The sequence below is a fragment of the Mauremys mutica genome, chromosome 1 (genome assembly GCF_020497125.1).
Source record: "Mauremys mutica isolate MM-2020 ecotype Southern chromosome 1, ASM2049712v1, whole genome shotgun sequence".
In the NCBI taxonomy this organism is placed as follows: domain Eukaryota; kingdom Metazoa; phylum Chordata; order Testudines; family Geoemydidae; genus Mauremys; species Mauremys mutica.
The window spans coordinates 95288793-95349740 of NC_059072.1; the positions used below are offsets into that span (position 1 = coordinate 95288793).

A 60948-nucleotide genomic window follows, 5' to 3' on the forward strand; every position below is an offset into this window, starting at 1 on the left:
ATTGGCTGCAGACACCAGAGAACCCTGTTCCGAGAGATACGCCTTTCTCAGTTCCCATGGAGGAGAGATGGGAGCCAGCATCTGTAGAACACCCCTTTTCATCTGTAGCTAATGAGCCAGATCCTCAGCTGGTGTGAATCAGCGTAGCTCCATTGAAATCAATGATAGGAAACATATCTAAAGTTGTTGGACTAGTAATGATATTCCTGTATCTATTAGGAGGGTTACGGGCATCAGAGTTTAGGTTGGGGAACCTTAGCAGTGAATGTTCTCACTTTCAAATATTTGTATTTTATAACTGCAATGTTCTATGGTGATATTATTTTAATGGCATTAATATTCATTTACCCACAACCTTAAATCTATCTCAAAGTTGTTTTCTGGGGGGAGAAATTACAAACTACATTTGTATGTCTGTCTTTCCATAATGTTGCATACCACTGCCTGGAACATCTGGTTTGCGCAAGTTGATGTGGCCATGTTACCCTCTAGTGGCTGTAGCCTGCAACAGAAGAGTACTACTACACAAGCATGAACGTTTGAGGGGATACTGCTTCTCGTAGGGATTACAAACCCCACACAGACCAGCACCTTCCCTGTTTATAGGCAACCAGGCTGACCATACCTCAGCACAGCTGCCAGAACCGCCATTTATGGAGACAAGCACCCTCAGGTAGGACCAATAAGGAGAACAAGCCCAGCTATAAAAGGAGGAGAACTGAACAAGGAAGGAAGGCAGAAAGGAAGGACTGGGATGATAGCGTGGAAACAGCCCCATGTCAGGCTATCTCCAGGGAGCCAATAAGGAGGTGGATTGCAAACCCTGGAATTGAAGGTCGGATTGATTTGTTTTATGTTAAGTTGATCGACTGGGCTGATTTGATGTGTCTAGAGGAAAGCCGGTTAGATGAAAGTTGGGCCATAAAAAAGGACTGTACACAGAACAGTTGACAATGCTACTATGTTAATAATGTGTGGAAATGTCATCTTTGATCTCTTGCAGTCTGCAGTTAGTGTGCAATCTGGATTTGTGCTACATTCTATGGGCTTGATTTGCTATCACTTTGCTTGTTATGCAATTGTGTGTGTGTGTGTGTGTGTGTGTGTGTGTGTGTGTATGTATATTGTTTTAATGGCATTAATATATATATAATGAGAGATTCTGTAACCCAGTGGTCAGGGCACCCCCATAGGAGACCTGGCATCCAGTGCCCCTACTCCAATCATTCTCTTATTAGTTATCCACAGTCAGGGGTGAAAGTAACTTAAAGGACTTACCGGTACTCTAAAGGCCTGAGCAGAGGTTGTGACCTCAACTGGAAGAGGTGGGGCCTTTAACTACCCAGGCCCTTTAAATCACCGCTGGAGCCCTGCTGACACTGCTAACCCAGGGCTCTGGCAGCGGGGCTTGGGAGGCGATTTAAAGGGCCTCGGGCTCTGGCCATTGCAGGGACCCCCGGGCCCTTTGAATCGCCAGCCTGGGGAAGCCAGTCCAGTCCGGCTCGTCATACTGGCTCTTGCCGGTACGCCGTACCATACTGTACCGGCTTACTTTCACCTCTGTCCACAGTGCAACTGCTTCACCAGGACTCACTGAGGGAACCCCCACATCAGAATATCCCATAGCTCTGGGTAGAGCCCACACCTGAGAGACGGGAGACCCATGATCAAATCCTTACCCCCTCCCCCCATCAGGCAGAGGGGGAACTTGGGTCTTCCCCATCCCAGATGAATGCTCTACCCAATAGGCTAAAAGTTATAAAGTGGGCATTGGCTCACTTCCTTCTCTCGCCGTTTTGCATGGAGCAAGGCAGGCACCTAACCCATTCCTGCAAGGAACGGCTTAGATGCCTACACCACCTGACTCCAGGTGGCAGGTTCCCACTTGTGGATTGTGAGCAAGGCATCTCCCCACAGCCTGGATTTAGGTGCCTATCTCCAAGAGAGGGGTGGGGCTTAGCACCCCTCCTCCTCGGCATCTCCTGTTGGCTAGCTTGGGCAGCTCCCCACCTAACATGCTGACTATTTTGTGGATCACATTCTAGGCACCTGCCTCTCCCCATTCGTTGTAGAAGAGCCCTGGTGTCTAACTCAGGCTTTGTGGATTGCAGTGTTGTTCTTTGAATTTTCTAGATGACTAAAAGTCAGGCCCCGCCATGCTCCGCACTGCAGCGCCTGTTCCTTTGTGGATCTGGGCCTTAAGTCCGTTCAGGTCTGTAAAGTACTATTTATACAGCACCCCCACGAGGTGGTATGATTAGCCTCGTTTTACACCAGGGGAACTGAGGCATGGAGGTTTAGGCCAAAATGGTCGTCTCAATTAATTTTGGGTGCCCAATTTGAAATGCCTAGGGCCTGATTATTCAGGGCCAGGCCCGCCGACGGGGAGGGGGCAATTGCTCAGGGGCCCTCGGCTGCTGCTGTGGTAGCGGCAGCCAGGAGCCCCGGGCCCTTTTAAATCTCCTGGGCGGGCCGCAGGGCTCCTAGGCGTGTGCAGCTGCTCAGGGCCCGGGCCCCACACTTTGGGGGGCCCTGTGGGCTGGTGCGGGGTCAGTCCCAGAAGTGACGGATTCGTCACTTCTGCCCTGGGCCCTACCCCCCCAAGGATGACCCTGGTCCTGGGGCCCGGAATTCCTGTCAGTGGGCCTGTTTAGGGTACTTAGCATGTACAGCACTTTATTCAGAGAGGAACTCCCATTGACTTCTGTGAGTGCCCAGCACTTCTGCACATCAGACTCAGGTGTCCCAAGTTGGGTGCCCAGAAAATGAGGAACACACAGCGGCTTCCTGGGAAAATGTTAGTTTATGGGACTCACCCCATGTCCCACAGGAACTCAGAGGCAAAAGCAGGGAGATAATCCACATCCCCAGGGTGTCACTCAGCTGCCTTAGCCATGAGACTATCCTGCCTCTTCCTGCAGCCCCTGCCTCATTCAATGCACACCTTCCAACCCACACAGCAAATGAGGCAGGGCTCCTATAGACAACAGCCTCCTTCACTACACAGCCCTGATTCATCCCTGGAGCACCATCCATCCTGTGCACTGAATGAGGCAGGGCTCCTAAGGAAAAAACAGTATGTGATCATGTAATTAAAGATTGTTTCATAATGCATAACACACAAAGGGGCCAAATGAAGGTTTCATGGGCATCTTCAATTCTGCTATTTCCTAGTGTTGGAGTGCTGGACTTTGCAACCTTCATGTTCTTTCCCCAGAATGTTTTGGATATAACTTCCTAATTTTGTAACAAAATCTTACAAAAATTTAAAAGCCAAAAATTTCAGGACATGGAACCATACTGACGCCGCACACAGGTCATCTTCAGGGGTGGGTTCTTTAGATCCACAGCACAGTCTTCTTCCACGTGAGCTAATGGAGTAACTAGTAGCGGTGGACAGCTGTTATCTTCTACATGGACCTACCACTAGAAGAGCAGGACGTAGGTGACAACTCACCACCCCCCGGCGGGCACCACTGATCAGCTCCTCCTCTGCCCCCAGCGCCTCCCACCTGCTGATGATCTGCTGTTCAGCAGCAGGCAGAAGGCACTGTCTGGGAAGGGGGAGGAGCTGTGGCAGAAAGAGGTGGAGTGAGGGTGGGGCTTGCTTCGGGGAGGGGGCAGAATGGGGCAGGAAGAGGCGGGGTGGGGTGGGACTTTGGGGGAAGGAGTGGAGTAGAGTGGGGGTCGAGCACCTCTGGGGAAATGAGAAAGTCGGTGCCTGTGAGCATGGAGACAAACACTTTGCCAGTTGTTTTCACAGATGTTTGCTGGACAGCAGAGAACGCTGAGATTCGGGAATGCTAGGTTCTATTCCAGGTTTTGTAGTGAAGTTTTCTCTAGTGGTTACAGACCTTCCCCCCACCCTCACCTCTCCCTGTCCCCTTCGGCTCCTATCTCCTTCTCCCCAGCTCCTGCCCCTGTCTTCTCCTCTTCTGCAACCCCCCGATTTGTTCCCCCAGTTCCTTCTCCTCTCCCTCCCCCTTCTGCCCTTCTAGGGTCCTGCTTCTAACCCTTCCCTCCTGCCAACCTGACCACCCCCTACTTCTTCCCTTCCGTGCTGTCTGGGAGCACGGAGTGCATAGGGGAGATAGTCTCTCTGCTCTCAGTTCTACCACAGCAGTCCCTGGCAGCTAGGAGGAGTTATTTCAAGAAAAGTCCTGCTCAGCCCCAGGATGGATGGAACATTGCTTAGTTGCTCTGTGATGATTGTGCATGTGCAATCCTGTCACATGTAGGAGATGTGAGTGGATGAAGCATGCTCCATTGCTCTGTGTGGATGGCACATGTGCAGTTCACTGGTCCTGGGAAAGCTGTGAGGCAATGGAGCACGCTCCGTGAGGATGGAATCCTCAGAGAATTTAGCTGGTAAAACTGAAGTGTCTACTGAGCATGTGCGAACTGAGATTTTTCAGATGCTGATAAATTGGCCAAACGTGGCTGAGTTTTCATAGGGACAGCGAAAGGCGCGTCTCTCATACCAGAACAACTCCCCGGTAAATTTCAAGTTTTTGTTCCAAAGCATGGAGGGGCTAGAGCTTCTCATCAAATGCTTGTTAGAATTTTTTTTTAACATGGCAAAACAATGTCTTTTCCCCTGACTTCATTTTTGGAAATGGCTGAACTGTTTTGGCTGAAACTTTCCCAGAAAATTCGGCCGAATGCATACACCCCAGTGTGGAAAATTCAGCCCAAATGGTTAAAGTTTGGTAAAGTTATGAGTAAGGCTAAGATTTTGTCATGGATATTTTTAGTAAAAGTCAGAGACAGGCGACAAGCTTCCGTGACCTGTCCATGACTTTTACTAAAAATATCTGACAGGTCACGGAAGCTTGTGGCCTGTCTCTGACTTTTACTAAAAATATCCCTGACAAAATGGGGAGCCCAGCTACGGGGTCCCACACTGCCTGGAGAGGTTGGGCAGCTGTGGGGGCTGCTCCAAGCTCTGGGGGCCCCCACCGCATGTGGGGAGTTGGAGTTCCAGGGTTCCCTGGCTTGGAGCTCAGGGTAACCCGCCATCTGTGTCAGCAGAGCTTTGAAGGACCTTGCTGTGGACGGGAGCTGTGGCCTCAGCTGCCTGTGGTGGCCGGGCACTGTGGGCGGGGGGCCCGCCATCCGTAGCGTTGCCTGTGGCAGCTGGGAACTCTGGGGGGCCTGCAGCCATCGGGAGCTGCAGGGTCACCCTGCTGCAGCGGGCGGCAGGGGGACCCTGCAGCTTCCGGCCCAAGAGGACTGAATCCACGGTGGGCGCAGGAAGTCATGGATTCCGTCACTTCCACAACCTCTGTGAAAAAACCGTAGCCTTAGTTATGAGCAATTGAAAATAGGGTCTTATAATGGAAAGTGTCAGAATGGAGAGAAGTAAATAGTGGTGTCCCCCAGGGATCTGTACTGGGCCCAGTCCTATTTAACATATTCATAAATGATCTGGAAAAAGGGGTAAACAGTGAGGTGGCAAAATTTGCAGATGATACAAAACTACTCAAGATAGTTAAGTCCCAGGCAGACAGCGAAGCCACTCACCCCTACAGCGCCACTCACCCCTACGGCGCCAACTTCCCCTCTTCCGGGTGGGTGCTTGCCCATCCCCTGATTCTTCCCGCCCCTGGACTGCCCTTGCCCCACCCCCATTCCACCCCCTTCCCCCAATTCCCTGCCCCTGTCCTGCCTCTTCTCTGCCTCCTCCCCTGAGCGCGCCGCGTACCCATTCCTCCCCTCTCCCTCCTGGAAAGTGCTAAGCACCGTCAAACAGCTGTTAGGCGGCGGGAAGCGCTGGAGCGGGGGGAGGAGCGGGGATGTGATGAGCTGGAGAGGGGGAGAAGGAGGCGAGGAGGGCGGAGCTTGGCTGCAATTTTTCCCCGTGGGTGCTCCAGCCCTGGAGCACCCAAGGGATCAGCGCTTCCCTCCCGCTCGCCTCCTTACCTGAATATTCGGACAAATGGCATCCTGATCGTACATTGACCGGGTCGCGGGACAAAGGGTTAAATATCGGGACAGTCCCGATTTTATTGGGACATCTGGTCACTCGGACTAACCAGTTTGGAATGGTAGTGTCTGACATCCACATTGTGCTGTGTAAATGGTTGCCTAAGGTCCATGACATCCCCCTCAGAAAATCTTTTCATTAAACAAAGAGAGAGAGAGGCTGACTCTGGCTGGTTCCAGCAGAGTAACTAGCAGCAAGAACTGTCTCTGCATGAGTCAGTCTCAGTTCAGAGCAGCCAGCACTGCTGGTACTTGCTTCTGATTGTTCATGTGCAACTGGCAAATTGATTCCTCTGACTTGAGGCAGCGGAGTGACACCGGCATTGAATGCTGACTGGAGACTACGGGTTAAGTTCTCCCACCTCACAGTGCAGTAGCCAGGCGGTGACTGTCTCTGGGAAGACTGGTGTTTGGCCCCACTGAGTGAGAATGAGTCAGAGACAAGTTAACTCTTCCTGCATTACCAGAGCTTGGTGGCTGCAGTGCAAATATTGTGTTGCTTGCACAGCATGAGAAATAAATCAGGACTCTCAGCATTTCCAGCAGCACGGAGGCCAGACATTGCTGCCAAGTCTGGTGAGCAGAGGAATATTTAAGAACATGAGCGATAAATCAAGTCTTACAAATGGAGCATTCGACTCAATTGTTTTATCTCATCCTCGGGTCTGCGATGCACTTGACCTTGAAAATAATGCAGCACCAAAGGCAAAGGGCTTGTTTGCTAGCGGCTAAGCCCTCTCTTCCCAAGACCAGCCTGCATAGCCGAGCTGGGGAGCTGCCTGGTGACAAACGGAGGAATGCTTCCCTCGCCAAGACAGAGAACCAGAGTCAAACCCACCAGCTGCTGCTCCAGCCTAAATGCTGGGGGAGGCCTCACACCCTCTTCCTTGGGAGAGGATCCAGATAGCTGCAGCTTCTCTGGCCTTGCTCCCACCCACTCCTTGCAGGGCACTGCATAGAGGATACACCCCCTCCTTTGCCACTCCATCCATGGGAACGGCCTATGGGGCCTTCTGATCTCATGAAAGAGGGGCCAACGTTCCCTTGCACCTTTTCTCCTATTTTGTGCCTCTGTGGAAAAATAGCATATTTCCTCCCTATTATGGGCCAGATCACTGGTCCTCGGTCCATTCCTTTGCCCTGCTCCAGCAGAGCAAGGGGGGGCAGGACGCTGTAGTTGCAGGGCAGTTAGGGATTCCCTTTGCACCAGTCACTTGCTTCTGGCTCCTCCTGGTGCAAGGGTGTGTTGGTGGTGAGAGGGGGAATGGCAAAATAGGCATAGTTTGACTTCTATATTTGGGGGGGCAGGGCAGGGGGCATTTAACCAGGGCCACGGGGTGACTAATGTGCAGGAGGCACCAGCCGGGGGAGGGGCATCTTGGAATCCTCAGCTGGAAACCACCCAGCCTCGAGGGGCTCCGGCTGGGGCTGGGGCTGCTCCACTCCTGTGCGTGGGTTTCCTGTTGAGTCAGAGCCGGTCCCGGGCTCGGTCACATGGTGCTGCCAGGCCCCATCCCTGCATGGCAGCTGGCAGAGCCGAGCCAGTCAAGTGACCACAGAGGCCAGGCGAGCAGCGAGCTGGCTGTGTGAGCTGCGCCCCGCCCCACAGGGAGAGGCAGGAGCAACAGCTGGGTGCTGTGGGGAGGGGCTGCTGCTTTCCGGGAGGAGATGGAGGGTCAGGGAGGGGTCTGCCCGGGGGTGTGTGTGACGTGCTGTTCGGGGGGCAGCTGACCCTTTAAGCTGTGCCCCGCCACTATCAATGTATTCAGGTTTTTTTTGGGGGGGGGGCAATGTCCCCTATGCCTTCCTAATCTTCACCCTTGAATAGCAGGAACACTTTATGCTCCGCAGAGCCCCACTTGGCACAACAGCCCCTGGGGCCATTGCAGCTGGAAAGATGTAAAGCAGCCCTGAGGCTGCTCCAAGTTACATGGTTGGCTGAATTGGTCCCTAGCTAGCTCAGGGATCAGGGGAGCATAAATAACGGTGGCTTTAAGTCACCTTTGCTATCCCCCTTGAGTCCTGAACTGCCTGCAGCTTGGCCAGATTCAAGGCTCTGACCCTTGGGTTTGAATGAAAAGAGGAGGAGGGAAGACAAGGGGGAAGAAACCAATGACCAGTGGGGCTGCCAGACAGATGCAAAAAAGCATCAGTCCTAGAAGGGAGGCACCAGGAGGGATTGAACCCAGCCCTCTTCCTACATAGCATCCCTAGGGCCACAAGCCCTCACCCTATTGTCCTCCACTGCCAGACTGTGTGGTACCAGTGACCAGGACTAGGAATCACAGGGCGGTCAACCAGCACCTAATTTCAAGGCGGCGACAAGCCCTTATATAGCAGTGCAGGGCATTACCCCACCCACAGCTCTATGGATGCTTGATTAGTCTCGTTACAATTGGTATGGCAACACCCATTTTTTCATGTTCTCTATGTGTGTATATAATATCTATCTATCTATCTATCTATCTATCTATATATCTTCCTACTGTATTTTCCATTCTATGCATCCGATGAAGTGGGTTTTAGCCCACAAAAGCTTATGCCCAAATAAATTTGTTAGTCTCTGAGGTGCCACAAAGTACTCCTCGTTTTTCAGAGATTCCCCAGGACAAGAAAAAGGCTGCTTTTGTTAGATATGACAGCAATATCTTCAGTGACTGGCCCCGGGCACCCTTTGGCCAGCACCTCTTAGAGACGATGGGTGTTTGCCCGGATGTGGTTAATGATTCTGAGAAAGCAGTTTGCTCACCACCCACCAAGTGCCTGTAACTCAGTGACCTTCGGAAGCATCATAGAGATGCCTGGATTCAGCCACTCCCTTGGTAGACCAGGCTTCTGATGCAACCTACTGAGTTCTAAAATACAGCCCCTCTCCATCTCCCAGTGACCCCAGGGTCTGGAGAGAGCTGATAGCAGCTGCTGCTGCACCCTGACACCGAACGCTGCCTCAGTCTCTCTCTCTCTCTCTCTCTCTCTCTCTCTCTCTCGGGAATGCTACTGGATGTGCAGATCAGGTGCAGCCCACAGGGTCCTGGGAAGCTGCCAGCACGGTGTTTGCCACTGTAAAGCTTGAGCACCCAGACTCGACAGGAATGTCAAGTGACGTAAGTGCCAGGACAGGAGGTATGGGCATGCAACAAAGCAACCTACATCCTGCCAGAGAGTCGCTGGGGCGGCTGGTCAGGTGAAGAGCACCAAGAGGCTTTGTGGAGGGAGGGCAGATCAGTGACCGTGCAGCTGCCTGGCTCCAGAGGAAAGGGAGCCCTGAGCTGGAAGTGCTCTCTCTCCAGCCCAGAGGTCAGGTTTACACCCCCCCTCCCCGCCCACCTGGCCAGATTCTTCTCTCAGAAGGGAATTCACAGCTCACATTCCTGGGCGGGAAGCAGGGGTGTCAGCACTTGTTTTTGCTCAGGCCTTCTTGCATTCCTGAAAAGGAAATCTGCCTCGCCACTGTTGCCTGGTCATGCCAGGTGTGTGGTAGGGGTGGTGAGAGAGAGAGAGAGAGGGAGACGGAGAGAAAGGCAGGAAGCAGAGAGAGAGGTGAGAAGCAGCTGGCTCCAGTGGTTTGGGACCCTGCTACTTGAATGATTGCTCTCCTTAGCTGGCACTGTGGCATCGACCATCAGCTGAGGGACTGATGCGAACAGCCCCCCTGGCTCAAACAGAAGGGAGCCAGCAATTTTCAGTGCTGGGGCTCTGGACTCGGCAAATCCCCTCACAGGCCCACGCTTGTCGACCTCCAGGGCACGCTGTCTTCCTACCAGGGCTGGGCACAAGCAGCTGTCTGGTAGGGGGTCGAGGTCCCTTTTATCGGGATGAGGGGTGAGTTTGTCTTATATTAACATTGTATCGGTTTGTAAAGTTGGGAGGCGGGATAGGCTGTGACTAGACAATGTTCACACGCTTAGAGTTTGTTGCTGTGCACACTATGCGATCAGAGACTGCGAAAGAGACAGGGCGGGGAAGGGCCTGGGACACACCTGCTGGGATTGCGATACAATCAGAAATCTGCCTGGGGGAATACAATCCAGACTAGATTCTTGCTGTGTGACACAAATTAGTGTCAGCCAACCAGAGCAGGAGTATGAGTCCCAGATCCCACCCATACTCCATTCCCAGCCCAGATTAGGCACTTGGAAAGGAGACTACTGAGACACAGGGACTCTTGCTGCTCAGATTGGGAAGGCAGAGGGGAATTTGTGGGAGCAGAAGTTTGATCCAGCGGTTGGCTCTGGCAGTGTCCTTTTGGCATGATAGGTAAAAGAGCCCTGACAGCCATGGGCAAGTGTCAGGCGAAGGGAGATGTTAGTGTGTGGTGTTCTTGTACTAGTACAATTGTGTGTGTGTGCAGGGGGAGGGGGAGGGTGTGTGTGTGTGTGTGTGAAATCTTCCTCATTTAGGACTTTTAAAGGCAGACTGTACAAACCACTAGCAAATGGACCTGTGCCAGGCCAAACATGCATTGGCAGGGGTGTGTGTGTGTGGGGGGGTGCTAGATGATGTAATGACTGTTGGCTGGCTGCTTTCTGTGATTCATGGAGTTTACTTCGGGCATCATCACAGCCCTGCCCTGGAGGCACCTCGCCCCCGCCTACGGAGCTGCACTTTGCTATTTGTGCAGTGGGGAAGACCCTCCTCCCCCTGGGTCTGCTGGTTTGTGTGTGTGTGGGGGGGAGGAGATGGGGGACAGGAGAAGGAAATTCAGTCTCTCTGTTCACTCAGACTAGGTAATGCTTTTATAGACACCACGCTGCCCTCCCCTGCCACCTGGAGCAGTTCAGCTCAGCCCTGCCTGGAGGGAGTAATGGAAGAGGCGGGGAAATGGAATTCAGCCTCCAGAACTGGCCTCAGTCTTACTGCTGTGACTGCCTGTCAGGAAACTGGTTGCATATCGAACAGTCGCAGGGCACCCGCTTGGATTTCGTTAATGAGTGGAAAGAGAACAGGAGTACTTGTGGCACCTTAAAGACTACAGCTCACGAAAGCTCATGCTAAAATAAATTTGTTAGTCTTTAAGGTGCCACAAGTACTCCTGTTCTTTTTGCGGATACAGACTAACACGGCTGCTACTCTGAAACCTGTCTTAATGAGTGGGTAATTCAAACTCTCAAATCAATTCCCAGGAAGCAGAGTTCAACCCAGCAGCCAAACCAGCAGTGCCAGTGCTTGCCCATTGGGGGCCCTAAGCAGGAATATTTTCGAGTCCCCCTCCCACAATACAAAAGCAGGCAAGTTCTTATAATAAAAAGGGAATAGGAGGCGCCCATGAGCTGCTCAGGGTCATAAGCAATTGATTAGTCTGCTTGTGCCCAGCGCCAGCTCCGCAGACCAGTTTAGGAGCTGATACACCCTTCAGGGGCTGCTGTTAAATTCCCCTTCTGCACAATTCTGTCTCCAGACAAATAAATGAATCACAGATGCAGAATAGAACATTAGTTGGAACAACATTTTCCCCCAGGGCCTTCTAGCTGATAGGAAGACTGCAGGCGCTTCCTCTTCTAATTACCCCAAGTGTAACAGGCTAGAGATAATTAGCCTTGTTCTTGCTGGATTAACTCCTACTGAATTCTCAAACTGACACCCTTGCTGTGCTGTTTGGTACCATTTAGCCCCCAGTTTAGCAAAGGACGATTCCATTCTCACCTTGGGAGCTGCAGAGGAGGTGGTGAGCTTTGCCTAAGGTGGCAGATTGTCTTGGGTGGCCTCTCCTTCACCCTCCATTTCTGATGCCCCAGATGGGTGATCACTTTTTGATCCTTCTGGACAGTTCTGGTATTTAAGATGATTGATCTGCCATTTGGGCCTGGAGAGCTGACCCCTAGTGCCACTCCATGTCAATGACTCCCCACTGTCACAACACAACTTCTTCCCCCTTCCAGGCCCTGAGGATGCACCAGGCCAGGCCGACAGCCCTGCAGAGGAGGAGCAGGAGGAGGAGGAGGTGTTGTGGGAGAAGATTGAGAGTGTGCGGCACCAGCTGACCCGATCCTTGAACCCAGCAAAGCTGACGCCCTACCTGCGCCAGTGCCGTGTGATAGACGAGCAGGATGAGGAGGAGGTGCTGAGCTCATGCAGGTTCCCATACAAAAGCAATCGCACAGGTAGGAGAAAGCAATCTGTCACAGTGGGTATGTGGAGCCCTTCTTTGCCCAAGACACCTCTGCCACTCAGTGGTGAGACCCACCATCACTGCTCCCTACAGTGACTATCCCACCCCACAGCCAGCACTCCTGCCCTGTTCCCTCCAGCGACCTCCCCTTACAGCCAGTGCTCCCACCCTGTTCCCTACAGTGACTCTCCCCCTCACAGCCAGCGTTCCTGCCCCATTCCCTCCAGCGACCTCCCCCCACAGCCAGCGCTCCTGCCCCGTTCCCTACAGTGACACCCCGCACAGCCAGTGCTCCTGCCCCGTTCCCTCCAGCGACCTCCCCGCACAGCCAGCGCTCCTGCCCCGTTCCCTACAGTGACACCCCGCACAGCCAGTGCTCCTGCCCCGTTCCCTCCAGCGACCTCCCCGCACAGCCAGCGCTCCTGCCCCGTTCCCTACAGTGACACCCCGCACAGCCAGCGCTCCTGCCCCGTTCCCTACAGTGACACCCCACACAGCCAGCACTCCTGCCCCGTTCCCTCCAGCGACCTCCCCGCACAGCCAGCGCTCCTGCCCCGTTCCCTCCAGCGACCTCCCCCCACAGCCAGTGCTCCTGCCCCGTTCCCTCCAGGGATTCCTCCCACGGCCAGTGCTCACACTGCATTCCCTACAGCGACTCCCCCGCCCAGCAACCCCCCACAGCCAATGCTTCCTCCCCGTTCCTCACAGCGAGCCCCCCACAGCCAGTGCTCCCACCTCGTTCCCTTCAGCGAGCCCCCCACAGCCAGCGCTCTTGTTCCAATGCCTACAGTGACTCTCCCCCACCACAGCCTGCACTCCCGCCCCTTTCCCTAAAGCACCCCCCCCCCACAACCAGCACTCCCACTCCGTTCCCTCCTGCAACACCCCCACAGCCAGCACTCCCAACTTGTTCCCTACGGCAACTTCCCCACCCCCAGCTAGTGCTCTCGCCCCATTCCCTACAGCGACTCCCCCACCACAGCCAGCGGTCCTGTCCCGTTTCATTCCCTCAAGCGACTGCCCCCATAGCCAGTGGTCCCACCCTATTCCCTACTGCCCTGATCTTAAAAGTGGGGGAAATTGGTGAATTTGCTCCTTGGTACAGTGATGTCATTACACCTGGTTGCTCATGGGTTTAGCAGTGCCTTGCTCCTGTGTTGCTCTGTCTCTTTTAGGACACTTGATGGATATCCTTCGATGTCGAGGAAAGCGAGGCTATGAAGCCTTCCTAGAATCCCTGGAGTTTTATTACCCAGAGCACTTTACCCGGCTGACAGGGAGGGAGCCAGCGCAGCGCTGCTCTATGATCCTAGGTAGAGATGCAGCCCCCTTCTCCCTCCCTAGCTGTGCAGTGGCTTAGAGAAGCCTGTGTGTGAGGAACCCAGGCACCCTGAACCCTGGCCTGGGGAGAGCCCTGTGTGTGTGAGGATCCCGGGCCCCCTGAGCCCCCGGTCAGGGAGAACCCTGCGTGTGTGAGGCTCCCAGGCACCCTGAACCCCGGGTCAGGGAGAACCCTGCGTGTGTGAGGATCCCGGGGACCCTGAATCCTGGGTCAGAGAGATCCCTGTGTATGTGAGGGACCCGGGCACCCTGAACCCCATGTCGGGTAGAGCCCAGGTATGTGAGGAACCAGGCACTCTGTACCCAGCTTGGGAAGAGCCCTGTGTGTACCAGGAACCGCGGCACCCTGAACCCTGATTTGGGGGTACAGAGTGACTGAGAAGTCTGTGTCCCAGATCTAAGACAGGGTGTTAGTTGTCCCTGTCTCAGCACCCAGGAATGTTTTGCCTTTCTCTCTTCCAGATGAGGAGGGCCCTGAGGGTCTGACCCAGTTCCTCATGTTGGAGGTGAAGAAGGTGAGGGCACAAAGGAAAGAGCACCTGGTGAGAGAGCACCAGTTAAAGGAGAAGAACCAGGCCCTGGAGGAGGAGCAGACCCGGCTGAGGCAGAGGCTGCAGGAGCTGCTGAAGGTGCAGGAGCGATGCCAGAGGCTGCGGGAGGAGTGGGAATCCAACAGCATGGAGCTGCTGCGGCTGAAGGATGAGAACTACATGCTGGCCATGCGCTATGCACAGCTGTGTGAGGAGAAGAACCTGGCCGTGCTGCGGAGCCGGGACCTTCAGCTGGTGGTATGGCAGGGTGGGAGAGCGGGAGCTTGGCGGTTAGTGGGTGAGAGGAGTGCTTATTACTGAGCATGGGCATGGGTTAGGCTGCAGACTAGGGTGTGATGGGTGTTCCCCTCGGGGTGTGTGTGGAAGGGTGAGTGTGTACGTTCTGTGTTGGTACTGCAGGCAGGATGAGTGTCGGGGATGGGGAAATGAATGAGTGTATGTGTGCTAGTGGCTGAAGTTGTGTATTTAATGTGTTGTTGTGGGTATTAGTGTTTCACTGAAAATGTGTGTGTTCAGTTGCATATTAGTATGTGATGGTGTGTTTTAGTATGTATGTGTATCAGACATTGCTCTGTCAGCGTGTCTGTACGTGTAATCTCTGCTGTGTATGCATGTTGCTGTGTGTGTACTGTGTGTTCTCTGGGTGTTGCTCTGTGTGGGTTGGTGTTATATTTATTCTCTCCACTTAAATAATGTCCATATCCATTTTTCTGTAGGAGGGAGCGTGGGTGTCTTGCTGTGTGAGTGCACTAGGCTCTGGGTGTATCTGTGCGAGGTGCTCTGGACTGCTTGGCATTGAGTGTGGTTACTGAGGCGCCGGGCACAGAGCCCACCCTACACTTCCTCTCCCCTCAGATGACGCCAGGGAGAAGGAATTCATGACACATGCCCTGGTTACCATGCTTTCACCTCCAGCAATTACACATCCACTTCCTCTGTCTCAGATAGGACGCCTGCACCTTTAGTTCACCTATTTATAACCCTGTCCTTGGTAACACCTGTTCCTTGGGTCGTTCCAGTGCCAGGCTCCCACACAGCCCTGCCGATGCCCCTCCTTGTGGTGCTGCCCGCCCCCTGCTATTCTAGTGCTGAGCCCCCATACACAGCCCTGCCCATGGCCCTCACGTCACTCCAGCCCTGCTCACACTCTGCTCTTTAAGCCCTGGGATCCCCACACAGCTCTTGCCCAAGTCCCTCACTCTTGACCAGCATCCCTCTGCTATAGCAATCCTAGGCCTCTTCTGAGCACAGGCAGCTGGATTGTTTGTGGGTTTGGTAATATGGACAAATACCCATCAGAGAGTAGGGTGAGACCCACGGTCACAGTCTGGCCCAGCCCCCCTCTCTGGATGGACACCAGGATGTGATGAGTGGACCTAACCGCTGGATCCCATGTGCTACTAACCTCCCTGGGCCTGGGTAGTGACTGGTCACAGTTCCTAACTCTGGGTCTCTCAGGGTATGTCTACACGGCAATAAAACAACCATGGCTGGCCAGGCTGGTCTGCGAGGCTCTAAAATTGCAGTAGATATTCAGGTTTAGGCTGAAGCCTGGGCTCTGGGATCCTCTCCACCTTGTGAGATCACCAAGCCCAGGTTCCAGCCCAAGCCCAAATGTGAACACTGCAGTTTTATAGCTCCACAGCCCCAATCCAGCAAGCCTGAGTCAGCTGACTTGGGCCAGGCACAGGTCTTCTACTGTAGTGTAGACATACCTTCTGTCTTGTGCCTGGGCGCAGAGCCCATGTCTGAAAACCTTTCCTGGGCAGTAGGATCCTGCAGTTCAGCTGCCTAGACCCCAGAACCAGTGCTCCACCCTTCTGAGCTCCCGCCCCTTGCTTAGATACATTTCCCTAGAGCCCACCAGGCTATGAAAGCTCTGGTTTCTTGATTAACCCCTTCAGAGACGACAAAAGAAAGGCAGGAAAACAAGGAACACCGGCTTAGCATGGGAATTTCTTAGCCACAGAGACTTTACTCTTTAGCAAAGCATGCTCAAGAGTCACAGATTTTTGGAAAATGACAAATAGTTCAGAACACAGCCATGCAACTCTGATCTCACCCTGTCTGTGAGTCCTGGGTTTGGTCAGCATCATTCAACTAGTCAGCCCTTCCTGCCTCCTTAACCTGGTCTTCTGATGATGGATGGGGCCTTGCTCAGAGAACCCCCTTTCTGAAATATAGCCTCTATTCTCTTTGGTTAGGTGGCCAGCAGAAGAAACTGCAGCTCTCCCAGCCCTATGCTCTAGCTGGGAAATTCCAGCTCCTCCTCACCAGTCCAACTGCTGTGCAGAGAGGTCATTGCTCCAGGGGCTGGCCGGTCAGTGAGAGACCATGAAAGCTGATGGGGCTAGATTGCTCTGTTTTAGCTTCACAGAGTCATTCCACTAGGTGCCAAGCACCTGCTACCAAATGGATGCTCTAATGCAGAGTGGAGGTTGCAATACAATATGACCATTACAATACAAAGTGGCAGTCACTTAAACTGGGGCTCACAGTTTGGTACAGACCTAGCCTACGCTGTCTTGCCTACCAACCCCCTTTGAGAGCTAAGTCAGAAGAGATCCCCCCCGCCACACACCCTGTAGTTGTACAACGCTTTCCCCACCGTGTTGTCTCAGCCCTTGCTCTCATTACTCCCAAGCCCTCTCCCTGTGTGCCAGCCTCCCCGCTTTGCCCCATGACACCTAAGGCAGAGGCAGTGGGCATGAGGCTGTCTTTGTTCTCCCTGCCCCAGGTAGACCAGCTGAAATGTAAAGTTAGCAGCCTGGAGGAGGAGTGCAGGCTGCTGAGGAAACATGCGTCCGCTGCGCCCCAGCGAGAGGCAGAGGAACGGGGTCAGCCTGACACAGTGCCTGAGCTGCAGGCCGAGAACCAGAGGCTGACGGCCTCACTCCAGGAGCTGCAGAGCATGCTGCAGGTACCAGCGTGGACAAAGGGAGAAAAGCATTGATGGATTAGCCACTGGGCCAATGGGGCCCCTGGCAAAATGGGTGCCCCCATGCCCCGCCACACTCTGCCCTGTGCTCCTACCAGGGAGTGGGGGCACCGGAGGGCAGGAGGAAGAGAAGATGGATTGGGGGTGGGGTGGGACTGCAGGCAGAAGGGGTAGGGAGGGGCCACCACTTGCTCTGGCCCAGGGCCCCACAACCCCCTAATCTGCCATTGAGAGAAGGCTGGGTGACCCTGACTCCTCCATGGCTGGACTGCCAGTGAGGCTGAGAGCTATGTCCTGCATGGACATGGTCTCACCCTAACACGGAAGGGCTCTGGAGTGAGAGAGGGGGTGGGGCTGAGGCCCACCCCCATGTTTCAGGTAGGGATGGAAGAAACTAGGGGTGGTGCTGAGCCCCCTGGCGGGTCACGTTGTTAAGGAGGAGCCGGAGGAGCTCTGGGATGCATTTGGAGAGGGGCTGAGGGAGTGGGGTGGAAGGAAGGAAGATGATGAGGGATGAATAGGGTTACTGGGTAGAGACTGCATGGAAGGAGTGTGTCCCTCTCTGGGACTGAGCAGTGCTGAAGGCAGTCAGCCTAGACTCTGCTCTCCTCCACTTGGGGGTGTTTTCAATACAGCTGTTTCCACGGTGGGGAAAACCGATACAAAGCTCAGATTTATTTACAGAGTCTAACAATAAGCAGAGGCTATAGTCAGAGACACCAGACTAGAAAGGAAACCTGGCACCAAGCATGACAGAATAACAGCCCCCAGGACAATGGGATAGAAGGACCAACACCCAAGGGCATACTGGAATAGCAAACTAAACCCATGCTGAATTCTGAACAGCAACAAGGGCCCTGTCTAAAATTGAACCCTCAGATTCTCTTGGTCCCTGTCTCTGGTTTGGTGCTTGGAGGATCCTTAGCAGTCCAGGTTTGCAGATTCACACCTGAGGTGAGGTAACAGGACCTTTATGCTAAGTCAGGGGAACCTGAACAGGGCAGGCCAGAGGGCCATGGCCTCTCCATTTTTTACTGGCCGTAAGGGCGAGTGACTGTGGGCGAGGGGAGGAGAGGAGCGAGTGGTGGGTGGGATGGTCAGGGGAAGAGGCAGCATGGGACCAGGGCCTCAGGGGAATGAGTGGTGTGAGGGCAGGGCCTTGAGGAAGGGGCAGTGTGGGGGTGGGGCCTCAGGGGGAAGGGGCAGGGCCACAGTTCAGGCGCTGATGGGGGTCCCCCCCACTTTTAGGGACCTTCTGCTGCTCCTACGCTAAGTACTGAGACAGGCTTGTTGTTAAGGCGTTGGACTGGGACTCAGGAGATCTGGGTTCATTTCCTAGCTTTGCCACAGATTCTGTGTGTGACTGTGGGCAAGTTACCTGATCTCTTTTCTTTGCCTCAATTTTCCACAATAACCCTTCCCTTGTCTGTTTGGAGTGCGAACTCTTCAGGGTGGCGCTTGGCACAAGAGGGCCCTGATCTCAGCTGGGTGCTGCTGTAATAAAGGTGACCATAACAACACTCAATTGTCAGTCCCCTTAGCAGATGAGCCTGAGGCTGCCCCTAGCTGGGAGCATCCCTTGGTGCCTGTGGTTAGGCTACTCTGCTCTCTCATCTTCTAGGCAGCGAATGAGGCCCAGGTGCCGGGCTCCCAGCGGATCCTCCTGGACATTCTGGAGCATGACTGGAAGGAATCACAGGATGAACGGCAGGAGCTGTGCCAGAAGCTCCACTCCCTGCAGAACGAGCTGCAGTGGGCTGAGGAACTAAGGGATAAGGTATTTCCCCCCCGCCCCCCGGTACAGCTGAAGAGCGAGGCCTTCTGGAGTGGGGATATTTGCCCCCTGGTAGAAGTGACACTCTGATTCCTGTCTCAAGTACCTGCAGGAGGTGGAGAACCTGCAGCTGAAGCACCAGACTCTGCAGAAAGATTGTGATCTGTACAAACACCGGATGAACACGGTGCTGTCTCAGCTGGAGGAGATCGAGAAGGAGAGGGATCAGGTGAATTGTCCTCCCATCCAGAGTCCCCTTCCCCAGTAGGAGAGGGGCCGAATCTCCCCTCCTGATCCCCCAGAGTCCTCTCCAGCCTCCACCGGGAGGAGGCTAACTCTGTATGCCTGAGGCCTATAGTCACCTCTTCCCCTCTCACCCTTAGTGCTCTCTCCATTGCTGGCAATTTTTCAATCAGGATTGGCTGCTTTTCTAAAAGATCCGCTCTGGGAATTATTCTGGGGAAGGTTCTGTGGTCTGTGTTATGCAGGAGGGCAGACTAGAGCATCACAATGATCCTTTCTGGCCTGGGGATCTGACTCTCTCCCTGCAGGCTATCCAGAACCGAGATAGGGTGCAGCTGCAGTACTCCCAGAGCCTAGTCGAGAAAGACCAGTACCGCAAACGGGTTCGGGCCCTGGAGGAGGAGAGAGATGAGCTTCGGAGCAAATTCAGCCAGGTGGAAGGTGTGGAGAGCACTCTGGAGGCACAGCTGCAGCAATGCCAAGGCAACCGGGATGTGGGCATGACGGTGAGTGACAAGGAGCGGGTGGGGACGTAGAAGGAAAGGACCCTGAGAGAGGGGAGGCTGGAGGGAGACCCTGAGTGGAAAGGGAATGGGAAGAGAAGAAGGGAGGAGCTGAGGAGTCTCCAAAGGGCCTGGGCATAGAGGGAACCAATGACCTTCTCACTGGGTCCCTTCCTTCTCTCTCAGGTGGGCACCTCCTCCTACTCCCTCCGCTCCAACTTCAGCAGCACCTGGAGCCTGAGCGATAACCCCTACCCCCTGGGGAATGGAGTCATGGACACGCTGGGTGTCCCCGCCATCACCTTTCCAGGGGACTCCACGCACCACAGCATGGTAAGAGCAGGGGGCCTTAGCCTAAACCCTGCAGCCCCTCTGCAGAGCGGGTCTGTGTTGGCGTGACCCTGTTTCACAAGGCACAGAGGGGTGGGGGCTTGCCCGAGGTCACCCAGTGGGTCAGTATCAAAGCTGGGAGCAGAACCCAGGAGCCCCCAGTGTAGTGTTCAGAGCAGGGCCACCCAGAGGATTCAGGGAGCCTGGGGCAAAGCAATTTTGGGGGCCCCTTCCATAAAAATTGCAATATTATAGAATACTATATTCTCGTGGGGGCCTCTGCGGGGCCCGGGGCCCAGGGCAAATTGCCCCACTTGCCCCTCCCTCCCCCCCGGGCGGCCCTGGTTCAGAGGGGGCTCATTCCTGGGGAGTAGACCAGTGCCCGTAAGTGCTCACTACTCTTGGACACAGTGATCAGTAGCCCTTGTACCTGGTTCCCTAGTTAGTATCACTGTGGATATGATTTTCAGTCACACACATAAGAAATAAGAACATAAGAACATAAGAAAGGCCATACCGGGTCAGACCAAAGGTCCATCTAGCCCAGTATCTGTCTACCGACAGTGGCCAATGCCAGGTGCCCCTGAGGGAGTGAACCTAATAGGCAACGATCAAGTGATCTCTCTCCTGCCATCCATCTCCATCCTCTGACGAACAGAGGCTAGGGACACCATTCTTACCCATCCTGGCTAATAGCCATTTATGGACTTAGCCACCATGAATTTATCCAGTCCCCTTTTAAACATTGTTATAGTCCTAGCCTTCACAACCTCCTCAGGTAAGGAGTTCCACAAGTTGACTGTGCGCTGCATGAAGAAGAACTTCCTTTTATTTGTTTTAAACCTGCTGCCTATTAATTTCATTTGGTGACCCCTAGTTCTTGTATTATGGGAATAAGTAAATAACTTTTCCTTATCCACTTTCTCAACATCACTCATGATTTTATATACCTCTATCATGTCCCCCCTTAGTCTTCTTCTCTTTTCCAAACTGAAGAGTCCTAGCCTCTTTAATCTTTCCTCATATGGGACCCTCTCTAAACCCCTAATCATTTTAGTTGCTCTTTTCTGAACCTTTTCTAGTGCTAGAATATCTTTTTTGAGGTGAGGAGACCACATCTGTACACAGTATTCGAGATGTGGGTGTACCATGGATTTATATAAGGGCAATAATATATTCTCAGTCTTATTCTCTATCCCCTTTTTAATGATTCCTAACATCCTGTTTGCCTTTTTTTTTTTTTGACCGCCTCTGCACACTGCGTGGACATCTTCAGAGAACTATCCACGATAACCCCAAGATCTTTTTCCTGACTCGTTGTAGCTAAATTAGCCCCCATCATGTTGTATGTATAGTTGGGGTTATTTTTTCCAATGTGCATTACTTTACATTTATCCACATTAAATTTCATTTGCCATTTTGTTGCCCAATCACTTAGTTTTGTGAGATCTTTTTGAAGTTCTTCACAATCTGCTTTGGTCTTAACTATCTTGAGTAGTTTAGTATCATCTGCAAACTTTGCCACCTCACTGTTTACCCCTTTCTCCAGATCATTTATGAATAAATTGAATAGGATTGGTCCTAGGACTGACCCTTGGGGAACACCACTAGTTACCCCTCTCCATTCTGAGAATTTACCATTAATTCCTACCCTTTGTTCCCTGTCCTTTAACCAGTTCTCAGTCCATGAAAGGACCTTTCCTTTTATCCCATGACAGCTTAATTTACGTAAGAGCCTTTGGTGAGGGACCTTGTCAAAGGCTTTCTGGAAATCTAAGTACACTATGTCCACCGGATCCCCCTTGTCCACATGTTTGTTGACCCCTTCAAAGAACTCTAATAGATTAGTAAGACACGATTTCCCTTTACAGAAACCATGTTGACTATTGCTCAAGAGTTTATGTTTTTCTATGTGTCTGACAATTTTATTCTTTACTATTGTTTCAACTAATTTGCCCGGTACCGACGTTAGACTTACCGGTCTGTAATTGCTGGGATCACCCCTAGAGCCCTTTTTAAATATTGGCGTTACATTAGCTAACCTCCAGTCATTGGGTACCGAAGCCGATTTAAAGGACACAAAAAGCTATGGGAGCAATCCAGGCTCCATTGAACTCAATGGTAAAACTCCCATTGACTTTAATGGGGCCAGGATTTCACCCCGATCCTTAGAAACTCCTAATCCTTGGCAATATCCTGCAGTGGCAAGTTCCATGAGTTAATTACACAGAGTCCTTGCTCTGCTTGTGCCCGTTGCCTTTACAGCTCATCCCTTCTGTGTTACAGTGGAGGATGAATATGAGGACCTGACGGGTATTTCTTTTATATCCCCCCTCCATCAGACCTACCCACGGCCTCGGCTGGGACCACGCCACTTGTCGGACAGATTGCAAAGGGATGGGGACTTAGTGAGGTGCAGCATCTTGTCTCATGTCTGCAAAGACCCCTCCCCCATCTCCTGGGGTGGCAAGGCCTGGCAGAGCCCCCAGGAACAGGGCAGGGATGGAGAAGAAATGGGCACTGAACAGGAATAGGGTGACCAACAGCAAATGTGAAAAATCAGGACGGGGGTGGGGGGTAATAGGAGCCTATATAAGAAAAAGACCCCAAAATTGGGACTGCCCCTATAAAATTGGGACATCTGGTCACCCTAAACAGGAATGTGGTGCCAGCAGCTCTGGCTGGGATCTGAAGGCGACCCACCCAAAGAGGAGCGGGATGGGGGTGCCCCTGGAACTGGGCTGAGGGCGGCTCTGAATGGTGGGTGTGGTGCAAGATGGTGTCTCTCTTGCTCTGTTTAGGAGGTGACTCCAGAAAGCGAGAAGGACATTAACCGCCTTTCCACCTTCCCCTTCCCGCCCTGTGCTGGCTCCATCCTCCGACGGCAGCGGGAAGATGGATCCGTGCCCTTCAAAAGGTAACACATGGAGTCCTGGCCTTTCCGTAGCTCATTGAAATCCTTTTCAGGTCGCTTCGGTTCCAGCCTCCCCAGCAGGCGCTGCCACAGGCCGGGGCCCTGGCTGAGGGGACAAAGCAGCTACTTCAGTCCCAGCTTCTGGGAGCAAGGGATGCTGTACAGGCAGGGGCAGAAGTGATGGCTGAGGGGAGCACTGAGGTACTGCCGTCCTGTAAACTATGAACTGGGAAAGTATGTGCCGGAGCACATACGTCACAGACTAGGAAAACAGGCCCTTGGCTGCCAGAAATTTGAGAATCATTGCAGGGGGCAGGAGTGCTGGCTGGGAGGGAGGGAAGGATGCAGGAGCGCAGCTGTTGGGGAGAGGAGCACCAACATTCAAGGGTGCAAGAGCGCTGACTGCTCATGGAGAGGGTGTCTCTGAGAGGAAGGGTGTTGGCAGCGCTGGCTGCACATGGGGGGAGCGAAGGAGCTGGCCATGTGTGGGGAAGAGCGGAGTGGAGAGGCTGTACTGGCTGTGTGGGGCAGAGGGTCGTGCAGCACTGGCTGTGTGGGGCAGGAGCAGGGGGCGGGCCATACTGGCCACCATGTGGGGGTAGAGGGCGGAGGGGCAGGCCGTGCTGGCTGTGTGGGGTTGGGGGAGAGCACAGGGGTGGGCCGCGCTGGCTGTGTGGGGTGGAGGGTCATGCAGCGCTGGCTGTGTGGGGTGGGGGGAGAGCAGAGGGTCGTGCTGTGTGGGGTGGGCCATGCTAGCCACGTTAGGGCAGAGGGCGGATGAGTGGGCCGCGCTGGCTGTGTGGGGTTGGGGGCGAGAGCAGAGGGGTGGGCTGTGCTGGCTACAGGGAGACCGGGCCACTCTGGCTGTGTGAGGCGGGAGGACAGCGGAGGGGCGAACTGCGCTGGCTGTGTGGGGGGAGAGAGAGTGGAGGGGCGGGCTGCCCTGGCTGTGTGGGGTGGCGGGGGAGCGGAGGGGTGGGCCGCGCTGGCTGTGTGGGGTGGCGGGGGAGCGGAGGGGTGGGCCGCGCTGGCTGTGTGGGGTGGCGGGGGAGCGGAGGGGCGGGCCACCTGGGCTGTGTGGGGTGGCGGGGGAGCGGAGGGGTGGGTCGCCCTGACTGCGTGGGGTGGTGGGGGAGCGGAGGGGCGGGCCGCCCTGGCTGCGTGGGGTGGCGGGGGAGCGGAGGGGCGGGCCGCCCTGGCTGCTTGGGGATAGGGAGTGGAGGGGTGAGCCATGCTGGCTACAGGGAGAGCCGGCCACGGTGGCTGTGGGGTAGGAAGGTACCACGTAAGGAAGCCCAAGCTGCTGGGAGAAATGGGGTTGCAGCCCTGGCTGCAGCGTGGGAGGGTGCCCGTTTGGAAGGGTGAGGGAGTGCTGGCAGTGGGCGGGTGCTGCTGGGGAAATGGTGCAGAGCACAGGCTGTAGGGGAGCTGCTGTGGGGAGCCATGTGAGCATAGCAGGTGCATATCTTGACACTGCTGTTAGAAACACTGTTGCCTGGTGATTCCCCTTTGTGTTTCCCTGTCCCTTCCAGCCTGTCCTGCGGGTCTTTTGGCAGCATGGAGGACATCACAGGTATCCGCAATCATGACTTTTCCAGAAGAACTTTCCTGGGAACTACGGGAGGGGAGAGACAAGGGAGAGAGGGGACAGGGAGCTGGCGCCAGTGCCATCCATCAATGAAGTGAGCTGCAAGGCTGTGCGCCCACTGGGGGGCACCATTGCCCCACGCTTCCCCCGTCAGCCACAGTAGCAGTCTCTGGAGGGCTTGCCTGTCTCTTGCGGAGCTTTTAGGATATTCTGGTCTGGTATATGTAATTTATAGAGGGTTTTATTGATGGAGAATTCGATTCAGAGTCAGAGGGGTAGGAATGGGAAGAGATAAATGCTTCAGCTTCGGGTTGTTATCGGTTCTTGGTGACGGGCTGTAACTCTCAAGAGCATGTCCCACTGTATATCTCGGGGCTGGCTGGATTTGTGGCACGGTCTAGTGTGCTGGCTCCCCAGCTGGGTGGTTACAGGCTACTTGGGTTCTGCTGTCAACCCCTGGCCTGTGGCGGGAAGGGGGTGGGGGGTAGTTGCCTGTACTCAGAATCCTGGCCCAGGAGCTCAGTGCAGGTTCTAAACCTCCTTCCATCCACAATTTACCTGTCTCACTCCAAACACCCTGTAGGTAGGACAGACCCTGAGCTGGGCTCCTGCAGGATTCTGTGTCTATGCAGTCATCAGTGGTGACTTGCTCTCTACTCTCCCTCTCTCTTTTCTAGGGAGTGTGAGCACTACTGTTTCATCGGCCGGTCTCTCCTCCCTTTCCAGCAGTGCGTGCACCAGGATGAAGTCAGAGATCTGCTTGTCCGCCATCTCTGACCAGAAGGAGCTCATCAGGTGGTGCTTTCCTTTCATTGACTCATCCTTGGGGAAGGTGAAGGATTTCATCTCCTGAACACTGAGGCAATGGGGGATCCCACTCCCTTTCTTGGGGTGGTCTCCCCGTTCTGTCATTTCTGGGCTTTCCCAGATGGGACCGTGGCCCTATCTGGAAGGGCTGCTTTCTGATGAGATGAGAGGAGGGACATGGTTCCTTGCAAAGACAATAGGCTTGAATTTCCCATTGTTGTTTTCTCCCTCACCAGATCCCTGGTGGTGCAGCTGTCTAGCATGGATCACCTGACCAACCCAGTGCCCCAGCACAGGGGGCTTGGAGGGGACATCTCCATCCTGGGGGGGAACAGAACAGGGATTTATGTCCAGTGGGTGAAGCCAGGTTCAGAAGCTGAGAGTACAGGACTGCGCGAGGGCTGCCGGCTCCTAGAGGTGAGTCTGGAGATTGTCACGTTCTATGGAACCACAGTCCATCTTAAACAGCAGACATTTATTAAACAAGTCAGCTACAACCACAACATAAACAACCGGGTCTCTGCACCGCTTGAGTCCCTGCTTTGTCTCCCTTGTTCACCGGGAGCCAATCCCTGCCTATGCGGCACACAGAAACGAGTGCTCGAATAATATAATGGTAGTGAGCATATCAATACAGATCTGTTTAGATACTGAATCTTTCTGGAATGAGTGGCTGTCGGGTTCCTTCCAGTCGGGGAAGTGGCAATACTGGGACCATAATACCACCATGTATTTCCCTAGTGTCTGCCATCCTGCAGGTCCTAAAGCACTTCCAAGGCTGGCTCACTCCCAAGTGCAGCCATTTTGCCTCAGTGACAACTCCCACGTTTTGTAGGAAGTTATGTGGAGAAGAACTGCTCCAGTGGAAGTGCCTTGGGGTATTTATGTTGGCAGAATATAATTACCTGACTTGCAGTTTGGCCAGGCTGCTTGAATGAACAGCCCTGCTCTTGGAAAAAACACTCTCTTTTACAATCTTTGACACACACCTCCAGCAACACGGCTCCATGCTGGGATACTGACTAGGAGGGAAGAACACCTCCTTTTGAATGTCCAGTACCTGAGTGGTCTCCCATCTGAGTATTAACAGCACCTGATGCTGCTTAGTTGGAGAACAGGGCGGGTGGTGCTGGTGGCCTGTGATACACAGGATGCTCTGGTGGTCCCTTCTGGCCTTAAACTCTATGGCTGTATGAACATCAGAGCCCAAAGCACCATGGGCTGCATGGGGCTATAAGGTTCGACAGTCAGAGGGGAGCCACAATATGAAGAGCACTGGGGAACGGTGTGAGCCATCTAGGCCAGCAGCAGAGGCTTTAGAGGAAGGTGCAAGAAATTCTGTAGTAGGCAGCTGTAGGGTATCCTGCTGTCAGGGATGGTCTCCCCCTGGCTAGAGGCTGGGCTAAGCCCTGGATCATGACGATTTCAGTCCCTTCCAAAGCTCTCAATTGTCCTTTAACCCTACTGGGACGCTGGGCGGAGGGAGCTGGGAAGTGGAGAAGGAAGGCCTATCATCTAATGGCACAAGCTGCTCTGTGTGTCCTGTTGTAGTCACCACCTCTTCCTCCTATCCTTCTTTCCTTGGCAGCTGAGAGGGACTTTGCCGAATGGGCAGGTGCTGTCCCTGGAAAACTGCACACGGGAGGTAGCTTACCTGAGCCTGCTGCACTGGGATGACCCAGCTGGTCTCATCTTCTTGCCTGACATGCAAGGTAAATTCCTGTGGCTGCTGCTTGTCTTGGGCGTAATGACGGTCGTCAGTGGGGTAAAAGCTCCCCTTCCCTTCCAGGGTGAGATGGGGAATTCAACCTCCTTGTCCATTCAGCCCAGAGCAACCCGAGTCCTGGGCTCTGTCCCTCCCTACCATAAGACCCCACCCAACCCTGCCTCAGAGGAGAATCGCCATGTTCGTTCAGTTCCAGGCTTTGTCTTCACACCAAGACCCACGTGGCTTTGAATACCAGTTCATGTAGCACAGCTGTACGAGAGGCCCAGAAGTGCCAGCGATGACTGCCCACCTCACTCCTACCTGTGTCCCTTGGAGAAGGGCGTGGGCAGTGGTGAATCTCATTCTGTCTCTCTTGTGCCAGGGTACCAGCCTCTCAAGGAGGCCCTAGAAGAAGGGAAGAAAGTGACTGGAGACTCCTTCTATGTGCGTACCAATCTGACCTTCCTGGAGCAGTCTGACCCCTGCTCCCTGTGCGTCAAGTGTCGGGAGATCCTGCATGTCACTGACACCATGCACAAGGGGCGGCTGGAGTGGTACTGTGCCCGCGTTGACCCCCTGACACTGCGGGACCTGGACAAGGGAACAGTGCCTAATTACAGCAGGTAATGCGGGCATAGGGGGCTGCAGTCCTTGGCGGGGAAGCCCTCTCTTTGGGGTCTTGGGAGTGGGGAAGGAACGTCTGTCTTCCCACCTTTTGCCTTCGGGTTCCCAGCAGCTCTGTAGTACGGGCTGTCTAGCTTCTCAAGGTCATATCACAGGGCCCCTCACCGTGGCATGTAGGCACCCCCAGGAGAAGGGGTGATAGAGTATATCCCTTCCCATTGATGTTCTAACAGAGCTTTGTGGGTTCAGTGGGGTATGTCCCCTTCAGATTCTGTAGCTACCTGATGGTAATCTCTCTCCTCCCAGGGCTCACCAGCTTTTGAAGGTACAGGAGAAAGGCCAAGTGCCAGGCTGGCAGAGGGGCTGCAGGAGTAATGTAAGCTGGAGGAGAAAGTGGTGGAAAGTGTGTGTGTGTGTGTTTATGTGTGTGTGTTTGTGTGTGGGTGGGGTGGGGGTGGATTGCAGTACCTGTAATCTGCACTCAGTGTGGCGCTCTGTGTCCTGTCCACCGCCAGATGGGGACATATAGGCAGGGCCGGCTCCAGGGTTTTTGCCATCCCAAGCAGGAAAGAAAAAAAAAAGCTGCGATCGCAATCAGCTCTACCATCACCCCTTCAGTCTTCGGTGGCCGGTCCTTCGCTCCAAGAGGGAGTGAGGGACCCGCCGCCGAAGAGCCAGATGTGCCGCCCCTCTCAGTTGGCCGCCCCAAGCAGCTGCTTGCTGGGCTGGTGCCTGGAGCCGGCCCTGCATATAGAGGTGGGTGAGCCTGTTGCAGGCTTGGCTGGCAGAGCTGGGGCTGTTGGCTCTAGTAGTAGTGGCTGATGCTTTGAGCTCCAGAGGGCCTAGGGTCAATCCCAGCACGGCGTTACATGCTCATTTGACCAAGTGTGCCCTGTGCCTGGATTCTCACCTCCACTGAAACATGCTGCGGGGTGAATGAAGGGGAGAGGAGAACACCTTGCTGGAGGCTGTCCGAGCCCCCTGCGTGCTGTGGGAATGAGAGGAGCTGTCAGGGCCATGCCGTCTACTCTCCCATGGCTGGAGCATGGAAGTACCAGTGTTAGCTCCCCGGGCTGGGCATGAAGAGCAGGTCTGCAGTGCTGGGTCGGGAAGAGCTGGAGTCTAAGTCTCTCGCTTCCCTGGGGCCTGGGTCTGCTGCAGGGGCCAGGCCTGGGCAGGGGCGGCTCTAGGTATTTTGCCGCCCCAAGCACGGCAGGCAGGCTGCCTTCGATGGCTTGCCTGCGGGAGCTCCCCGGTCCCACGGATTCGGCAGCAGCCTGCGGGAGGTCTGCCAAAGCCGCGGGACCAGCGGACCCTCTGCAGGCATGCCGCCGAAGGCAGCCTGCCTGCCGCCCTCGCGGCGACCGGCAGAGCGCCCCCGGTTGCTTGCTGCCCCAGGCACGCACTTGGCGTGCTGGTGCCTGTAGCTGCCCCTGGGCCTGGATGCTCTGTGGGTCTCGGCCTGCCTGGGGGAATGCTCAGCAGGCAGTGCTCTGCTGTGTGGGGTGAGGATGGTGCCTCAGGTCGGTGAGCGGGCACGGAAAGGTGGCTGTGAGGGGGAGGCCTGAAATGCTGCTCTGAGCTTTGCATACTCCTCTAAACGGAGCCCCTGAACCTCCTGCGGTCTGGGCCTCCGTGCCTCCCCCTGCCCATCTGCCTTCCAATGCGAGCCCTTTCTGTGCCAGTGGAGAGCAGTGAAGTGAAGAGTTCTGTGTCCCTGGTCTCTCTCCCATTCTCCTCAGCTGAAGAAACGGACCCTGGGCCAACTGCGGCTGGTGAAATCCAAATCGCCCGGGGAGCCTCCTCGGCAGCTGCTGCTGGACCCCTGCCCAGGTGAGCTGCTGCTCTGTCTGTGCCCTTCTTTGGTACAGGGGAAGGGGCTCCCTTGGGGAAGGGGAAGGGGCTCCCTTGGGGACAAAGTCAATCCCTGTGAATAGTACCTGGGAGGTCCCTGATGTGACTCCTCTGTGGCTGTTTGCCTGGCACAGCTGGGAACACCCCCCATCCTCTCCCACGACTCCATCTTCACTATCATAGGTCGAGGGCAGACAGCCTGGCCAGCAGGTTCCTTGTGGGACTTGGAGGGCTGCAGGGGGCAGTGGGTTTGTGCAGCCCCCTGAGGGAGAGGAGTGCCCTGTGTGTGTCCCTGCCCTGGCCCTGCACAGGGATCAGGAAGTGGGGCTGGGCAGCTTTGTGGCCTACCAGGCTGAGATTGGGAGGAGTTTGGGGGAAGCAGTGGGGTTGGGGTGACCAGCGGGTGGGTGTGGGTCAGGCCGTGGATGCAGCGGGGTGTGGGTGTGGCGGGGGTGGTGGCTTTGGGATGACAGGTGGGTCTGGCAGTGGGTGTAGTAGGGGGTTGGGTGGCTGTATGTACTGGGGCGGGGGTGCATGTGGCAGGAATGGGCATGACGTGAGGAGAAAGGAACGATTTCTGTGCTGCTGACAGCTCTTAGCTCTTGCTCACTCACCTACCTGTCTTCCAGACCCAGACAGGAGCCCAAAGCCCTACAGCCTTGTGCGTCCCCTGGTGGTGGAGGCCCCTCGCCCGGTGGTGCTCTCCCCTGACTGCATAGCCCCCAGGCTCATCAGGAACCTGTTGGACCTGCCTACCTCGCGTCTGGACTTTCACCTGTGCCCAGCTGGTGAGCAGGAGCAATCAGATGGCTTACCCAGAATCCCACAGGGAGTGTGTGGTGGAGTCACCCCTCCCCCTGGAACAGAGCCCAGCTCTGCTGAGTCCCCGTCCCTGTGCTAATCACTCGGCCCTTCTTTGGGGGAAGATTGCCTTTTTCCTCCTGCTAACCTGCAGCCACTTACCAGGGAGAGGGTCTTGATGATGTTGAAGATAGGTTGCAGGGGCGCTGGAACAATTTGTATAGCGGGGGTGCTGAGAGCCATTGAACCAAACTGTAAACCCTGGATATGATGGAAACCACTTCAAGCCTGGGGATGCAGCAGTACCCCCCACCCCTAGTTCCAGCACCTATGATAGGTCATTCCTATCTCTAGAGTTGGTGATATCCATGCCCATGGGAGGCCCTCTCCAGTCAGGTGTGGGAGCTGTCTAAGAACCCAGGAGATCTGAGATGTGCACTTCCAGGTCTTTCAGGGATGGGGAAAGATGCCTCAATATCCTCCTCAGCAGCCAATGCAATGGTCTCTGGCTCTTCCCTCCCGGCAGCTGCTCCGTCTGCCCCATCTTTCAGCCATTTTTAACCAGCTAGTGTCCCCTTTTTGCTTGGGCCTCTCCGAAACACCTGATGCCTCCCGTCATAATCTTGTCTGCAATTGCCTTCGGCCTGCTGGAGGGCCAGCTTCCCTCCCGAGCTTTTCTGTGCCACCAGGGATCCAGCCAGTCTCTTGGTCTGGCTGGAGCATCTTCCTTTGGTTGGATGGTGGTCGCTGTAGCAGGTTCCTGCAGATTGTCCATAGCCTTCTTCCCAGGGAGCCCCCTGCCTTTGGTCTGAAGGACTGCAGCTCTGCTAGCTCTGTCTCTTCCTCGCTTGCCTCCAGGTGACCATTGTAACCAGCCGCAGCGCCGTGCGCTCGCTCTTGCTCCTGTAAGGACGTCTCTCCCTCTCGTTTTTGTTGTTTTACTGATTAGCACGGCTGGTTGGGAAGTGATTTTCTTTTCCCGCAAGAAATTTCTATGGGAACTATTCCCCCACCACCCCTTTTCATTGGTGTTTCCCTTCAGAAATGTCCAAACTGGAAAATAACAAAAAAAAAAAAAAATTGGGGGAGGAGGGTTAAAATCTCCATTTTCCATTGCAAAGGAAAATTTTGAAAGAAAACATTCTGCCTAGCTCCGCTCACGAGCTGTGTGACTTGTGCAGCTTGTGTGCCGTCCTGCGAGTGCCCTGTCCTGCACCTTTGGACCCCACTCTCACACCACACTGTGGCGTTGGGGGGCCTATGAAAGCCACTTACAAGGGCTGTGGACATCAACCATGGTGAGGATACAAGCTCCCCTTCTGGCTAGCCTGCTCCCCACCCATGGACTGCCCCTGCCCAGGGTGAAGGTGGGTCTAACAGGCATCGTCCCTCCACATAGCCAATGCCACAACTCAGGCCACTGCGCCTGTATTTCCCCTTGTGGTCCACCCACTCGCAGTTTCCTGGCTCCTCTGCTGTCACCTCTCTTGGGCAGAGACCCGCAGCTCTCTCTCTTCTGACCAGGGTTTTTTCCATGCTGCACAGCTCCCTGCCTACACTGTGATATCCCCAGCAAGGCAGAGTGCCTCAGCAAGCCAGCTTTGCCTTCCTTCCTCAGAGGCTATACACAGTGTGATTAGCCACAGTTAAGTTATCTCACAGCGCTTTCTAAGCAAGCACACTTATTCTTAAAGTAAGAGCATTACAGAGAAAATATTAAAAACAAGAAAAGAACCTATGGGCCTGCTAATAAGCTTACAAGGGCTCTGGCTGATGAGCAGCCTTTCAGATCCCACCAAGGGTTTTCCCCCTGTGTTCACAAGTTCATAACAGCTGTTAGTTCACAACAAGGTCCCCCCCGTGGATCTGTGAGTCACTCTTATATCCAGTTTGGGCCACTGATCTTATCCTCATGTAACAGGTGATCAGCCCACAGTGGCTTTCTTCTCAGGGTGCAGCTTTAAAAGGCTGGGTTTGGAGGTGAGAAGTTGCCCTCCCCTCCTTTCAAGTATTTTCCGGGGATCCCACTTGGTTGGTCTGGCATATTGTTTCAAGGAGTCTTGTGATGCTCATAACACTTCCCAGGGCTTACATGAGTCATGTGTCCTAGAGGCATTAAATACAACCACACAATAACTGGTAAACAGCTGCATTTTTAACACAATGAATTCCTAGGATACTGAAACCTAATTCAATGAGGTTTAACGTAATTCAGTAAGGCTTGTCTAGGATACTGCACAAAATTGCCATATCTGTCACAGCCAACCCGCTCTGCCTCCCTCTTCAGAGACCCTGGCTAATGACGAGCCAGCTGCTACCCCTTCCCAGGAGAACTGTGTGGCTCCAGGTTCCCTCCAGGACCAGAGGGAGAGCAGGAGGATCCGCACCATCCAGGAGTGCATCAGCAAGGTGCTGAGCGGAGAGCAGCAGCTTCTAGACACTGCCTGCTGAGTGGTAGTGGGGACGGGGCACTAGGAAGAGGATGGGATTATTAAATGGGGGAGAAGGAGGAAGGGAAGAAAACACTGAATGGGGAGGAGAGTAGGGGGAAGGAAAGGAGTCAATGACTTGGATGCTGGGAACCTTCAAAGGAGTTCTCCAGCCACTAGCTTCCTCCATCAGGCTCCGGGGCCCCATCAAGCATTGGGTCTGGTCCCTTTATGGAGTCCACATCAGGCCCCGCTCAAAGGGGGAGCAACAGGTGTTAACGCTAATTATGCTAAGCACTAATTAATCAGTGGGGTTTGCTCCATCCCAGCACCTTCCTCACCTTCTCCAAGAGGGGGCGGAATGAGGAGAACATGGGCTCTGTGGAGGAAGCCCTGGTAGGCCCGAGATGCACACTGCAAATGCATGGGGGGAGGGAGGGGCTAGGAGGGCCCCCTGGCCAGGCTGGACACACAGCCTCTTATGTATCAAATGACCCTGCTCTTTAATTCTCTGATTCCCTCTTGGGTCTAACTGTAAATCCACATGTAATGGAATTACTACTGGAAAAGCAATGATATCTCACAGTATGGGGCTTGATTTAATGTAACTGTCAGGGACTTTGGGTTATTTCTTTTCCATTTAAATCAGTAAATCTATGCAATTTCCTTGCAGAATAAACACTGCCTGCTGGAGCTGGGCCTCCAGAGGGTGAGGGATCTAATTAAAAGTGAAATATACCCCATCATTATCCACGTGGAGGTCACCGAGAAGAACGTCAGGGGACTCAGGTACAGAAAGCCCTTCAGAGGACTAACAGAGGTCATACCATGGTAAAAGAGTGACTCTGGCCCATGCCCAAAGAGAGAGCAAAGGGACGGGGGTGGGCGTGCTGCCTGGGGGCGGAGGAGTCTCTGGGGGGAGGGGGCAGGAGCCAGAGGCAGATTACGATTTATTGGGGTCCTGGACACAAGAACCTTTTGTCCCCACACAGTCATGGGGCCCCGCCTCCTGCTCCTCCCCTTCCTCCAAGTCCCACCCCCTTGCCTGGCCAGAAGCTGAGCCATTGTGGGGAGCCCTGGATCCTCCACCTGCCCTGGACAGCATGCCCAGGAGAGCAGGGACACAGGCCGGGGGCTGCTCTCGGGCATCCCGCCCTGGGTGGGTGGGGGGTCTGGGGCTCGCACAGCTGCCTGGCTCCCTGGGTGGCTCTTACTACAGCCTTGGGTAACCATACATCCCATTTTGGCCAGGACAGTCCTCATTTAACCCCTGCCCCAAACTTCCTGACTTTTTGGCAAAACTGGGCATTTGTCCCATTTGCTCTTGCCAACTGCAAATGGGACAAATGCCCAGTTTTACCAAAAAGGGGCTCAGGGAGGGGGAGTGGCAGGGCTCGGGTCAGCTCTGTGCATGGGGAGGGGAGGAGAGGGGCTTGGGCCAGTGACTCAGCCCGCTGCGGGGGTGGGGGGCAATATGCTCACTGGGCTTCGGCTTCTGTCCAGGGGGCGGGCCTCAGGGGGAAGAGGAGAAGCAGGGGGTGGGGCACCCACAGGGCAGAGGAACTGTGGCCAATGGGAGCTGCGGAGTCAGCGCTGGGGGCAGGGGCAGCGTGCAGAGACCTCCTGCCCCTAACCCAGGGGCTGCAGGGACGTAACGGCTGCTTCTGGGAGTGGAGTGGGGTCAGGGCAGGCAGGGAGCCTGCCTTAGCCCCGCTGCGCCACTGGACTTTTAGCAGCCTAAAATCTCCCGGATTGGCTCCAATGGTCTCCAGGAGATAGAGCCTGATTCTAGGAGACTCCCGGCAACCCTACACCACCGGTGCCCAGACTGTGGCTCTGCCCTGAAGCCCCCCTGCCAACTGGACCTCCTGTCCCTGAGGCCCTGCCCACGCTCCACTCCCACTCCGTCTCAGGCCCCGCTCCTGCTCAGTCAGTCAGCCTCCTCCCCTGACTGCCGTTCACGCCTCTCTGCCCCTTCCCTCAAGGCATCCCCTGCCTGCTGCTTGCTCCTCAGATGGCGGGTGGGGGCGCCCCGGACGCAGGGGTGGAGAGGGGTGAGTGGCGGGTGGTTGGGGGCCTTGGGGGAAGAGGTGAAGTGGGCAGAGGAGGAGCACGTGGTGGGGCCCCAAAGGGAGAGGAGGAGCAGGGGCGGGGCCAGAGTATTCCGCCACTGGTGGGAGTGCTGCCTGGGTGGGGGCGAGTCACTGGAGGGAAGGGGCGGGAGCGCTGGCTGTGGTACACTGGGGTACCATAGCTCTCCCGGTGGGTGATGTTTATGGCTGTTTCCCTTTCTCTGGCAGGAGCTTACTGCAGAAGCCAGGCCAACGTGACTCTGATGTGGTGAAGCTTTGCCAGAGCGCTGAACAGGCTCTCCACGCCCTGCCCTGCTCATGGGCCTGTGTGGATGCCCAGTCCTGGTGCCATGCTGAGGAGCTGGTGAAAGTAGTGCGGCGCTGCATCTTCCAGGAGCAGAACAAGGTCGTGTGGGTTGAGGATGGCGAGCTGTGATCCGGCAGAGCTGGGGCCGTGTCTTCATGTCAGGAGGCTCCTTATGGGGGAGTGGGGTGCTAGCTTCCTTTCCCAAGGGTGGTGCCTGGAGCACACTTGGCTTCTTTCCTTTATCCCCAAACTGTTTCTGAAACAGCGTGCCACTTCTCCCTGATCAGACGCAGTGGGATGTCTTGCCATCAGTGGAGCTCTGGAAGGACAAGGTGGCCCCTCATGTGTCAGGGAGTTGAGCCCACTTCAGGCTGCTTAGAGACTGGCCAGGATGGGGGTAACATGCAGACTCAGACTCCTTTCCCCTCATGTCCAGGTTTAGTGGAGGGATTTCCTTCCCCTTCCCACCAAGAATCCCCTCACAGCTTGCAGCCGCTGCTCCCCCAGAAGTGCTCTTGGCACCCAGACCCTCTGTATGGCCTAGTCATTTGGAGAATCAGACAAGAGGGGAACAGAGAGAGAGGTGTGTGTGTGTGTGTGTGTGTGTGACTCTCTGACTTCTGCTTGCTCCATTCCCCTGCCACCCCGTCTCCTTCTCCCCTTCCCCATCATGGCTCTCTATGGCATCCTGTCTACCTCAGCTGATGTCCCGATGGAAGCGGAGGTGGTACACATGCCCCGCCACAGGCAGAGTGACACTACGTGGGGTTTGTCACGCATCCTCAGTAGGTGGTAATTGTAATTGTTATGGTGTATAAATTATTAATGGACCCTTTTAATTGGAAACCTGTATATAAAAGATAATTAAATACCATTTATAATGGGAACGGAGGAGGGGCTGCTGCTTGCATTAACAGCTGGCCTGGGGTGCTGTGGGATTTCTCTCCTATCCCTACCTCATACGTCTCCTAACTTGCTCTCTCCCCTGCACAGTCCTTCCCAGCTCTCTCTCCAGCACAGACTCAGGCAGCTGGTTCCTCTCTGGGAAAGTCAGGGGAACATTGAGGGTGCTTGCCCGGTTCTCCCAGAGCCTTTGTCCCTGTAGCTCTGGTTACCTCAGGGAGTCTGGGGCCTCCGCCATCTGGGTCCTTCTCCAGGAGAACAATAGGAGAGGAGGCTGCTGAAAGGCTGGGGCTTGCCTCACCCTTCGAACAGAGGCTGTGCTCACCCCACCGCTCTGACTCTGGAGCTGGCATCAGCTGTGCCCGAAATCCAGCCCCATCCTGCCCCCTCCTCTCACATGCTGAGGGAAAAGGAAGAACAGAGAAGCAGAGTGGGGAAGAGACAGACATGAAGGGAAGGAAGGAGAGGAGTGGAGGGGGTCAGGAGTTGGTGTCTGTGCAGCACACTCCTGGGAGCATGTCTGGTGTTAGAAGCACCCCTCCGGGAGTGATAGCGCTCTCAGGCGTGCGGTTAGCTTGGAGAGCCCTCCCCCCATCGGTGGCAGGGCTGCTTTGCAGAGCAATTGCTGGCCGAGCTGCGGAGTCCTTCAGCACTTGGGAGAGGCTGGATGCTTGGGGAGTGCCGGGGGACCTGCAGAGGTTGAAGGGGAGGGCGGACAGCACTGGAGCTGGTATGTGCAGGCAGACACAAGGCTGGAGAAAAGTGTGGGCCAGGCAGTGCTGGGGCCCCCTTTCACAGCCCCCATGCTAGGGGTGATGGGGAGCAGCATGAAGGGAGGAGAGCCCTGGATGCAGGTCTGCTTGTCCCCAGGACTGGGACAGCGTGGGCTGGGAGGGGCAGAGATCAGCAGAGGCTGAATGCTTGTTGCTTTCGCAGGATGTGGGAAATGGGTCCAGGCAGAGGATGGGCTAGACAATGCCAAAGTCCCCTTTGTGTCCCCATAACAATACTTAGCCCTGAGCTAGTGCTTTGTGGTTTTCCAGCTCTGGGCAAAGATGAACCTGCTGATCCTCACAGCTCCCCTGGGATGAGGTAATTTGTTCTTACATCAGTGCCTGCGTCTTTACCTACAGCCACAAAAACCTTGAGCAACCTCCTGGAGCGGTTCTGCAGTACAGAATGTAGCCCAAGCATTAGCCAGAGACTTCACCCTCGTCCAGACGTGTGCCCCCTCCACCCCCTCAGAACCCTCACCCCACCCATTCCAACGACACCACTGCTGCCACCAGCGTGCTTCTTGCAAAGTGACCAGCCCAAGGGTGACCCCTCCTGGAGACTGCCCTGCTAGCAACCCCCTCCCACTGAAACAAGGGAGACGGTCGCTCAAGTGCCGCCATTGAGTGCAGTTGTGACAGCACCACAGGACCCAGCCTGCTGAGAGATTTTAGAGGTCAAAACCGACACCTTCCACTGCACCCAGGTGCTAACAGGCAGCCAGTGCAGCTCCTGGAGCATTGGCGCCATGGGGGCTGTCTGCGAGCCACCCCGTGTTTTCCCCAGGAATTGAAATTAGAGGTGTTCAAATTTACAGGGGGGTGGGGTGGAAAATGACTAAATTGGCAACACTGCCTATAACTAGTTGACCACTGGGGGGGGGCAGATAGGAGAGTGTAGGGGGCCCAGGATGTAGGGAAATCCCTGACACTGAGTCAGGATCTTCTGCCCCTGCTGAGGCTCCTGAGGCATCTCCAGGCAAGGCACCATAGAGCGTGCACTGCAGTAATCCCCAGGCTGGCTAATTAGAACGGTGCACCTCTGAATGCCGTGGCTGTGCCCCCACCAATCCGTGACAGACTGTGCTGCTGTTCAAAGGGTTCCACAAATGCAGCCATTGGGGAGCCTTCTACGAGAGCGAGGGAGACACTGGAGCTTCGGAGATGTTCTTGTTAGGTGCAGAACATAAACTGCCATCGGGGCCACTGCTGTCACCTGGACATATGGCAGCAGATGTGGATGAGAAAGGACCCCATAGATGTAGGCGTTATCCCCATTTTAAAGACAGGGAAATGGAGGCAAGGATGATGTCTATAAGGTCACAAGGTAAGTCTGGCAGAGCTCGGAATAGCACACTGGAGAGCCTGACCGCCTCTCAACACGACATTGCTCTAACTACTAGACTGCACTGCCCCCTCTCCCAGGCTTCTTCTAGGAGTCATTCCATTCCCTCCTGGTTTGTTTCAGAGGTCACATTGGCCTATGCTGATCCATTCCACAAGCCCAGTTCCAGCTGGTTCCAGATGTGATGGAGGGGGAAGAGAGGAATCCAAGGTAAACATTAACCCAGTAATGTTCCCTGGCTTCAGTTCCACTCTGCACTGTATCACTCCTCCCTGGGGGGTGCCCGAATTCCCTGCCCCGTGAGGTAACGCTGCCTGCTGTAGAGGAATGAGTCATGGGTTAAGGAACAGGTGGCATGTCATTAGCAGCCGTGGGCACCAATTACCAGCCGTAAAAGCCTTGTACAGTCCTAATGTAAAGAGTCATTTAGAAAAACTGTTCTACCTGCCCTTGGGAGGGGATCTGCTGCAGCGTGCATCTGAGTGTGTGTGCAGTCAAGGGTTAAGGGTGGATTTCCAAGTCCTCCACTAGCTATAGCCTTCCCTAGGGGCGGTTTGCAAAACTTCCCTGCCATTGCTCTCGCTGGCTCAGCGCCACGGGAGTTAACGTTAGCAGCTGTAATGTACGTGGCTGACCACTGGCCTAAGCACTGTGTGGAGGCGATCTGCTCTGAGCAGGGTTAGATGGCATGGTGAGCAACATAGCTCAGCTAAGGTCTAGATCCCCAGCTGCAGCTGAGATATGTGAAACGGGAGAGCGCAAATGGCTGTAAACCTTGGGGCTGCTCTAAGTTATGCCCAACTATCCATGGGCCCAAGGGGCAGGTCCAACAGCTGGGGATCGCTGCAGTGTAGGATGCCTTATCCATCCCCCTTGCAACAGGGCAAGGAGTGGCAGAGAGCCAGTTAAGCTGGTGTTCTAGCTGCTTTGTGTCACTTTGCATAGGGCCCTACAGAACCTGAGACTGGACCTGGAGCTACCCTGGCAGCTGGGAAGGGGGGTTGGGAAAGCCCCTTGTGGGGGGGGGAATTCCTCTCTGCATTGGTGCTGAGCCTGGCACAGAGACTGACTGGGGAGGCAATGTGCCCCCCTGATTCTCCAGTGGCTGTCCCAGCTTGCACGCCATCTGCAATGGCTCCTCCGGGTCATTCTAAGAGCCAGTCTAAGTTCCAAGGGCATTAGAACTCCTGGCCATGCCACCTCCCCTTCTCAGCCATCCCCCAGCCCTGCCAGCACATCGCCTTTTGCAGGGGTATTATGCTGGCTCTGTGCCTGCTGGGGCCCCCAATGCCACTGCGAAGCGGCCGCAGTGCGGGGTGAATTCCTCTCCCCCTGACAGCCTAGCTCAGTTTTGAGAGGCTCCCTGAGAGTTGGGAGCGGGGGCAGAAGCATGTTCCCCTCAGGTTGATGACATGAGAGTCGGGTCCCCGGAGACTTCCTCCTTCAGGTCCCATCCCTTTTGTGCACACTCTGGGGAATGTGAGCCCCCAGCTAGCATGAGCATGAGCTCTTTCCCCTGGCCTGACACAAGGAGCAGCCCACAGGGCAGCAGCTGTGAGCAGAGGCGACAGCTAGCCAGGATTCCCCACAGGCTGAAGGGCCCCGCCTACCCTGTGCCCAAGGAAGGGGTGGGCGGAGCCTGGTGCCTGTAGCTAGAGGGAGTCAGTGAGAGCTGAACAGACAGAGCAGGTGGAAGGCAGCTCGCTTGCTCGTTCCCCGGACCTGGCTATCCCCAGCCTCTTGCCTGCATCAGCCTCTAGCCTGGGACCTGTCCTGATGCATCCTTTGATGCTGGGTCAGCCTCTTTGCCTCCATCAAACTGGAAACCAGAGTCACTCACCTGGATATTCCCCCATCACACCTGGAAACCTGGGACCCTCAACCCCTTGCGTGGAATGGACTCTCCTCCTGGACCCTTGACCTTTCACCCTGACCAGGCCCTTGCCCAGGACCCTCAGCCTCTCAGCGGAGAGCCTGGGGTCTGGCTTAGTTCAGCTCTGGCTGTGTAATTTGCTGGCCTCCAGGTGTCTGCCTGTCACCTGTCCTGCCAGCTGGAAAATCAGGTCTTCCTCATCCCTGTGTCTCTTTCCTGGAGGCTGCCCCCATTCCCAGGGGCAATTGGTGTTTGGCTCTCTAAGAATTTCACTGCCACTTTCTGCTCCCCTCCCATCACTTTCCATGGCCATGTCCTAGTTGGGCCTCAGTTTGTCTGTCCTCCCCTTTGGGAGGCATGAGGCCACCATGGGGCTCACAGACTCTGGGGTGTGGAGGAAGAAGCTCCCTCTGCCTGCTGGGCTTCTTGCCGTGGCGTTGGAAGTTGGCAGTGATGCGTCGGCATCTCCTCCGCTGTCTCTCTGGAGCTGCTCTGCTCCTTGTCACTATGGCTTTCCTCTCCATGAGGCACCGTGGCACTCAAGAGGTGGTCCGCTACCAAGGGGTTGGTGATGGGACATCGGATATCCTGGAGCACCAGGCTAAAATGTCCCCAGCGGATGTGCTGGGAGACAGCAGCAGGAGACAAGAGCTGAAAGAGCCACCAGGCCCTTCCAAGGTGGGCTCTAGTGTGCGGAGAGGCCTGGAGCTTGGAGAGGTTTTCATTGCTGTGAAGACAACCAAGAGGTTCCACCAGACCAGGCTGGAGCTGCTGCTGGACACTTGGATATCCAAGGCAAAAGAGCAGGTGTGTATGGAGGTGGGCATGGAGGGGTTCATTACAGTAACAGGCCTTCTTGGTGGGCGTCTAGGGGACAGGAAGAATCTACTCCGACATCATGTCTATTCCATTGTGCAGAGAGACAGGGACACCTCACCCTGGTTGGATGGAGGGCTCTACTACCTGGGACTAAACCAGCTTCAGGCTCAGGGGAAAGCCCTGTAGAGAGAGACACGGGTTTATCTTGGCTGTTCGCACAGGGGTGAGCGGAGGAGTGATATTTGACAGGGACCTTCAGCCTCACCTAAGCGTAGCCTCAGTGGGGCAGTTCACCCTCCTTTAAATCCAGCTACACTAGGGGTAAATGCTGGACAGAGGTGACAGCTGCTGGGGTTAAAACATGTGTGAGGCATGGCGGGGCTGAGTGCACTGCTCTTTCTCCCTCAGAAGCCTGATTCAAACTGCTGATCTTTGCTCACAAGTGGAATGAGTTTGTGTGGTTTCAGACTAGCTGCCTCTTCCCGTCTCACACTGTTTGTACACCTCACAAAACCACATCTGGTTTAGGCAGTGTCTGCCCAGGAAGGACTGCCTGGGCCTGGAGTGGCCACGGGTGCTTGAGAACAAGATGCAGTGCCCTGGCTGAGGGGTGGGGAGAACCCAGGGTTAGCCCAGCAAAGGGCACAGAGGTGCCATGTAGCCGAGTTTGAGTGTGTGGGGCCCAGGGCTGGAATAGCAGGAGGGGTGCAGTGGAGCTGCATGTGGGTGCATGCACAGTGCCTGCACGCCCCACATCTGTCTCAGTGCAGTCAGTCTCTCGCTTGCTGGAGCACCAAATCCAGTCACACGCGCTCTGGTGACGATTCCTCGGCCCCCACTCTGTATGTGTGGCCCTTGTTTCTGTGTGCTGGTGCTGGCGCCTGGACGGCTCTTCCCCCTTCACCCAGCAGAGTCTTGAGAGTTTCACATCCTGGTGAGAGAGCTGGTTTGGGGCGCATTAGGTCAGTGCACACTGGTGACCCAGAACTGAGTTAATAATGGCTGGCGGGAAACACCGTTTGCTACCTGGGATCTCCCTCCGTAATGGGGAAAGCCTGGGGAAACTCGTTGTAGACTCCAGGCACTTGGGCTATGTTTAAACAGGTCAGTCAGTAGAGGCCATGGTACCAACTCCATTGCTAAATCAGTGCCTAGTGGCTGCCCCATTGCTAATCTCACGATCATTGAAGGGGTGCTGGGAGGGCTGTCTGACTGCTGCTTCCCTGCTTTGGGGTCCCCTTTTCCCCTATGGTGCTGCAAGGGCAGGCGCCTATCCTGCAAGTGGCTTTGCCCAGAACCCCACAGAAGTCAGTGGGGGCTCACAGGTCTGCCCATGCACAGCCAGTTGCAGAATCGGGGCTTAAATGAGGAGGCTAGGTTGTGGGGGTACAGAGGAAAAGAGCACCTGAGACAGAATAGGGCATTCTGGGTAAGGGCGGTTTTCCCTTCCACACGCTGAGCTGTAACTGTCTGGTGCTTTCCACTACCTAGTCAGCTGCGGTTTGTCAGAGGAAGCCATGTCCTATTTTGAACCCACTTCCTCTGTGTGCATTAGCATCTGAAATATCATACTTCCCCTTCTAGACGTGCTTCTCCAAGCCCTGAGTGCTCTATCTCCTACCCTCTAATGGCTCTTAGAGGATACCATACTTCTTGGCATATCGTGCTATGATGTGGGCTGAGCGCTGGCACATGGGCACCATGATTACAGCCGGCCTTGGTGTTTCTGAGTGGGCTTGCAAAACAATTTTTCCTACCCCAAACATAACCGACGCATGTCCATTCTGGCCATGCCAAGAATTAAGGGGAAGGAGGAGTGAGAAGATTCTCTGGAGCACCCCAAATTACCTGAACCTTTCTCTGTGTGTGCGTGTTTGAGAAATCTATAAAACTTGCAGATGCCACCAAGCTGGGAGGGGCTGCAAGGACTTTGGAGGGCAGGATTCGAATTCAAAAGGACCTGGACAAATTGAAGAATTGGTCTGAATTCAACAAGATGAAATTCAATAAAGACAAGTATAAAGTACCTCACTTAGGAAGGAAAAATCAAATGCACAACTACAAAATGGGTAATAACTTGCTAGGCGGTAGTACTGCAGAAAAGGATCTGGGGGTTACAGTGTATAACAACTGAATATAAATCAACAATATGATGCAGTTGCAAAAAAGGCTAATATTCTGGGGTGTATTAACAGAGGTGCTGTATGTCAGACTTGCGAGGTAATTGTCCTTTTGTAGTCGGCAGTGGTGAGGCCTCTGGGTGTCACACTTTAGGAAAGATGTGAACAAACTGGAGAGAGTCCAGAGGTGAGCAACAAAAATGTTAAAAGGTTTTGAAAACCGGACCTATGAGGAAAGGTTAAAAAAACTTTAGAGAAAAGAAAACTGAGGGGGGACCTGATAAGTCTTCCAATATATAAAGGGCTGTTGTAAAGCGGATGGTGATCAATTGTTCTCCAGGTCCGCTGAAGGTAGGACAAGAATTAATGGGTTTAATCTGTAGCAAGAGAGATTTAGGTTAGATATTAGGAAAAACCTGCTGACTATAAGGGTAGTTAAGCTCTGGAACAGGCTTCCAAGGGAGGTTGTGGAATCCCCATCACTGGAAGCTGTTAAGAACAGATTGGACAAACACCTGTTAGGGATGCTTTAGGTTTACTTGGTCCTGCCTCGGTGCAGGGGGCTGGACTCGATGACCTCTCGAGGTCTCTTCCAGCCCTACATTTCTGTGACTCTGAGATTCTATGAAATATGTGCCCAACCCCCTGGGTCCTGCTGCAGAAGGGGAGTGCCACTGCTGGTGCTGAGGTCTGGTACAGTTGCCAACGCTTCGCGAGTAGAGTTGGCTGGAAAAAAGTGGGGCAGGGTGAAGGGGAGGAATTTTCAAAAGATGTTTTCAAAAAGAGCCGTTTGTTGGATTTTTTGTACTGAAGACCTTTAGTTTTTCCTCTTTTTCTCCCTCCCTTTGCCCCCCCACCCCCTTTTACCGTGCCAGTGAAAAAGGTGGTGGTGGAGGGGAGAGGGGAGCGAAAGGAAAAACTGTAACAGAAAAGCTTTCAGTTTTCATTGGAAACTAAACAGAAATGTTGCAAAACCAAACCGGCTTTGCTTTTGAAATTTTCTACCCCCAGGAAAGTTTTGCACAACAATAGCAGCCTGTCCGATTTGCAAGGGCCAGGTGTCCCACTGAACCAAGCCCCATGCTCTGAAGGCTTTTGTGTGCACTCTGGGGAACTGGAGCCCCCAGCTAGCACTCTGCAGCCTTCATTCATCCCCGTGACACCCACGCTGATGAGGGAGGCAAGTATCCGTAGCCCGGTGGGTGGGGAAACGAAGGCAGAAAGGGCCAGGACATGGCTACCAGCACAGAGGGAGTTGGTATCAGAACTAGGATTAACCTGCAGGGATCACTCGCTCTCAGTCTTGCAGTTACTCCACTAAACCAAGCTGCTGCTCATGCTAACTGAGCTTCCCCGTCTTGTGGCCTGGGGACATGCTGGCTGCTAAGCCGCAGAGCCTCCTCCTGTATAGGCGGGCGCTTGCAGCAGCTGTCTGTGTTATCAGTGCCACGTTGGGTGGTACTGGTGTTGAGCTGAGAATCTGCTTGGGGTCCTCCTAAATGGACCAGCCTTGTTCCATGGGGCCCCAAAGGCCAGATCTGGGTGGCTTTGCAGGAGTCGGGATAATCTGTGATCCTTATTAATAGTACCTGCAGAGCCTAGAGACCCCAGCCAAGATCAGGCCTCATTGCGCTAGGTGCTGCACACACATATTTCCCGCCTGTGACGTTATTGATATAAATGGGGACCATATAGAACATGGGTTGCAACCAAGGTCCTGTAGTGGCTCCAAATCCTAAGTAAAGGGGGTCATATAAGGTGTCTAAGACCAGGTTCTGGGTTGCTGATTATAATTATGCTGTCTATATGTCTGTATCATTTTTAGTTGAAGTTATGAATGTTGGCTCTATGCTGTCTGTATTTCAAGTTTGTGCTGTGCTTCTGGGGGAAGCCTCCCAGACAAGCTGGTGTTAGCTCTGCCTAGCCTGTTTGATGGCCCATTAAGGACCGTCAGCTACACAATGGACCCATGGAGAGAAGGCAGACACGCCTTGTGACTCAGCAAAGTGCAGGGACTGGCCCATGTGACTCCAGGCTCCATTTTGCTGTAAATTTCCACAGTGAAGACAAAGAGATTCTTACACCTGGAAAAGTCTATATAAGGCTGATGCTTCATCTCCATCTGGTCTTCAATCCTGCTTCTGACCTCTGGAAGGACTTTGCTACAAACTGAAGCTTTACACAAGGGACTGAACGACCCATCCCAGGGGGGATGTATTCCAGAGACTCAATTTGAACCTGCAGTTTACTCCAGCACTGCTGCAAGCCTGAACTAAGAACTTTGCCATTACTGTATGTAATTGATTCCATTTAACCAATTCTACCTCTCATTTCCACCTTTTTCCCTTTGTAAATAAACCTTTAGATTTTAGATTCTAAAGGATTGGCAACAGTGTGATTTGTGGGTAAGATCTGATGTGTATATTGACCTGGGTCTGGGGCTTGGTCCTTTGGGATCGAGGGAACCGTTTTCTTTTATTGGGGCGTTGGTTTTCATAACCATTCATCCCCAGGACGAGTGCACTGGTGGTGATGCTGGGAGACTGGAGTGTCTAAGGAAATTGCTTGTGTGACTTGTGGTTAGCCAGTGGGGTGAGACCAAAGTCCTTTTTGTCTGGCTGGTTTGGTTGGCCTTAGAGGTGGAAAAACCCCAGCCTAGGGCTGTGACTGCCCTGTTTGAGCAATTGGTCCTGATTTGGCACTCTCAGTTGGGTCCCGCCAGAATCGCTCCGTCACAGTGGCGTAGTCGGCAGGATCCACAGAACCAGGTCAATTAAGCTTTGGGTCAGAACCCCACGCTATCCAAATTTTAACTTTGGGATTGAGAGTTTGGTTGGTTAAAGATCAGTGACCATGAGACAGAAAGCATCAGGAAAAGCAAGGAAACTGCAAGCCTTGAGAGACAGCCTGCAGTTTGATTATGAGCAAGAACTGGCAGAAATTCGAATGGAGAAAGAGGCTGAGGAGAGAAAGAAAGAAGCTGCGAAGAGAGAAGAAAAAGCTCGTAAGAGGCGTCTGGAGCTGCTGGCTGCTGAGGAGAAAACTCGACAAATGCAACAGGAGACAGCTAGACTCCAAATCCAAGTCAAAAAAGCAATGGAAGAACAGCAGAGACTGTATCCTCTTGAAAGTCCAGTTTGTAACAATGTTGGTATGTTGTATAAATCTGAGCAGTTGTCTGGGGGTAACCAAATGTACCCCAACAATGCCACCTTTTATGTCAATGCTGTTACTGTGTGTTCAATAGGGGGTGGCCCCATAAATTGTGCCAGTGCTATGGATGGGAATGGTAATGGAAAATTCATAGAGAGTGTAAAAGTCAATGGTAAAAGCTGTTTAGGGCAAATTATGGCTTCTAACATCACTCTTGTTAAAGCAGATCTGGTCAAAGAGGAAGATTATTTACCAAATCAGAGTGTGAATGTTGTGATCCTCTGTGAGTTTACTGTCCGTGTGCCTTTAGCCAGAATCCACCTTGAGTGGAATGGGGCTCAGCATGAAGTGATAGCTGGTGTCAGGAAGTTATTGCCTAAAGATCTTTTAATTGGGGAAAATGTGAAAGCTTTGTTCAGTCCAGGTAGCCAGTCACAGGAGAGGAATAATCTTAAACCTGTGTCTAATGTGAGCAATGATTTGCCTGAGGAGGGTTGCTCCAAAGGTTTGTCTGTGCAAAAAAGCAGTGTGTCTGGGAATGAAGTTTCTGAATGTCTGTCTGATGTCTCAGAAGGAAATCTGAAGTTAGATCAAGAGCAGAAAAATCTCATTGGGGAGGAAAATGTTCCTCAGGTTAAATCCCTAACTGAGGAAGGAGAGGGTAAATTTGTAATGGGTAATGGATTGGTGGCTAGTGCAGCTTGTAGAAGTAAACCTGAAATGGGTAACTGTGATTTGCTAAAAGTAGCTCAGTGTAGCGAAAAGAGCAGCAGCTTATCTGTTGGGAGAGGCAATGTGCCTTGTAGGGAGAGTTTGGAGGAGCCTAGGCAGCCTTGTAAGCTGATGGCTTTGTCTAATCAGCAGTTTGGGAAGGGAGGGATAGTGGAAAATGAGTGTCCATATCCCTTACCTGTTTCCTGTGTGGAGAAATGTGACAGTGGAGGGAATGTGCCTGTGTCTGTCAGGGGTATTGACTTGCCTATGAAGGAAGCTACCCCAGTCTCCAAGCAGTTGTCTGTGAACAGCCCTGTGTGCTGGGACAAGGGAAGTGAAATCCCAAGCTGTGTGTCTGGTAAAGGAGAATGTGTCTCCGGCGCTTCTGTGTCTGTGGAGCAGACAGAAGGTGCCTGTCAGCCTGTGATGGTTGAGGGTGATTCAGTTGTCTCGGAGTTGGTTGTAAATACAGCTAAAGCCCAGGAAGGGAATAGTCCTGAGTTTGTGTCTGCTGGGGAGAATGGCACTGTGACTAGGTTGCATCCAGTTAGTGTCATAGCAAGGTCCCAAAGACCAGACAGTTCTGGTGCTTGTAGTTTGCCAGTTGCTAATGTGTGGTTGGAAAAGGGTGCAGCAACTCTGTCTGATCAGGGAGATACCCTAGCCAAGGCACAAGGAGAGCATGAAAGTGATTTAAGTGTGTTACTTACTGACAGTTTGACAACTTGTAGCAAGAAGGAAAAGATTCCTGAACTTGTTCATGGCCAAGGGAAGGAGACTGCTTCTGACCTGTTATCTAGAAAGTCTGTAGGTGTGCCTAAAAGGGGATTGTGTAGAAATCCGCCTGTGGGGCCTGAAGTGAGTCTAAGTGTAGGTGAGACCCAGAAAGCGGCTGTGGTTGCTCAGGGAAGTGTTCCTGTAAAGCAAGCCCTAGGTGGAGAGGGGAAGGGCAGAATTTCTGTGAGGGGTGAATTGCTGCTTAGAGAAGCTCCTAGGGAAAGGAATCCTCATGGTAGCCTGTGCGAGCAGTTTACTGCAACTGAAGGGTGTAAAAGTGATTTAATCAGGGAAGTTTCAGTTCCTAACAGCCAGAAATTTTCTGTTGTGAATGGATCCACTGACTTTCCTTTTGAAAGATCCAGTGTGGGCAGCTTTGAAAAGGTCTCAGGTGGAGTAGAAGCTGTTAAGGAAGTTGAGCAGCCCTATAACCACCTGGCTGTGTGTAGCCAGCTTGTTGGGGAGACAATGCTGTTGGGACAGGAATGTCTCCATGCTGAATCGGTAAGTGAGCAGTCTGTGCTTCAGGGTCTGAGGACAGATTCAGTTACTGGTTTTTCAAAGCAGAACAGTTTTATGGCTGAATGCTTGAGGAGGCAGGGGAGAGCAAGCCAGCTCTCACCCTCAGACTCTTTGGATTTGTGTGGTACCTCTGTGAGACAAAGTCCAGCCTTGGAATCCATAGCAGCTGAAGAGTTAAAAGCTAGTGTCTGTGTTGATGCGAATTACTTGGCTGGCAGGGAGAAGACAGAATTGCTAATAGCTGTTAGCACAGAGGGCCCGCCCCATCAGCCAGTGAATTCTGTTAAGCAAGAGAAATCAGGGTTTAATCCAGAAGGAAAGAGAAGACTGAATTTTGCAAAGGGAAGCCACAGGTTAACCCTAAAATGCCCAAACTCCAATGGTATAGAGCCAAGGGTGTGGCATGACAAACATGATTGTAAATGGACACTTGCAATGAATTTGTTGTTATTGCTAATGCTAATTTTTGTAACTAATGTGTTGCTATGGCCAAGAACTGTAACAATGTACAATGTGCCTAATCTTTTGGAAAATCCCTTAAACATGTTGAAAGGAATACATGAAAACACACTTTATGTTAAAGGGCCTTGCTATACTGATGTTTCACAGTTAATGCATGTAAACAGTGTTGGAACTTTTCACAGGGGAAAATACATTCCAGACCTGATGTGCTGTATGAAAGGGGAAACTGAGGCACACTACCATATTGCTTTCATGGCTAAATGCCAAGATTCCTGTACTATGAACAACCTCAATATCTACATTGGTTTAATGTTATTTGGGTTCAAAACATTGGCCAGAACTGGTATGGATAAAGTAGCTATTTTCTTTAGCTCTTGGCAAGATCACATGAAACATACAGGAACCATGCTGCAAAAGCTAACCAAGTTATACCTTGAGTTTGTAAAGAGATCCATTCATGTTATTGAACATGACTTTGATAAACCATTTCGGTTATACACTGGTACGGCCTCTAGCCCAACACTAGCTGTAGTGAGACAGACCCAAGGAAAGGGGGCTCTTGGGATGCAGTCAGCGATGTTTTGTCATCCCTTCCTGCATCAATTTTGCGTTGGGGGTGTGACGTTATTGATATAAATGGGGACCATATAGAACATGGGTTGCAACCAAGGTCCTGTAGTGGCTCCAAATCCTAAGTAAAGGGGGTCATATAAGGTGTCTAAGACCAGGTTCTGGGTTGCTGATTATAATTATGCTGTCTATATGTCTGTATCATTTTTAGTTGAAGTTATGAATGTTGGCTCTATGCTGTCTGTATTTCAAGTTTGTGCTGTGCTTCTGGGGGAAGCCTCCCAGACAAGCTGGTGTTAGCTCTGCCTAGCCTGTTTGATGGCCCATTAAGGACCGTCAGCTACACAATGGACCCATGGAGAGAAGGCAGACACGCCTTGTGACTCAGCAAAGTGCAGGGACTGGCCCATGTGACTCCAGGCTCCATTTTGCTGTAAATTTCCACAGTGAAGACAAAGAGATTCTTACACCTGGAAAAGTCTATATAAGGCTGATGCTTCATCTCCATCTGGTCTTCAATCCTGCTTCTGACCTCTGGAAGGACTTTGCTACAAACTGAAGCTTTACACAAGGGACTGAACGACCCATCCCAGGGGGGATGTATTCCAGAGACTCAATTTGAACCTGCAGTTTACTCCAGCACTGCTGCAAGCCTGAACTAAGAACTTTGCCATTACTGTATGTAATTGATTCCATTTAACCAATTCTACCTCTCATTTCCACCTTTTTCCCTTTGTAAATAAACCTTTAGATTTTAGATTCTAAAGGATTGGCAACAGCGTGATTTGTGGGTAAGATCTGATGTGTATATTGACCTGGGTCTGGGGCTTGGTCCTTTGGGATCGAGGGAACCGTTTTCTTTTATTGGGGCGTTGGTTTTCATAACCATTCATCCCCAGGACGAGTGCACTGGTGGTGATGCTGGGAGACTGGAGTGTCTAAGGAAATTGCTTGTGTGACTTGTGGTTAGCCAGTGGGGTGAGACCAAAGTCCTTTTTGTCTGGCTGGTTTGGTTGGCCTTAGAGGTGGAAAAACCCCAGCCTAGGGCTGTGACTGCCCTGTTTGAGCAATTGGTCCTGATTTGGCACTCTCAGTTGGGTCCCGCCAGAATCGCTCCGTCACACCGCCCCAAAGAGCTGATAGCCTAAATAGACAACTCAGACAAAGGATGGGAGGGGAAACTGAGGCACAGAGCAGGGAAGTGATTTCCCCAAGCTTATCCAGGAGGTCAGTGGCAGAGCTGGGAATAGCAGAGCAGAGCCCAAGTATCCTGAGTCCCGGCCCGGTGCTCCTGTGCACTGGACTTTGCTGCCTGTCTTGAGGGCTAGTATGTGACAAGCTTTCACCCCGGTGATGGGTTTGTGTTTTCAGGGCTGGCTCTGTCAGGAGAAGGGCTAAATTTAATCTCGTGAGGGTGGACACTGATGCTGGCCCTGACATACATTTCCAGTTTCCCCGGATCCCGGCCTGTTCCCTCACTCCTGTCTGTCAGGTTATTCACCTGCTGCATGGTGTCTAAACCCTGGAGTGTGAACTCTCTCGGGTGGGACTGTCCTTGTGTCTGTCTGCACAGTGCCCAGCATGATGGAGCCCAGGCGGGAGTCCTGACACACTACTGCAATGCTGCTAATGAACACAGTGGCAGCATGGGCTGTGCAGGCCCAAAGCCTGGTCCTTATTCTCCAGCCGTGGGCATATATGCTCCAGGGGGAGCTTGCCAGACGAGGCTGTCTGGCAGCAAGGGCTCCAGCCTTTCCCTTTGCACTTGGGTTCCAGTTGGAGTTTCCCCACGCCCGTCCGCTCCTCCTCAGAACCGAAGGATAGACTCGCATCCAGGCCCCTCCGCCTTCCTGAGCCCACTCCACTGCAGCAAGAGTGGCAAAGGCCACTGCAAGCTCCATGCGTTAGAAAGGGGCTCTGAGAGCGGGGGGCTGCCCTGCGTGGTTGAACTCCAGCTCTGTTGCGCCTGACCCTGGTGTCTGCCAAAGCAGGCCCCAAGCCCCTTGGGCAGGCTGTCGGTGCTGGGATACCGTGGCGACAGGCGGGATGTGCGAACCCAGACAGACACAGCAGTTGGCCAGAGAACCCAAAGGGAACCTTAGCCCTCCCTCTGGCTGAGCTGGTAAAAGTGGCACCAAGTTGGCCCTGTCTGGAAGTGGCAGGATGTTCCCTGCAGGGGCAGGGGTGAGGGAGATGTGGTTTGAGGCTCCAGCAAACCCCTTCCAGACACCTTCAATGTGGATAACGGAGGCTGGCGTCTCCTGGAGAGACGAACCTCCAGGCTGGAGCAAATGCCCTCTGCCAGGTTTCTAACGGGGGCCCTCCCAGCTCTCTCCTGCCCCAGCCTCCTGGGCAGCCCCGCTGAGGGAGATGGGGCAGGCCATCTCTCCGGCGACTCCACCAGGCGTGGGGGTGGGGAGGGAGCTGTCAGATGGCAGACTGGCTCTGCTGCTGCAGTCACCTTTCAGACACAAGTGGAGGGCAAGGGGTGGGGGGCAGGAGAGGATCCCTGCTAACTAGAGACCTGCATGAATGGGCGTGAGGAGGGTGGGTTGCGTAGTGCGGGAAGAACTCTGACACCTCTGGAGTGGCTTCTCCAGGTCCTGTTGGAAAGGCACAGCAGAGCTGGGGGTGGGGATGGAGAGTGATCTCGCCCTTACCCTCACCCCACAGATGTGTGGCCCCCATCTACCACTGCCTCGCCAAACAGTGCTCCCTCACCTGTGCTGAACTGGAGGCAGCTTTCCTCACTGCCCTTGGGGGGATCCCCCTCCCCTGCCCCGGCGTCTCTCCCCTCCGGCAGTCTTGGCACTGCCCACCGCACCCTCTTGCTTTGGAGCCTGTCGCTCTGGTAGATCGGCCGGTGCCAGCTGCCCGTCAGCACAACCTCTTCACATCCCTTCCCCCAGGCTTGCCCGTTCCCATGTTCATAGCCTGGCTTCCCCCCTTTGGCGTTCTGGCCCCTTTGCCCTCCTGCGCCTTGCCCAATAGCCGGGATGTGGCACCCAGGCTGATAGCTAGGGCGTGTGGTGTGGGCTCCCTTGTCCCAGTGCCAGAGCCATTTGCTCTGGTGCCTGTCTGAATACCCTTGTACTCTCCCCCTCCTCCCGCCAGCCCCCAGCCCGGGTGCTGTGTTTAACCAGCCTGCGGGCAGCTGGTGGGGAGATTGTTTAAGGCTTGTGTCTCTTTCTTTCAGCCCCTTTAGTTCCTTGAAAGCACATTTTCCGCATGAAGGGAGCTTTTCTCAGCTGGCCGTGATCCCCCCTGCCCCTGGGGCACGGGGATGTGTCATAGAATGGCGGCTGGGGGCTGGGGGGTGGATGGACCCGAGGGGGCGGGGGCTGAGAAGCAGCAGGGGGCTATAACTGCTATACACACAAAAAGATGTTCCCCTCTTAACCCATGTTTCCTTTGACCACAAAGCTGCTCCTTTCGTCTGCCGCTTGACATGGTTCAGACCCCAAAGCTGGGCCTCCCCTCCCCCGGCTTGCTGCCCGAGTTCTCCGTTCACCAGGTGGCAGGGCCATGGGGGGGAGGGGGGAGTTTGCTCAAGACCAGGTCCCCAGACTGCAGGTAACAAGGGTGCATATTGTAATGAAGCCCTCAGAACAGGCTTCTCTTCTGCACTGGCCAGCTGCTGGGGGTCTTCCTGAAGAAAACAAGGCTCCAGAGGCCAGGTCCTCGGCTGGTGTCAATCAGCATAGCCCCATTGACTTCAGTGGAACGGCTGGGACTCTGACCCCAGGACTCCTGGGTTCCCTGGCTGTCAGGGAACCTTCCCAGTGTGAACACAGGAGGGGGTCCCAGCTCGGGGGGGAGCTGACCTTCCAGATTGCCTCTTGCAGAGGAGGGCCCAGGATTTGAGCCCCTACCCTTCAGTCCCCTGAACCGAGGGGAAATCTCTCTCTGGCCTGCAACTGGTGTCAGCTGGAGGAGGAGGGGGCTGTAGGATCCGTGCCTGCCTTTTGCGAGCAGGGCACAGGGCTCTAAGAGGATTATTTATCCACCCACCACCCCTGCAAGAGAAGCAGGAGAGGTGGGTGAGCAGTGAGCTGGGGCAGCATCTCTCACCTCCCTCGGCCTACTGGGAGGCAGCCGCAGGATGTCAAAGGCACAGGCCGGAATGTGGAGGCGGGAGGCTTAGTGACAGCTTGGGAGGCCAGAAATGGAGCCAGCACCGGGCCTCGGAGTAACCTCGTCCTCTCCTCTCTCTCCTGTTTTCTCAGACCTATGTCTTTACTGATGAAGAAGACGAAGCCCTGCAGAAGAGAATGGGTAACCCAGCTTTTCCTATCACGCAGCTCCCCTGCCCCAACTCCAGTGAGCTTTGGATCAGGCCCTGCATGAGGGCTGGTTCTCCTCCTCCCACGCACAACAGGGTGCCTTGCTGGATCTGTGTGATAGGATGAACCCCGCAGAGCCCCCAGCAGGAGTGATGCTGATTCACTCTGGGGAGGAGGCTCAGCTAAGCTTAGTTCCCTTCTGAAAAATTGGGAGGATGGGCTTGCCTTTTGAAAGGAGGGAGACAGGAAACTGGCACAGCACGTGCCAGGAGAAGCTGCGGGCATTCCAGCTGTCCTGAAGAACAGCTGGGTGGTAACAAGGGGGTCGGGCACCGCTATTTTCCATCCCAGACACCGGTGGGTAGGAGGGTCCTGTTGTTAAGGCCCTTGGGCTGGGACTTGGAAGAGCTCAGTTCAGTTCCTGCCTCTGCAACAGGCTTCCTGTGGTCAAGCCACTTCCCCTTTGGCTGCTCCAGTTCCCCATCTGCAGGATGGGGAGGACGGTACTTCCTTGTATCACAGTGCTGTTGTCAGAGAGTCTACAGCCAGAAGGGAATGCCACATCTCTAGCCTGACTTCCTGAGAAGGTCATTAATGCTTGTGAGGCGCCCACATGCCATAGTGCTACAAGCGCCTCGACAGATCACTTGCGTGGCGCAGACTAAGCGCCACCCATCAGTGCGGAGTGAGCTCATTCCTGCTGGTGTCTTGCTTGTGTGGGGAGAAATCTGGGATTGAAAACCCACAGAGACAAGCGTTTCCCCTTTCAGCCCAGCAGAAGGGACGGGGTCCCCTCCAGGGCAAGGCTGGTGTTCCATTAGGGGAGCAGCGTATGGGTTGTGAAGCAAAGTGCTGCATGAATAGGAAGATAGAACCCAGAGAGAAGAGTGGGGTGGGAACAGGCCGGAGAGATGTGGGGACCCCATTGGCGAGCAGGGTGTGAATGTGAGAAGGCCAGGACTGAATTAACACAGTGATTGATTGCTGCTCTCTCTGGCCGGAGGGTTCTCCTGTTCCAGGCCAGGCAGGTGGGGTGGGGTGAGAGTGCAGTGACCAGGAGCTTTGTCTCTTTTTCCCGCAGGGGACCATGTGATATTCACAAACTGCTCCACAGAGCATAGCCACCCAGCCCTCTCCTGCAAGATGGCAGCCGAGTTCGATGCATTCTTGGCCAGTGGCCTGAGGTGAGCATACAGGGGTGGCCTTCACACCTGCATGCCGGGGCGTGGGAGGGAACTTCCCACCGCAGGCTGGTAGGGATGGGAAGCTGTCACTGCCAACCGGTGGCTGCTTGTGTCACTCAGAGGGGCTGTGAGTGGAGTTCCACTGGGAAAGGATGAGGAAGAGTCTAGTTTGCAGAGGTGCTGATTAAAGGCCATCAGCGTGTAGCTGCACACAACCTCTATCAATAAGGCCCGTGACATGAAGCTGAGTCAGCAGCAGCCTCCTGACCTAACCTCCTCTTGTCTGTCTCCCTATCTGTTGTCAGCTGGTTTTGCCACTTGGATGATGATAACTACCTAAACCCACAGGCCCTCTTGAAGCTCTTGTCTTCCTACTCTCCAGCCCAGGACGTTTACATTGGGAAGCCCAGCCTGAACCGGCCCATCCACGCCTCCGAAACAATGCCCAACAATCAGACGGTAAATCCTGCCCCACCTCAATGGGGCCAAGCAGCTGATTGGCTCATTGGGGATTCTGAAGGGAGCTGATGGTTCTTGAACACGTCCTGTCAAACCCCGAAAAGAGGAGGGCTCCAGTCCTGGCCTCCACTGGACCCAATCTGGTCCCATGCAGCCTGTGACCAGAGTCCCAGGGAGGCCATGCTGAGATTGCTCAATTAGGGCAAACTATAAAGAATGGAGCAGACAATCCCCCAAACTGGTGATTATTCCAATACTTAGCTCACAACAAAACAGCTTCTATAATATCTTATTGGTTACCCAGAAGCCAAGAACACAGTTCCCTTAAAGCAACCCACCCTTTGGGCTCCCACCCAGACAGCTAAGTCAAATATGATGAGGATTATTGAAAATCTTGTTCATCATATGAAAAAATTCTACCAATCCCAAAGGATTGGACACAGTGCCCACCAAGTTAATGAATATTTTAGATTTTACCCAAATACATGCTTACAGCCAATTCTTATTAACTAAACTAAAAGGTATTAAAAAAAGAAACGAGAGAGTATTGGTTAAAAGATCATTATACATACAGACATGAATAGAGTCCTTAGGTCAGGTTCATAGTAGAGACGGTCAGCTCTAGAACTGCAGAATTCTTTCAGAATTAGTCCATAGGCTCAATCCAATGTTCAGTATCAGGGTGACCCAGAATAGAACTGGAGATCTCAATCTTTTGGCTCAAACTTCCCCTGATGCAGCATAAGCAGATGTGAGATAAAAAGCATCAGATCCCAAGAGCCCTTTATGCAGTTTCTGGGCAGTCTCTTGACTGCATGCAGTTCTTGGGTGAACAATAGTGTCTTTGAAGTAACCTCCTATTTCCTAAACATCTTTGGTAATTAGCTACATGGATTAACATAAGGCAATTGCCCATCTCTCACCATTTGCAGGTGGTTTGCTATATTCTCCAAAAAGAAATCAAGACAGTGATATCACTCCAGTCACAGCTCCTTTAACTGTTAATATCTCCTTTTGATCTCTGAATTAACAGAATACAGTGATAAGCAGGAACTGTTTGGATACATTGTTCACCTCTAGCAATATCTATGCAAACACACAAAACCAGAAACGTTATCTACTAATATGGTTAAATCTGGGTCAATTAGCCTGGAAGTTGTTTAACCCTTTCTGGTCCTGTGTCACTCAACCACAACAGCATGTGCGGGCTCAGTCTGAGCAATGCACAGCCTGGAGAGAGAGAGAGAGGCAGTCACACCCATGCTGCTCCTCAGTGGGAACCCCATCTGCTAAGAGATTCATCCCATACTGCTCTGCCAATAGGACGCCTTTGCTTCAGTGGGACTGACCACCCCTTCTCTGAGTGAGGGGAGAATTCCACCTCTATGTTCAGCTAATCGGCCCTCATCTCTGGACTCCTCATCTCTCTTGCTACTGGGCTGAGGGAAGAATTCTGGTCCGATGGTGGTAGCACAGTTGTCCGGCATTTTCGACCAGCTGATGCCGTGAAACCAGGCTCCCCTCTGTGCCACCCCATGTTGTGGTGCAGAAGGGGGGTTATAGCTGGGTCTGTGTGTGTATCTAATGGCCAGTGCTTCGGTGTTGAGGCCTGCAGGTACAGGAACTGTGACACCCATTGGTCAGCCCCTTCCCTTTCTCTGCTCTTCCCTCCCCAGAGGTCCGTGCGCTTCTGGTTCGCTACTGGAGGGGCGGGATTCTGCATCAGCCGCAGGCTGGCCATCAAGATGGCACCTTGGGCCAGGTGAGCCGTGAAGCCAGTAGATATGTGAGCATCAGAAACCCAGGGGAATGTCATGGAAGATCATGCACGAGTTGGGTGTGTGTGTGTGTGGTGTGAGTGTATGTGAGCACACAGAGTGTGCAAGAGAGGGCACAGTGCAGGCCTACCCAGCTGTGAGTGTGCAAGAGCAGGTAGGTTAGGGCATGTATTTGTGTTGTGGTAGCTCCCAGAGGCCCCACCTGTGCTGGGCACTGCATGCACGTTGAGCTGAGTTGGCAAGTAAGTGGGTATCTGTTTATAAGTTCTTGCAGTGCAAACAGACAGAACTGGGCAGCCACCTGCCTCTTCACAGCCAGGGTCAGGGGCGGCTCCAGGCACCAGCACGCCAAGCGCGTGCTTGGGGCGGCAAGCCACTGGGGGTGCTCTGCCGGTCGCTGTGAGGGCGGCAGGCAGGCTGCCTTCAGTGCCATGCCTGCGGAGGATCCGCTGGTCCCGCGGCTTCGGCGGACTTCCCGTAGGCACGCCTGTGGGAGGTCTGCCGAACCCGCGGGACCAGCGGACCCTCCGCAGGCAAGCCGCCGAAGGCAGCCTGCCTGCCGTGCTTGGGGCGGTAAAATACCTAGAGCCGCCCCTGGCGAGGGTGATGTGAATCTCTGAGGTCAGTGGCTCCTGATCTCTCATCCCACTCCAAGATGGGGATCCCATTAGATGTCTGTATTTCCCCACTGATCAATGCAGCCCATTCTCTTCCAGCGGCAGTAACTTCCTGAGCACCTCAGAGCTCATCCGCCTCCCGGACGACTGCACTGTGGGCTACATTGTTGAGTGCAAACTGGGCGGGCGTCTGCTCCCCAACACGCTCTTCCACTCTCACCTGGAGAACCTTCAGCTGATCCCCAGGCCCCAGCTCCTGCAGCAGGTGAGGGGAGAAGGGGAGTGAGAAGAGAAAAGGAGAGGTTGGAGAAGAGATTTGGAGAGGGTGGGAGGAGAGGAGCGGAGCAGGCGGGCAATGACTCACGTCACTCCGGCGGTAATTGTGACCCTGATTGAATCAACCGCACATTATTTCAATGAGGTTTTCCAGACAAATGCATCCCTAGATGCTTCTCTGCAATGATGGGCAAAGGATGAAAAGGCAATTAACTAGCCAGTAAAACTGCTGCCAGTCAAAGAGCAGGGGGAGGGCCCTCCCCCCTGGAGCTGCAGCAGAGCCAGAGGAAGTGCCCGTTGCTCACCCATGGGGCCCATGTGATATAGCCCTGCATGTCATGGAGGAAGGGGGAGAGGCTTAGGTGAGATGGGGGCTGGAGATGTGGAGGAAATGGAGATGAGGAGGGGGTGAAAGCCTGCAGCCTGGCCCTGTAAATCAGCCTGGACAGAGGCGAGAAGCAGTGGGGAGCTGGGTGTGGGGCACAAAGCTTGTAGAGTGGCTCCCAGCTCGGGGGGTGATGGGAGCATCTATAGCCCAGGCACATAAAAGCTGAGCGCCGCCAAAGCTGCCCCCTTGATCCCTAACTTCCCCCTTTCCTTTCTCATGGTCTTTCTCTGCAGGTCACCCTCAGCTATGGTGTCTTTGAGAAGAAACTCAACACTGTTGAGCTGGCCGGCCCCTTCTCCCAGCACGAAGACCCCTCCAGGTGGGTCCCTGAGTCTCTGGATTGTTTGGTCTGCTCCCGGAGTCTCCTATGAAAACAGGGTTGGAATAGGGCGTGGGCAGGGGCACGTTGCTGCTCAGGAGTGAGGTGCGTTGGCAGACCTGTGTAGCTGGAGCTGGAATCCTGCCTTCCCTGTTATTGTTTGTGGCATTCGCTTTGGCCCTGGCGGGAGCTGGGCCCACATTGCCGCTGGTTGGGTCTGGATCCAGGGCTTACCTCTAACCGTCCTCACGTCCTTGTGAAGTTTAGGAGTCTGGAGGCGTACGTGTAGAGCACTAGCTGCAGTGCAGAGCGAGAGCATCTGGTGTGGGATGGGGCACCAGGGAGACGCGCTCCTCCCACGCCTCTTCATTCGGCTGTGACAGCACACGCCTAACCTTCCTCCTCTCTCCTGCAGGTTCCAATCCCTTCACTGCCTTCTCTACCCGGACACTTCCTGGTGCCCGCGGCCCGTCTGAGCTCCCACACTCAAAGGGTCCCACTCAGGCCAGCGACTCTCAGTTCATGTTGTGTGTGGGGGCACTCAGGGAGCGCTGGGTGCTCCCTCTCTCCTTCACAGTGACCACCCTGGGGCCGCATGCTGCAGCTAGCAATAGCTTTGTGGATCAGTGCTTGCTGAGCACGGCACAGGGTGAGAAGGTAGGATCCACAAGAAGGCGCCCAGGTGAAAATGTGGAATGACGCTGTTGGTGGGACACTTCAAATGCAACCCCGTTTCCCACAGGCTCTGGGACACTTGTGGGGGGTGAGGATAGGCGGGAGGGGAAGACGATGTGTCTCTGGTAATGTAGGCAGTGTAGTTGTAGCCCTGTCGGTCCCAGGATATTAGAGAGACAAGGTGGGTGAGGTAACCTTATGCCTCTATTAACACAGCGAGACTTTGGCCGCAGCTGCTGGCTGTGCAGGTATAGATGGAGACCTGGTGCCCCCTGCTGCCTGGATGGAGCATATCTCTGTATGCATCCTGAGCCACACACACTGACTGTGTGGGGCCGTGTGAATGGGGAGTACGGCTGGCCTTCACTTCAGTCTCTGCTGGGCACAGCCTCTCCTCCCTTTATGCCCCCAAACCCTTTCTCACTGAGCCTATGCTGGACAAGAGCCTTTTCTGTCCTCCCATTTGTTGAGCCTCTGCTGGCCAGGGCTCCACCTGCCCCAGCCCCCTTGCTAAGCCTCTGCTTAGATAGTTTGGCTACATGCTCAGGTCAGAAACTCGAGTCTTTGATCATTTGTTTCAATAAAATGGCATTGTGATCACGACTTCGTGCTAGATCAGCCCAAGAGAAGTGCCGCACCGGGACTGCCCGGGGAAGGGGACGGGGGCCAGGAGCCGGAGTGCTGGGTTCTTCCAGGAGTCTTCCATGTGATGGGCGTGTGGAGGCGTGTGTGGGTTTGTGCATTATTCAAGTGAGGATATCTCTCTGTCTCTCCCTGAGCACTCTCCCTTTTCTCTGCTCCACTGGGGATCGGGATAATCCAGCTTTCTAATGACCGGCCTGTCCTTTGAGATTAGACTCCAATCTCTACCTGGCGGGAGGGGATGTGAGAGGATAGACTTAAAGAAGGATTTGAAGTGGGAGAAAGGGAGAATGCGGTAGAAGAGGGAGGAGGAGATAGTGAAGGAGCACACAAGAGCAGATTGGAGATTGTGGATTTAAGAGCCATGCCAAAAAAACCCTAACTCACTATGGAGTGAAAATGGAAGGGTAAATAGCTTATTACCCCTGCTCTTCAGCCCTCCAGACACTAGGGGGCAGCTTCATCTGCTCCTCACGCCTTGCTCAGTGCAGTAGAGAGGGGAAGAAGGAGTGAGAGGGAGGGGTGGGACTAGGGTGACCAGACAGCAAGTGTGAAAAATCGGGACAGGGGTGGGGGGTAATAGGAGCCTATATAAGAAAAAGACCCAGAAATTGGGACTGTCCCTATAAAATTGGGACATCTGGTCACCTTAAGTGGGACATGCAAGGTTGCCGACTGTTCAGAGGGTTTCCAGATCCTGGGGTGGGGGGGAATGTCTCTTGCCCTGGATTGGGCTTGGTGTGTTGCCCAAAGGTCCCTCCTAAAATTGATGGGAAATGAATAGCAGTTACATTTTGGCCTTGCTTACATACAGAGAGCAGACTGGGGGAAAGCTAAAACGCAAAGAAACCACTTTCAGTGGCAAGGTTCTGTGAGAATGCAGATGAAAGTGCGGTGTGATCTCGCTGCAGAGTCATACAGATTGGAAGAGAAATCTTTAACACAACTGCATCTATTGCAGTCAGTGTGGTAGAGGCCTATGGAGAGCACCACTGTGTCTTTACCATTTTGCAAACCGGTCAGCCCAACCCCCTGCAAAGGAACTACAATTGTCCTGGCTTTCACTGCAGACCCTTGTGTAGGATATTGAAGGGTTAAAAAAATCACGTTTCAAAGGCGTTTCCACCTGGGCAGAGAGGGTTCAAGAATTGAAAGCGTGCTTTGATTTTTTTAGAGGCATACAGTGGCCTCTTGTCACTTTCCAATCCAACCATTTCTTCCAGTCAGTGATCAACTTCTGAAGAGGCAGACGGCTCTCAAGTCCTGCTTTCTGTCACAAGAAATGCACCCTTTCATCTGGAAACTCCTCTCTGATGACCAGGAACAAGGGCTTGCTGATAACAATTACCTCTCCCTGGGTGTATAATGGTTTCCTTGCACAGTGACGGGAGCCCAGTAACCACATGAATCAAAGCCAT

The 60948-nt window shown here is 53.9% G+C and overlaps 1 protein-coding gene across 5 annotated transcripts; it reads left to right on the forward strand.

The window, feature by feature from the left end:
* Positions 1-9291: 9291 nt before the first annotated feature.
* On the forward strand, positions 9292-60024 carry LOC123348464 (beta-1,3-N-acetylglucosaminyltransferase manic fringe-like). 5 transcript variants are annotated; one of them, XM_044986000.1, is made up of 29 exons: positions 9299-9807; positions 11865-12086; positions 13270-13407; positions 13898-14223; positions 16724-16906; positions 18546-18701; positions 18802-18927; positions 19250-19447; positions 19631-19777; positions 22576-22691; positions 24221-24261; positions 24954-25071; positions 25320-25500; positions 26672-26795; positions 27174-27414; positions 27722-27791; positions 29158-29248; positions 29899-30057; positions 32358-32479; positions 33173-33288; positions 34800-34977; positions 38023-38109; positions 53136-53184; positions 54274-54376; positions 54682-54835; positions 56512-56597; positions 57330-57495; positions 58128-58213; positions 58629-60024. In XM_044986000.1, exons 1-29 carry the CDS (start codon positions 9801-9803, stop codon positions 58687-58689), a joined length of 3852 nt encoding a protein of 1283 aa, XP_044841935.1. In that variant the 5' UTR covers positions 9299-9800; the 3' UTR covers positions 58690-60024. The 5 variants fall into 5 exon arrangements, with proteins under 5 accessions (XP_044841936.1, XP_044841935.1, XP_044841938.1 ...); XM_044986001.1 differs by lacking the exons at positions 38023-38109; positions 53136-53184; positions 54274-54376; ... (3 more) ...; positions 58128-58213; positions 58629-60024 and having other exon boundaries at positions 9292-9807; positions 29899-30075; positions 34800-38014; XM_044986003.1 differs by lacking the exons at positions 9299-9807; positions 11865-12086; positions 13270-13407; ... (15 more) ...; positions 32358-32479; positions 33173-33288 and adding exons at positions 36825-36873; positions 40300-40579 and having other exon boundaries at positions 34906-34977.
* The last annotated feature ends 924 nt before the right edge of the window (positions 60025-60948 follow it).

Bases quoted from the DNA above. Each gene is read 5' to 3' on its own strand.
- LOC123348464 (XM_044986000.1), top strand. The intron at 18,702-18,801 runs GTATTTCCCCCC...TCCTGTCTCAAG, and splicing joins CTGAGGAACTAAGGGATAAG to TACCTGCAGGAGGTGGAGAA. The intron at 19,778-22,575 runs GTAAGAGCAGGG...TGCTCTGTTTAG, and splicing joins ACTCCACGCACCACAGCATG to GAGGTGACTCCAGAAAGCGA.